Here is a 72,089-nt window from a genome sequence, read left to right as displayed (position 1 = left end):
TAATCTTTTATCATTTAGTTAAAATGGAAGTGTCAGCAAACCTATATGAGCAGATATTCATATGGTGCATGATGATTCATTTAGCTGCAAATGTAAACCAAATTGTTTGCATATAATAGCAATGTCAATGATGTATAAAAGAGTAGTTTACCAGTTTAGGACCCTCGTCATAATCATAGGACAGTGCTGCAGCTGCCAATGCATCCATGCTATTATGAACTGGAAGATTCCCCTAACAAGATCATCAGCAGGAAATCAATATCCCAGAGCAAACTCCAACTCAGTGAATTTCTAGAAATGTGAAAAAGACATTCAGACCTTAACCGGCAATTTCGGAGGTTTATTCAGAACAATAATTGCGAAGTCCTGAATAGGCAACAAATACAAGATATTTAAATGCAATTGAACGACAAGAGAAGTAACAAAATCTTATAAAAAAAATGCCAACAGAAAACTGTCAAATGGAAATAAATGCGGTGTAAGATGACAGACATACCTTGTACATCACAAGCCTTTGTAGATACTTGATTTCATCAGCATTTGGATATAGGGTTCCACTTGGTATAGCATCGTATCTTCTGGAAATCCTAGTTTCAGCAATTGATACTGGGACATGAACTCTGGACCCGGGTTTCATCACGTCATTGGGTTTAATCTGTAGTTACGCTGCATAGTTATAGTATTATTAAACCTAAAACAAATCATAAGCAATTGACATATATTTATTGTTAAACACGTACACATACAAAGACAGATTACAAAGCAAAGTTTGTCACATGAAATGGCAAGCTATAAGGATAGATGTAAACATGAAATACCTTTCGCATAGGTTTCAGCAGCTCTTTATTCTGAATGAAAGAGTCACCAGCAATCAGGTCTTCCATTTGCACCTATAATAGGATATCATCAACAAAGTATTTAAGTATATTTTCAGCTACTTACTGTATCTATAGGGAATCAGATCCTCTCCATTTCCATTTCCACTAGAAATGGAGATCTCAATTTCTTTCTATTTTCATTAGACACGTGGCGTTAAAATATTTGAAGGGTCGAGATTCAATTATTATTTTATTTTTATTATTTTTTGATGAAAAAACTGAAAACCATTCAGGTTCAGCAACAACACCGCCGTCTTCAGTACAGAACGCCGCCGTGCACTGTGCCGTGTTTTACGTTGCCGACCACACCTCGTCCTTCCGTCACAGCACCGCCAAAACATCTCAACCGTCCGTCAGAGCGCCGCCACATTGTGTCAACCGTTGCAGCAAGGAAAGAAATTGAAGAAAAATCTAATGAATTCAATGGCAACGGAGGGTGAATGGGGTAGTGACCACTAGTTTGTTCTTCCTTCCATTGTCGTTATTGAGAATTCCCGTTTCGAGATTGGCCTTTTAACAATGAACGACCATGACTAGGAAGTGGAATGAGGAGGGAACAGATAAGGAGACGGACGCTGACGACGCGGCATACCAACTCCTTCTTATGCAGAACAGATTCGCCGAAGGATGAGCAAGCTGGCAACTACACCGAAAACTGACATTGGCGAGACAGCAGGGATGAAATGTTGCAGAATTTGAACCGTTTTCAGTTTTTTTATTAAAAATTAATAGTAATTGAATCTCAACCCTTCAAACATTTTAAAGCCACGTGTCTAATGGAAATAGAAAGAAATTGAGATTTCCATTTCTAGTGGAAATGGAGAGGATCTGTTTCCTATCTATAGTTGGCCGTAATACATGATATAAAAATTAATTGACAAAGAAAATGCCAGTGTTGTCAATTGCAGATAGAGGAAGATAGCAGATTGTTATAATACTTCTACAAAATAGTGCTATAGCGCCACTATAGCCGCAATTTGACAAAATTTTGTACTAAATAGCGTACCGCCGAGCAGTAGAGGTTTTTCCAAACTCCGGAACGCTATAGCGGTATAGAGCCGCAGCAGCTGCTATTTAACAACACTGGAAAATGTAGATCCTACTATCTTATTCCAACTTGCAAAGCATGCAGAACTTTTTAAGCATTTCTCTCATAGTGAGTACTAAGGCAATCAACCACCAGATCAGAGCCACCTTACCTCTAAATTACCACTTATTATTATTTTGATATTTTAGAGATGTAAGCACCTAGGTAGGTGGTTGCAATTGAATGTAACCCCATTGGCGTTTACTAGTATGCTTACTGTGACTTTCTACATCCCTCAAGGTCATGTTGATTAACCTCTTATCAATTCTAATAGCATGTTATTTGAATAACTTGACAACTTTTGCAACACATTTTAAATGCCTAACGTGGTTCAAATATATAGTTAATTCCATTCAATAGATAGTTAATAGATATACTAGATGTCAAAACTCATTTTACCATCAACGTAACTTCATTAACCACAAATTCGGAAGTGATTAACCACAATAGTCAAGCATTCAAATCTAAATGTAATTGAACACCTGAAAATTAATTAACCACGTCCAAATTTGCAGGTAATGAACTTACACTAGTGGTTAACGAGTTTCGACTGAATGTAATTAACCTAATATTTGAATTGCATTACCCACTCCAACAGTCACCGCAAATATTGTCTAAATTTGATTGTACAAAAATCATTTATCAAAAACAGTAGATACTTACTAGACCCTCCCTGAAATGTGACTCAATGACAGAACTGGGCACGCCCTTAAAGTAATACTTAATCCAGTTGACAGCAGTAACACGATCACGCTCTCCAGGTGCACTGGTTGAGTTCTTGCCAGGCAACGGGTGAGAAGGAAAAGGCGGCAACGATAACAGTTGTCTAGGTTTGGGACCATCTTTGGGAACATCCAAGCGAGCAATGTTGTTAGAAACTCTGATTACTTTATCAACTGAAACAGGCCTCGGGGGACGAACTCTAGAGTAGTACCTTACTAAGGATGACAGCCATGAGCAGCCATTGTTATTGCTCATCCGTTTCAACATCTGTCGAATAGTTTTCGTATAAGTTATAAGTTGTTTTCATAAACTCTTCCAAATAGTCTCGTAGATAAGCTGAAGCATAAGCAATTTTCTAACAATTTCTGAAACATAAGCCATTTTCTAACGATAAGCATTTCTTCAACCCATTAACAAAGAAACATCAAAATTGGAGAAGGAAGGAGAAACGAATGGATAAACTTACCTGAAACGAGGTAAGAGAGAGAGACGACAGGTGAAGAGAAAGATACGAATGAGAGAGAACGGCGGCGACTGGAAGAGTGAAGGCAGCGATGGATGGGAAACGGCGTACAACACAACGAAGTGAATTGTTAGGTTTTACGTTCTGTTCATGCTTCAAAAGCAAAATAATTATTTGATTTTTTTTTTTTTTTTGCTTTCAGTTTTGGGTATTCAAATTTATAATTACATTTTATTTTTTTTAAATGTTAACCCGGGTATGTTAAGGGCTTTAAATGAACTTTTTTGTGTAATCAATGCATTGAAAATTGAAAATTTTAATATTTTTAAAGAATAATTTATGAGACATTTGTTAACAAGATCTTTTTTTTACAAGATAATCACATTTCTAATTTATTGACTTTTTTATTTAGAACATTTAATTTTACTTTAAATAATTAAATAGATGGACATTCGTATAATATTATTTTATCCACATCAACACTGCCACATAAGCATAAATGTGTTCAAATATAGTTAGGGGTAAAATCCTAAAACTTATAAAATAGGGGGTTAAATATCCAAATTTTAAAATAAGAAGTAAAATTCAATTTGAGTTAAAATAGGAGTGTAAAACTGCATTTAAGTCAATTAATACTCCCTCCGTCCCAAATTGTATGTCACTTTAGAAAAAATATTTGTCTCAAATTATACGTCGCTTTACAATACCAATGAAAAATTATGTTACTTTTTCTATTATATCCTTAACCATTTGTTACTCTCTTCTTTCAATTCCTTCATTTATCTTTCCCATATCATTTATTGAGGACAATTTTGTAAAACAACTCATAATATCTTTTTCCTACACAATATTAATTACATTTCTTAATATGTGTGAAATGCCCAAAACGTCGTATACAATTTGGGACGGAGGAAGTAATAAGTAAATTTAATAAATAAAGTTTGTAACATTGAAATTGATTATTTGTAAAAAAAAAAAAAAACATTGAAATTGATTATTGTAATACATACTCTGAGTATATGACGATTATAAACCTGAACAAATAATTTGATTAAAATAAAGTCTTAAATTGTGTTTTCATTAAATTTTAAGAAATGATAGACATTTGGTGACCAAAGGGTAGCTAACTTCGATAGTTATAAAAGTGTTGCTATAATTCACTTGATTGGTGTAATACTGAGAGTAAAATGATTATATATTCCATTAACAAATAACTTGATTAAAATAAACTTTTAAATCAAGTCCTAATCCAACTAAAAGAAAGATGAAACCTTTGTTGTACAAAACTATAATTAACTCGGTAAGTAAGAAAAAACTAACTATAGTTTGTTTGATTAGTGTAATAGTTAAATAAGCATGATTATATATATAATGAACATATAACTTTATTAGAATAAATTTTTAAATTGAGTTTTCATCCATTTTAAAGACAAGACCTGCAGAGAGGAGCGTCAGACCGATTTAAACCATCTCTTAGAAGATCGAGCTCTTGATCTTCATCCGGAAACCAGTGAAAAACCCTAAAGATGAAGCTTAAGTTTTAAAAAAGTTTTTCAAAAAGTTGTAGCTTTTAAAAAAGGGAAAGCAATATCTTATCTCTTTTTAATGAATCGTACTAACATCTTACGAGTATAAATAAAGAATTGTTGTTTCCCAGTTTTGTTTGCAATGTTTCTTATTCTCAAGACGACGAAACTCCTAGCGAGAGCCATATGCTCGAGTTTAGATGGAGGAGATAAAGACCCGCTCTTAAATCAGCCTCGTCCATAAACGGTTAGGATATAATGGAGCGGCCAAAGAAATCAAACCTTCTAAGTCAACCACGTTGTTAAACGGTTAGGCTAAAATGAACATTCAAAGAAATCAAACATCTTAAGTCGACAATGTTCTTAGGTAGCTAGGCTATGATGGAGTTGTCAAATAAATCAAACCTCCTAACTTGATCTCTTTCTTAAACAGGCTATAATGGAGCGGTAAAAGAAACCAAACCTCTTAAGTTGACCCCGTTCTTAAACGGATAGGCTATAATGAAGAGGGAAATGAAGACAATTGACCCCCCCACCCCACCCCATTGCGGGGGGCGGGGGGTTAACACACCCGCCCCCACCCCCGTTTCACGGTACCCAGCCCCGCCCCCAAACCCAGTGGGGATAGAAACTTTAACCCCAGACCTGCCCCCAACGGGGACGGGTTTCCCAGCCCCGCCCCCACCCCCATCCGCAAAAAGTGTAAAAAAAACAAAAACAGTAAACTTGTTTACAGAATTCAGTGGCAAACCAAACCTATTTCAGTAGATTAAAGTTACACATCACTAATGAAACTTAAATTTTCAAGAATATACATACATGACATAATAGTAAAGAAAATCAATCTATCTTACAAAACACAACTCAGCTCAATAGTTAGTGATTGTTATTCAATCAAATCACATAAATAAACTTTTTATTTCAATCTTTTTCTGATATAAATCGAAAGAATGAAAACTCAATTTAATTTCTCATAATTTTTTCACAGTACAATACTCTTTATTTCACTGTAATAGAAGCAATATTTTGGGCAAGAATTGAATAGTAAGAAAATTTGAAGATCATATGCATTTAAATGAAAATGTGATTTAAATCATATGTAGTGGAAAAGAAGGAAACAATATGACACTGTTGGAACACTAGTTGAATCTAGTGAGAAAATTGGATAAGAAAAACACAATGTAAGAAAAACATGCTATGGAGCAATCCAAGCAATTTCAAGAACTTAAAAATCAAACTGGATTTTTGAATGACTCTCTTGTCAAGCTTACATCTAAAGTGGACTCCATTGCTACTCACACTAGAATGCTAGAAACTCAAATTTCTCAAGTAGCCCAACAAGTAGCTACTTCCTCTCAAACCCCCGAAGTCTTTCCAAGTCAAACTGAAGCCAACCCCAAAGGCCTTATAAATGCTATTCAACTTAGGGACGGTAAGCAGTTAGAGGACCCCATTATGAAAACTAAGACAATTGAGGGTGAGATAGAGAGTGAAAAGCAACAAGGTGAGAAAGTCATAGGATAGAATGATAAGCCAATCGTTTCACCACCTTATAAACTCAAAATCCATGTCCCACAAAGGCTTGCTAAGCCTAACCTCATAGTGATTGAGAGTTTTTCCACCCCTTGTGTGATTGAGAGTGAAACCATTGAGAAAGCTATGTGTGATTTGGGAGAGAATCTCAGGTTGATGCCACTATCCCTTTGGGAACGATTGGGTATTGGGTAGAGAAACCTTCTAATCGTCAAGCTAATGACTCTAAAAGAGCGCTTCGTGGGAGGCAACCCACGCGTTTAATTGCTTTTATTTTGTTTGTTTTGTGTTGTTTTAATTTGTTTTGTAGGTATTTGTCCAAATATGATGCGAAAAAGTGAAGAAAAAAAAAATTGAAGTCATTGACCAGAAACCCACCAAAAAAAAAAAATCTTCCCTCTTTTTTCCAGAGAGTTGGCACGGCCGTGCCAACCCATCAGCCGAAAAAAAAATACATTTTTTTTTCTTCCCGTATTCAAATCAAATAACCTCTTTCATCCTTCTTCCATAATTCTCTCCAAACCTCACCAACATTCATCCACGCACACCTAAACCAAGCTAAGGTCAAAGGCGTCAAAAAGGAAAGGTGAGGATATTGAAGCCTCTGGAAGAGGTGCAAGCAAGAAGCAATCAACAGCCCGCAATCATGGGATCCAATTCAATGATTCCGAGCAAAGAAATAGGTATAATTCTCTAATCTCTAGTATTATCTCTCCTTGCAGGTACCCTGATGTTAATGCTTTGGATAGACTAGAAATAGATGAACATGTGATTAGGCTGTTGAATAAATTCACAATCCTATGCTTTGGTACCTTCACACGGTTATGGCTTGCACCATATGGGGTAGAAAAGAGGTAGGAATGATGAGGACTGTTGAGTTGTTTATGTTGTAGGCTATGCTTTATAACCACCATGTTAACATTTGCTATTATTTGATTTATTATCTTGTTTCAATTGCTAAAAAGAAACCAGAAATAAAGGTGATATAGTGGTAGGTGGAATCATCACTTTCATTGTTAGAAAAATTAAGGTAAATGTGAACAAAGGGATAAATATGATTGAGGGAGACTGTGCTCGCGATTTTCGAATATCAAACCATTAATTGATTTGAATCGTCAATCTTTGAACTCTCGATTTTTATTCGTGGGAAGGGAAAAAATGAATGAAAACCCTTAAGACTTTGGATTCGGGGGTTGGTTACGCGAAGGGAAGATGCTAGCACCCTAAGCGTCTATGGTATCCCATAGGAATCTCTTACCTAGATTATCTTGTGCTAAATTCATTTGATTACTTGAAAAATTATTACCTAAAAATCTAAGTGAAAGAATGGAGGGAGAAGAAGTATGTTTTTGGTTATTTTTATTTGATTTGGAAGGATAAAAATCCTATGCCTACATACCCTTAAAGAAAAGGGATCAAAACCAATGTAGTTCACCTAAAAAGTTTCTTTTTGGTGGGTTGGTTGATTTTAACAATTTAAAAAAAAAGGTTTTAAGAAGAGATTAGAGGCCTCAAGGCATGAGAGAAAAATAAGATGAGGTTGGTCAAATTTTAATTACAAGAAAATCAAGTCTAATATGAATATTAATTCAATTAAGCATTTGATTAAGAAAATAAAAGGAAAAAAACACTTGGGTTACAAACCAAGGTTTATTAAGAAAATAATTTTTTGAAGTTTTGCATATTTGATTTTTTTGGTAAAAAGATTTTTCTAAACTAGCGTAATGATGCAACATAACAAGAAATAAAAGTGGAGTGTCGGTGCATGTGTTATTACATAAATTCCTAGATACATTCTATGGTCTCAAGAGAAATATAATAGCAAGAAATAAAAATACGCAAAAATAAATTACATCCATTTCCTAATTATACACACTAAATCAATGATGGCAAGAATTAAATATGCATGCAACAGTTATAAGTAAGCATAAAATAAATTGAGTATGAAATAAATCGCAATTAATAATAAACAAGCAAATATCAAGAGAAAAATAACGAAAATAAGCAATTAAAAACAATTTTTAAGGCTAGAAAGTTTAAAAGGAGGAAAATAAATTTTTAACATAAAAATAGACATTAAAATAACAAAAACGATATAAAGCATATGAAAAAAATAGTGGAGAAACAAAATGGCTCAGTTAGGATGAATCTGGACCACTTGATGAATCAGGAGGTCCAGATTCAATCACTGTATCAACTCATCACAGCCGCAGGATCTAAGATCTAACGGTTTAAAAAAAACAGCACAAAAGCAGAGAAATAACACAGGAAACACAGTGACCGTCAGATCAACGATCTGACGGTTCAAACAGAAAATAAACCATATTTCACACAGGAGAACACACACATGATTCCAGATCAAAACACGGAGTAGCCATCAGATCCTAGAACAATCCAGATCTGATGGCATAAAAACAACGGAGAATGGTGAACATTACGGTGGCGCGCGCATGGCATCAGGGGGATATATATATATATATATATATATATATATATATATATATATAGCAATTTCACACACAAAACACACATAACTTAATTTACTTCTCTCTCTAAAAAAACTTATAACACAAAAATGCTATCCCCTCTCTCTATAAAAGTTTCCGTCGGAGAAGAAGGAGGAAGGTGGTCCGACGCGGCGGCCGGCCGGTTTCCGGCAGCGGAGCCACCGCGTCGGAGAACTAAACTTTATTTTTTTTTATTTTTTTTTTGACAATCCTCTTCTCTTTCTCCTTCTAAACACGATTTTGAAGTTATTTTTTAAAAAGGGTAGAGAGATTTAGGCTAGATCTAAGATTGAAGATTCGAATTATTTTTGAAACAACAAACAAAAACAAAGATAAAAAAACAAACGTGAAAGAAGCTTCTATTACCTTATCTCTTAGTCGGATTCAAGCTTAGATACCTCAAACTTGTTGTTCCAGTTCCGTTTGCTCCGATTCACGCACTGTTTCTTTCTTCTCCGTGGATTCGAGCTTGTTTTTACTTGCTCGGTTTCCGCGCCGGTTCGGTTTGTTGGTGATAGTATTGAAATTGTTTCATGGATTTGGTTTTGTGATTCTGGAAATTTGTTTATGAGTTGTTGGTGATGAACTTCACGTGTTCATCTTTTAATTTTTTTTTATCTTTTGGTGTTGATTGTATACGTTGGAAAGAGAAATGGAAATTAGGGTTTGCAAGGGTGATTGAGCGGCTGCCAATGATTGATTTCTCTGTGAAAGTTTGTGCGGCCTCCTCTTTTCTGTTTTGCAGGTTTGATTTTATAGCATTAGGGTTGAAGAGAAAAAGGAAACCAGTTGCAGAAACAGCAACCGTGTACTGGATTTGGAAACAAAAATTTGACCCTATGAATCTGGCTATTTGCCCTGAATATGAGGCGTATGAAAAAAATATTTTTTGGACCCTTGCTGGGATTTTTCGGGCTTATTGACATTATAGCACAAAAACAGAAAATAAACTATTAAATATATAGAAAGAGTAACTAATTTTAAAATCAAAACTAAAATTAAAACTAATAAAAGATGGAAATTAAATACTGAAATAAAAAGAAAATAAAGAGAAAAGAGGGTCTGACTCGGAATAAAAAATGAGGTACTTTAAAGTAACCTCTCTGCCGAAATTTCGTCTGAAACGACGAAAATTCCCGACTTTAAAAATACGAATAAAATGGGCAAGAATAGAGAAAAGTGGTCAAAATTTGGGGTATGACAGAAACTACTACCTAGACTTAGATACCCTCACTACCATGTTTTTATTAGAACCCATAGCCCTTCTCACAATTACCAATATGAGTGGAGAGTCAATAATGATAATTTCTTGATTATTCTACCTAATTCAGATATTACTAAGCTGAAGGTGGTAGAAAACTTGGTTTATGTTGGCACTAACCCACAGGTACACAATGATGGTGATGATGGTGGTGATGAAGAGGAGGTAGGTGCAAACTTGCACCATTAACAAGTAGCCGGTGGAAACTATAATGATGAACGGTGGGCATGGATGCAAACCAAAGTTCAAAGAACATGCACCGAGCAACAAAGACAAGGTGTTGAAATGATCGGGCTAAGAAACGATGTCCTAAGGGGCACTCAAATAAATGCATAAAACAATCAAATGTTCTGATACATGATGCAACACCTTCACCTCCAAGGTCTACCTTTTGGACTTCAATAAAATTGTGAGCTCTCCTCTTCCTCTACTCTTCTCTACTTCTCTTCTTTCTTCATCATCTTCTTCTTTTTCTTCTTCTTCTTCTTCTTCTTCTTCTTCTTCTTTTAAATCATTGAGGACAATGCTTCTCCTAAGTGTGGGGGGAGCCTAATAAAGTGTCTTGAGTCGTAGTGTTTCCAAACTCCCTTGAACTTTATTCTTTTGTTTTGTTTTATTGTGAAAGGCATAGTTAAGTAGCTTATTTTTATTGAAAAGTATCATGACATAAATTTTTATTGTCTCCTCTTAATTGGTTATTTCTTGTACATGAAAGTAGACTCTTGTGTTTTAAGTTTTCTTGATATACCCACATCTTGTTTTAAAGTGACTAAATTCTCCAATGAGAAAAACACAAGTTGCTTCCCTTGAGTAAGTGTATGAATAAGTATTTTAACGAAATGTGTTCTAGTTTTAGTGGTACGTTGACCTTTAAAAATTCTCAAAGTAAAAGTAGTATAAGTTAGTATAAGGGGGTTTATAAAAAGCAAAATAGCCAAATTGATTTCAAGGTTGCATTATTGAATCTAGATTGGGGAAGGGGGTAGGCCCTCCGACTTCCTACGTGAAGATGATGTTATCTTGAGAAACTTTAAAAAACATCATTGAATCTAGATTGGGGAAGGGGGTAGGTGTAACGCCCACTTTTGTTAATTGTTCATTTAATCGAGTTTAGGCGATTATATTATATTTATATAATATATGCATGATTTTGGTATGATTTGAATGATTTACGACTATATTGATGGTTTGGTTGATATTGTGATAAGTTATGAGTTTTGGAAGATTTGATAAGATTAAGGGATTTATTTTATTGTTAAATAAAATAAAGATTTGAAAATAAAATAAAATATTTAGTTGAGGGCTGTTTTGATATTTTAGATAGTTTTGGGGGAGAAAGTGAGATAAGATAAGTAAACAAGAAGAGATATAAAAGAGTTAGACTTAGTTTTAGAAAAACATTGTTACGTACGTTTTTGGAGAAAAAGGGAGAAAAAGCCAAGAGAAGAGAAACCAAGAGGGAGAGCTGCGATTTTCTGCAAATTAAGGTAAGGGTGAGACTAATAACTCTGTATTGTTAATTGAATGTAATTCTGATGATTAGTTAGTAAGAAATAGGATTGAATTGGAGAAAACGAAAACTAGGTCAAATCCCTAAAATTGATGATTAAACGGTAGGAATTGATTAAATTGGTGTAGAAAGTGTTCCTGGACCTTAGATAATGTTTAGGACAAACTTTGGAATCAATACTAGGCTTAGAACCATGTGAATCGTCGGATTTTTGTGAAAATAGGAAGCCTGGCCGTAGCGACATTCATCGCTCGCCACGGCGAGCTATGAACCTCGCCTCGCGAGTGATGATCTTCATCGATCGCCACGCGAGCCTTTCCTTTCGCCTCGCGAGTTCTTTTGGTATTGCTCGCCATAGCGAGCAACCTTACTCGCCATAGCGAGCTAAGGCAGAGAGCATGTTGGATTTTGTAATTTCGACTGTTTAGTTGGACCTTGAGTGCCTTTGAGTGCCTGAACATACCTAGTAATGAATAGGGATGAATGTAGGACAAGATTGAACCCAGAACAGCATTAGTTTGGAACTTGTCTTGTACTCGCCATGGCGGGTAAGAATTCTCGCCTCGCGAGCACTTCCAGGTTGGAGTGTCTTGAGTGTTTGTGCGATCTGTGTCGCACGTTTGGATCAAGAGTGAACCCCCTTATGGTAATTGAGACCAATGATGACGTTTAATGCAGCCTGTAAAGCTGTTTAAGATATGTTGATATTAATTGAGCATGAGTTAATGTAATAAACATTATGTAAGATATAATGAAATGTTATGATGCTATTGAATTGCAATTTATATATTGATATCTCTCTGTTGTTGTGTGTCTATATATATGATGAAATGATGACGTTTAGCTCCAAATTATTGGATGCATGTTGATATGTTGATTACGGTGATTTGTTCATAAGAGTCCATGCATTAGCATTCATTGAGCTTAGTCCTCACCACGATTTATTAGGAGCTTTGTCCTCCGCACGTTTAAAGTATATTAATACTTATGATGACGATTGGTACCACATGCATATAAGGAGTCTAAGAGCATTGTCACATTGTCATGTCTATAATGCTATGTTGTTGATGACGATTGAATATGTGAATACGTGATACTTGTTTATTGAATATGCAAAGTTGTCTATGATTGATGATGTGATTACGTGATAATTGTTTATCAAATATGCAAAGTTACTTAAGATTGATTATGATGTTAGTGTTAATTATGATTCGAATTACTTTGATTAACATTATTTTGTTATGAAATCTCACCCCTTCTGCTTGAAAATGTTGCCCTTCGTATGGGTAACTTGCAGGTGATCGTGCTTAGTGTGCAGTTTCCGTCGTGAGTGGCCTTGCCTTCACTGTGTCGTCTAGGTCGCTCTGATACGTAACGGGATGGGGCTATATGTTATGCATGCTTCGTTCTATTACGTGAATAATATGCTATTGTGATATTGAACTAACTCTTTTGAGATTATTTTGATGGGGCCTGCGTGCCAAAACGTTTTATGACTATGATATAAATTCCGCTGCAGTGATTAAGATATTTGGTTAAATTATTATTTTACTGTTTTGGATTATGTTATATGTGATATCCCGTTGTTTATGATGTTTACTCTGATAAATGATTTAAGAAATTTGTATATTGGGAAAACGGGGTGTTACAGTAGGCCCTCCGACTTCCTACGTGAAGATGATGTTTTAAGGGGCACCATTGAATCTAGATTGGGGAAGAGGGTAGGCCCTCCGACTTCCTACGTGAAGGTGTTGTTTCCTTAAATAAAGTATGTTAAAATGTGCAAATGGCAAAGATCAAAAAAATCGCAAACACTCCCAACTCTCTTATACGAAATGAAGAAAGAGTTTTTCTTGGTTGATTTAGTACTATGATTTGAACATGTTTCCTCATAATATATATCTTATACAGGAGCAAGAAAATAGTTGGACTACACACACACACACATTCACTTGAAACTTGATTGTTGGGTGGAATAAAGATTACAAGAAATGCTTGAGTTTGTGATTAGTGTACGCTTGAAATTAAAGCCCTTGAGGAGACATGTGTTTTAATTAAATTGTCATATGATAATATTGTTTATGCTACCATGTTTATGCCTTTTGCTTGAGGACAAGCAAAGATTCAAGTATGGGGGAGTTTGATGAGTCATTTATTATCTATTTTAATATATTATTTAGTTTCGTTTTAATTAGATTTAAGTTTATTTTATATTAATATTATTTCCTTTTTGAACTATTTTACTATAATTGCATATTGTTATATTTCAGGAACGAATATTTGATGGATTGAGTCTTGGAGCAAAATAAAGGGGTTTTGGAGCTGATTTGGTACGAAAATACGAAGATTCGGAGACAAAAATATATCTCCCTCAAGTCATAAACTTGGCACGGCCCGTGCTAGGCTTAGCACGGCCATGCCACACTCTAGAACTACTTTTGCTGCTTTTGCTTAGATTTTAAGCTACTCTGTTTTAGTTTACTTGTGGAACATTCTAGTGATTGCTTAGATTTTAAGTCGAATGTAAACTATAAATAGAGTAGCTAGCCATCACAAATATTCATCTTTTGTTCTCGGAAATAATAAGTGACAATTGTTTCTTTGAATAAAAGTTCACCTTTACTTTCATGTTATTTACTTCCTTAAATGCTCAACACGTTCTTCTTTGGACTTAGAGTACACCAAAATATCATCTATAAAGACAACCACAAATTTATCTAGGTAGGGATGGAAAATTCTATTCATGTGCTCCATGAACACTCCTGGTGCATTAGTCACCCCAAAAGGCATAACCAAATATTCGTAGTGACCATATCGGGTCCTAAAAGCAGTCTTTGGAACGTCTTCAGACTTCACTCGAATTTGATGGTAACCTGATCTCAAATCTATCTTGCTAAACACACAGGCTCCTACCAATTGGTCCATAAGGTCATCAATCCCAGGAAGAGGGTATTTATTCTTAATAGTAACCTTGTTTAACTGGCGGTAATCTACACACAATCTCATAGTCTCATCTTTCTTTTTGACCAACAACACAGGTGCACCCCAAGGTGACACACTAGGCCTCACAAATTGTTTTTCTAACAATTCCTCTAGTTGTTTCTTAAGCTCAGCTAGTTCTAAAGGGGACATTCTATATGGAGCTATGGATATAGGTCCAGTACCAGGTACCAAGTCAATGGAAAACTCTACCTCACGCTCAGGTGGCAAACTATGGATATCTTCAGGAAATACTTCACGAAAATCACACACCACAGGCACGTCCTCAATCATAACTTTGCTCTCTAATTTCAAGGAAGCCATCATTATGTATAATTTGGCATCCTCCGTCAAGGACGTATTTACTTGGTTGGCGGTAATAAATCTCGAATCCCTACTCTCTATAGACTCACCGAACCTGACAGATTTATTAAAACAGTTCAAGTGAACATGGTTGGAAGATAACCAGTCCATACCAAGAATGACATCTAGTTGGCTAAGAGGTAGACAAATTAAGTCAACAACAAAAGTTCTATCATAGATCAACAAAGGACAATTAAAACAAGCAACTGAAGTTTCTACGGAACCACTTGCTGGTGTGTGAACTATCAAATCAAACTTCATAAGAGAGATAGACAACTCTAATTGTTTAACACATGCATGCGATACAAAGGAGTGAGTTGAGCCAGTATCAATTAACGCAATTAAAGGAGTTCCTTTTATGAAGCATGTACCTTTGATCAATTTTTCAGACTCTAAGGCATCAACACCATCAAGGGCAAAGACTCTTCCGTTGGCTTTAGGTCAATTGGCTTGTGAACTTTGACCGTTGTTCGGATATTTCTTTGGATTTGGAAAATTCCTTCCAATATGTCCTTTATCCCCCACAACTGAAACAAGTTGGATCTTTGTCTTTGCATTCATAAGCTAAATGTCTGAGCTTCTCAGATCTCAGGCACCTTAGATGGTTCGAAGGACCTCCAGCTCTATTTCCATACCCCTGATTGTTACCATTACCATTTCCCTTGCCATTACTAGCCGATGACCCTGAATTGTTGTTGCGTGATATATTTTTTTAGCAAGTGCACTAAATACTATCGAAGTAGTAAAAATATCGTTCCCACGAGAACTGTGTTAATCTCAATTTAGAAATAAAGTAAATATTTAAGATGTAAAAAATATTTTGATGCCCGAGGCAGTTGATTTGATTTGCATAAAATTAAATAAACAGAATATAAAGATAGTTTTGGAAAAGAATAAGAGAGACGAGATCAGATCTTTCGAATCATCTATGTTCCCCTAATTGGTATACTGCACCTATTCTTATGAATGATTTTCTAGTTTTACGATAGTTAACAAAATAGTCTTAATCAATCCCTTGAGTTAAGACTCTCTTCTCAAACTACAGCCCCTAATTCCTTAGGTGGTCTAATAATCTTTGAAGGTTTTAAGAACGTTAACCTAATATCACTAATAAAGGATTATTCATTCCTAGACTAACCATGATTAGTAGAAAGCTATGGTCAGTAGTCATTCATTCTCACTAAATCATGTTTATATTTGATCAGAATATAAAAAGCATTAAGAACAATTGAATTGAATAAAAACTAGATTGTCATTCACAATAAATAGAGTTTCGCAGCAACATGTTTCAATTAGGGAATAAATAGAGTTTCGCAGCAACATGTTTCAATTAGGGTTACACAGAGTCATCTCGGACCTAATCCAAGGAAATTAGCTAGACATGAATAAAGAAATAAACAACCTAGTAAAGAAAATAAACCATTAGAGTTCCGTCGTTGCCGATGTTGCTCTTCAATCTATCGGTACTGTTGCTCTCTATTTCCATGTGCTTCTCCCTTCTCTCGTGATGCGTGCGGCCCTTTTCTTTCTTTTCCAAATTGTGATTTCTGTATCCGAGAATGTGTATCCTTTTTTATGTGCCTTGCTTCCTTTTATATAGGTTTGTAACCTAGTTTCTTTCTTTCTCCCCAAGCATGTTACGTTTTTCTTTCTTTTCTTTGATTAAACATAAGCCCATTTAAATCCATTGCTTCTTGACACCTTCTATTTTGCTCTTTTTAACCATATTTTCTCTTGCGTTTATTTCTTTCCTTGTGCCACATGTCCCTAAAATCGTGTCACGAAATAGCCATCGTGACACGTTTTAGCCAATGTCGAGTGAACCTCATCCTGTGCTCTAAATCGTGACACGTTTTCAACAATCGTGACACAATTTTGCTTTCTTCAAAATCTTATATTTTTCTTGTTTTCTTTGCTGTTTAAACTTGCTTGTGAACTCAAAATATCATGAAAATGACACTAAAAATAGTGAATGACTGACTGTCATCATTGCGGTTTCCGGAATTTCCCGATGGAGTAGAGTATGGCTTCCCACGATTCTGATCGTTGAACTTCTTATCTTTCTGAGAACCCACGTTCTTATAGTATGTAGCTCTTGCTTTGCTGTCTTCATCATAGATTCTACACTTATTCAGCAAGGTAGGAAAATGACGGATCTGTTGATAACCAATGAATTGCTTGATTTCAGGGCGTAAGCCATTCTCAAATTTCACACACTTAGAGCGCTCGACATCTGGACCATTATAGTGAGGGCAAAAGCAAGACAATTCTTCAAATTTAGTTGCATAATCAACCACAGATGAATTCCCTTGCTTAAGTTCCAGAAATTCCACTTCTTTGCGATTGAGGACATCCTCTGGAAAGTACTTATCCAGAAATTCTGTTTTGAAGATCTCCCAAGTGATTGCAGCAGCTCCTGCTTCCAAGTATTGACGAGTATTATCCCACCAATGTTCAACTTCCTCTGATAACATGTGGGTGCCAAAGGATACTTTCTGCTCATCAATGCATGCCATCACTCTGAAAAATTTCTCGATCTCCTGAATCCATTTTTGTGCACCATCAGGGTCATACCTGCACGGCCTCAGGAACCCTCTCATTCCGGTGTGATACGGTTCCTCTAGAAGCTGTCAGGAGCCGCTCATTGTCGTGCCTTGTGCACCGGCGACCACTCCCCGCCCTCATCAGCCTTGGGTGTTACACAAAACACGCACACTCTTTTAGAAAATTTTGACTTTGTCCTCAAATTAATCTATGATGATTTTGGTATCTGTTAACATTAGCAACACAAAAAATAAACTAAGCTACTTCATTTTGTGTAATTGCTATTGCATATAGAGCTGTCAAAAACAGGTTGGGCTTACGGGTCGGCCCATTGGGCCAATTTTTTGGGCGAGCCGGGCCTCAAAAAAGTAAGCCCAAAAGCACCACGGGCCTTTTTGGCCCAGTCCAATGTTAAAATTGGGCCGGGCTAGCCCACCAGGCTTCGGGCCGGCCAATTTGAAATAAATAAAAATCAAATTGTAATTTTTTTCTTGGGCTGAGTTATTTCTTTTTCTTTCTTTTTTTTATAAAGCCTATTTCTTACTTGTCGGCCCACACACGCAACACATACACAACCCAAGGTAACAACACAAGGTTATATGACAGTCACTGCCCATTTCTTTTTCTTTCTTTTTAATAATAATTCTTTCACTTTTATTTGCAATTTGCATTTACATTTTAGTCATTGATTTCTCACTTTTCTTGTATTATGACTCACAGATGTGGTAGAAGTAGAAGAGATACACTTGGATGAAGAACCAAGTGCTCAAGGGACTTAGAGCAAGAGATACACTTTTTAGTTATTTTGAAGTGCTCAAAGTCAAAGGGACTCCTAACATTTTGAATTGTCTGATTCATTTTGAATTGTCTTTTTGAACCAAGTTCTCACTTCTATGTATTATAATTTCTTTTGTTAATCTATTTTGAATTGTGAGACTAGTAATATTTTATTATTTAAGATTTCAATTTGTAAGGTTGGGTGAATGTTAAATTGACCTAGCTATAGTGTGGATAATATATGATAATGTGGTAGTTATTTTGTGAGCTGTTTGTTTGTGTTATTGTCTTATTCATCCTTTTGGTGTGTATGTGAAGAAAGAGTAGTTTTTTGTTGTACATTTCATCACTTAAAAAATAAAAATAAAAAAATTAGAATGCGGGCCGGGCTGGCCCATCGGGCCGTTGGCTCATATACGAGACGGGACGGGCTCAAAATTTACAGCCCATACATCAACCGGGCCGGGCTGACCCAGCCCAGTTATATGCATTGGCCCATCGGGCCTGGGCCTGGCCGAGCCGAGCCGGTCCATTTGACACCTCTAATTGCATAAGTTAATCTTTACCAGATAAATAATAACATATTCTGATACCAGTGACAACCTAGTACATAGCATTAAATTTGCAACTACCTTTAAATAATCATGTGTATTTTTTAAATTTTTGGATGAGTTTTGCCATAAATATTTAGAATATTGTAAGAATCTCTTAAAAAAATTTCTTAGAATACTAAAAACATTTTTGTAAAAACTCATTCAAAATGATACACATGAGTTGACAGAAAATCAAACACCGATATGATAATGAAAAAATTTTAGAGGACTAAAAGTCGAAGCAATATTTTGGAGAAACTAAAACTAAAATTAAAATATTTGACAAAAATATATTTAAACTATATTTTTCTCTAACGGATACATTTCCCCATTCTTAAAGTTACTTATGTTAATGTCAAACAAAAAGGAAAAATGCAGGAAAATGTATGTGTTATGAGTATTAACAAAACATGTACGTCCTATGATTTTGTTGTTGTTAAACCCAATGTACTTCTTATGGTTATCAATAACAAGTGTGATTTTATCTCTTATCATACATTTTTTATCTTTTATCTCTTATCATACATTTTTTTATCTTTTATCTCTTATCATACATAAATTGTGACTTTTGTTGTTAAACATTTGGCATGCTATAAATGCTAAAACAGTCTTACTCATCAAACTAGACCTTATCCCTTATAAAAAATATTCTTTAGGATTCTATATTCTTAATTATTTTCCATTAGTGGTTCCTCTTGGTGGATGTTGGTATGAACCCACGTCCTTAAACCAACATTGAGGAAAGATTATAATTATTTTCCATCAGTGTCAAAACAACTTTATTATTTTCTTAACCCATTTGAGTTAGTCTACGATTCGATTTTTTCAATGTTAATTTTAGCGGATTAATTTAAATTTAAATTTTGAAAAACCAACAATTTTTTCCTAAAAAAAAAAAAAAAAAACTAGATTCTTAAAATTGAGTTAATACCTTAATGCCTCGAATAGCCACCGTAAAACAAAAAATAATAAAAATATATATTATACCTTGTAATTTTGGATTTTACATATTTTAACATCCACACTGTTAATAAAATATTTGAAAGTCTTCAAAAAAATAAAATTGAAAGTCTAAAATTGGTCTCTACAAATGGTTAAAATATGAAGAATCTAAAATAAAATCGATGAATTATGTATATTTTTACATGGCTATTTTCAGATCTCAACCAAATCACGAGGGGCTATTTGATGTATCAATCTTTAAAATTGTAATCTAAAGTAGTTGAGTTAAAAAAAGAAAAAAAAAATTGGGTGTTTTTATTTATGTGATATTCATATGATTCTTAACTAAATTAATCATGATTTTTATTATAAAAAACATTGAGAAAATCATTGATTTGCTAAAATCATAGTTAATTTAGTTATAACCTTACAACATAGTTAATGATCCATTCTTATATAGTTAAAACATGTTTGGCGATGTTCCGCTACTAGTTATCTACTATAGTTATAAGCAATTCACTATCAGTATCAGCTATAAACTTATCCGCTAATTTTTACCAAATAATACCTAAAACTTAAGGTAACAAAACAAATCTAAAATTTACAACATTTTTTTTTTGAAGAAATCAAAATGAAATTAAATCACCAAAAGTGATTCATCTCGCACAAGGTGTGCAAAAGAGAATCACCCAATCAAATTACAAAGTTAATATTTGGTAGCAAAAGCAAACAAAAAACTCCATACACAAAAAAAGAAGAACTTAATTGAGATTTGTTAAGAACATTGTCTTCGTGCACATAGCCCTCATTGTTGATTGATTGCTTGAACTAAGGAAAAAAAAATTGACTGAGAGGAATGTAGCTTAGGTTTTGGAGCTAGGTTGTGATTTCAAGAAGTTTGATTGTGTGATTTTAATTTTAGGAAGATATACACACATGGGTTTGAGGTGTGTTAGTTGATAATGTTCGAGGGAAATTTCAAACGAATAAGGAATTAACTTTAAAATAAGCGCTTTTTCGTGTGAAGAGAAAACATTGTCTTTATGTGTTTTAGGTTAATTTTAAATTTATGTATTGTTTGTGATTCAATTTTGTGTTTAGAGGGGACATTGAAGTATTTTATATTGAATTCTACCATTGGATAAAAAAAAAAAAGTTTGAAAACTTAATTTGAGAATCTTATTTGCAAAACACACACACTCTTTTAGAAAATTTTGATTTTGTTTCTCAAATAGTAATTGAAGATAATTCTATTTGTTAAAATTCATAATAAATAGTCAGCTTCTTGATGCATATCCATTAACATTAACAACACGAAATAAATAAACTAAGCTACTTCATTTTGTGTAATGCTAATGCATAAGTTAATCTGCACTACATAAATAATACTAACATATATTGATACCAGTGGCAACCTAGTACATAGCATTAAATTTGTTTCATAGAACTTGATTGAAAAATGAAAGAACAGAATTATACACTATGTCCTTTGCATTGAACCCCATAATGTAATCAGCATGAGCATAGTCTTTGACAAATTGAATACTTCTCTTATCAACATCATGGAACTTGAGCCTATCAAGTAAATTCTCAACATCACGAACATCAGAAAGTGCATCTTGTCCTCCATAGCTAATGAAGAGAGGTAGATCATGTGGAATGTTGGATAGGTTATATATTGGTGGGAATATTTCTCCATAGTGCATAATGTTATAATCTGGTCTTACATAATTGAATTTTGCTAAAACCCCATGTCTAACAACTGCATAGTTATAAAAAAAAAATATCATAATGTTAGTACCATCTATACCTTCTTCGATGTTTTTCCTTTCAATCGGTTGAAATTTGAGGAGGGAGTTATCAGGGCACATATGTCGGTTTCAACCGATTGAAAGAAAAAACATCAATTTATAGAAACCCAATTGTGATTGGAATATTTTAAGGGAAACTCTTACTTTGGGCCAAGTGCACCATGTTCTTTGTTGATGTTGATTGAGGTTCATTCATCAAGAATCGTTCAACAGTTGAAGAATTAAGGCAACAATTTTTACCTGAATTGGTGGCATTTACGTATAAAGTCAGAAAATTAATATAGTATATAAATGTTTTATATTGGTCAAAGTAAAATATTTGGGCAAAGAGTTAGACCAGTTAATGCAGTCATCAAGTCGTAGCAGTCAATTCTAGGGTCAGCACATAGAGACTTGAGAAAGGCATCAACAGGTAAACTATTCAAGCAAAAAATAAAAACATTTAATAACATATAAAATATTATTAATTGGGGAATTTTAAATTTAAGAGACAATTTTTTATGTTACATTGGAACTTCTATGTTCTTACCCTTTAGGATTAAATTCTGCTAGTCCAAATAGTGTAGTGATCTGTTTGGCAAAGGAAAAAAGTTACATAAATCAGCAAAGTCTATGTATCAAGGTGTGTTTGAGTGTCTGACACATATTAGTGTCCGAGTGAAACAATGTCGGTGTTTCACTTGGTGTACTATAGATGAATAAATTAAATTAAATTAAAGAGTAATAAAGTAGTATTTTTATGTACCTCACCAATAAAGGATTTGGCTGCAATAACACCAAGTGCAGTGTTCATGTGGCTCAAATAAGCAATAGGGCTCAATAAAGCTGCTGATTTCAGCTGGTTAATCAATTTTCCTTCAGAGAAGGAAGCTAAAGCTATCAAAGTACCCTGCCAAACACAGCCTTCCAGTATTAGACAAATAGAATAGTGAAAAAAGGGTTCATTTATATATTGAAGAAATAACTAAAGTTCAAATTGACAACTTTTATGTAAAAAAGTAAGTAATGCAGTACCAGAGAATGGCCAACGTAATTAATCTTCTGCCCTGTTTGGCTGAACACATAATCAAAAACAGCAGGTAGATCATAGATAACAAGTTCATCCCATGACCAATTCCAAAAGGCCTGTCATATTTATAACACAGAAAGTGTCAATTAATAAATGGTTTTCTTTTTCTTTTTTGACAAAGAAAAATTTATGTATTAGAGAAGGTACACTCTCATGCAAAGCTAGAAGATACACTAATTTCATTAAGGGTTATTACATTAAAGGGTTTTTTTCAAATAAATTTAGTAATTTGAAAAAAACATTTTCCACTCTACTTTATTTCTAACAGTTTTAATTTGTAACAACCACATAATAAATGCTAACAATAAAATTGGTCTTCCTTAAAAAACAATAAAATTGGTCTCAAATACCTTTTTTTTTTTGACAAAAAATTGGTCTCAAATACTTAAACTGGTCTCTCAACAATAAAAAATATCATTTGGATCATCAATAATTACAAGTATTGACAAACTTTGTCATTTCTATTAGAAGCAACTTTAAATAAGTAGTTGGATTTCTTCACAAAAAAAAAAAAAAGTAGTTGGATTAAAATAAATAATAAATTTCAATTAAATTTCAAAATTTGTATTACCAACTAAAGATATTAAAAAAAGGAAAATGGTAACCGATGTTACAAGAAAACTGGTTAAGTAAGTAAATATAGTAGTATTACATTAAAAATTGTATCATCAATTCTTCAAGTTTAAAAAGTGTTATTTTCAACTTAAACTTTCTTGTTTTGACTTCTTTAACGAGTGTTCCTAAGACACTGATTAACATGACTAAAAAACTAATTTAACTTGAATTTTTATAGGTCAAATTAACAGTTTCATTTTTCAATAACCTCTTTGATTTTTGTTGGAGACCATTTCAATATTTAGCTATATTTTCCTTAAAAATAAGCATAAACAAACAAAAAATAAAATATCCTCTAAAAAACATAAAATATGCTATTGTAATAAAAAAAAAAACCACAAAATATACCGGGTTAGAGGGGTCCAATGAGACATGTCGGCGACTATGTCTAGTTCCTCTTGTGTTAGCAATCCAAACATCAAAACCATGATCTGCTAGAATTAAAGGCAAGTCTTGTTCTGGAGGGTTCATAAGCCATGTCATACCATCCTGCACCCACGTTGTATTATGTTCAGTTCAGATAATACTATTACATTAATTAGAGGACTCCTTTGTTTTTGGAAGAAACAACAAAACTTGCCTACTCTTGTGGCAGGGCTGCATAATCTAGGTCTGTATATTTGGGACACTATGACTACTCCATGCTTGACCACGTAATAATGAAGACCATAATCGGTGATTTCATGTACAAGTTGGGTTTGAATTGATTTTTTAGCAAACAATATAAATAATAAAATATCGAAGAGCGGTTAGAGGAGTTGACACGAATCTTTTATAACTTAATTAATGTTTTGGATTCGAATTCAGCGTCCAGTATCGTTAAAATTTTTAGGAAAAATTTTCCGTCTATTTAAGTTCCATAAGATTCGAGTGATTAGTCTTTGCAATTCCACATGCGCATAGGATAATAATAAAATGGTTTGTGGTTTGATTTTAATTGTTAATTAGAAGAAATGAATATGATTCGCGTCGTTTACATTTTTTTTTTGTTGGTGGCCGGGGTTCGAACCTCAGACCTTATATATATTATGCGTTGTCCTTATGAACTGAGCTAAGTTTACGAGGACCACGATTTACTTTATTGATTTGCTGGTTTTAAGTGTTAGTGGCCAGATTCGTATATAAACGAGTAAAATGTTGAATACATAAAAATGATGACTCATAAAGCTAATGTCGCTATAAGGTAACTTATACTATGTATGAAGCATTGATACGTTGTTACTCCCGGCGTTCCTCAGAATTTCACAGCATTTTATTTGAATTTAAAAAGAGTTTTTAAATAGTTTTACTTTTTGGCTCTTCAAATCAATTGTAAGAAGAATTTATTCATTAATTTTTTATGGAGATATACATAAATTGTTGAATACAAGTGTTTGATTAAAGTTATATGAAGAACAAGCATTTTATCGTTAAATAAGTTATCTTCAAAACATTAAAGTACACCCAACTACCAGCACATTTAACTACGGGCAAATGAATGAACCGCCCGGAGCTCGTATGAGAGTTGGTTTAACTGCCCTAACTATGGCAGAATATTTCCGAGATGTCAATGAACAGGACGTCCTTCTATTTATCGACAATATCTTCCGTATGTTGCTGCTTTATATTGGTCGAAATTCTCCATGTCATATACCACATTGTATGTTGAATTGTGCAGATATTAATAAGATAAAAGGACTGATTTCACCTCTAAAAAATTAAGGGTTATCACTAAACAAATAAGATTCCCATATATTGGAAAAAACTTTAGTAGATTAAAAATTCTGATAGGAGAAACAGAATCATGAATTTGACACCATGATTAATGTTTGTCGAAAAGTAACACAAAAATATGAAAGTTGCTTTAAAAGTCATAATTAATGAAGCGTGATAGTACTGTTTTTTTTGGTGAAAAAAGTGTTAGGTACTAGTAATATTTACTTGACTATTTGTTGGACAAAATAAAGTCAATTAAAAGCTATTGTAGGATATATGAGCCCGGTCAAATAATATATAGGGTTATGTGGGTTGTGAAAGAACCAACAAAATATTTTAAATTTAAATTCAATTAAAAGCTTTAATCTACATATACACCCTCCGGTCACTAATATAAGCAAAAATTTAATTTTTAGATTCATTCATTAAATGACGTATGTAAACTTTATTATAGACTACATACGTCATTTAACGAATGAATCTAAAAATTAAATTTTTGCTTATATTAGTGACCGGAGGATGTAAGTGTTTTTTACTCAACATGATGTATAAAGATAAGATTTAGATATATTCTTAAGATTTAATAGGAAAAATATGCATTGACATAGAAAAAAATTGAATCGACCAAATGATTAGACTCAAGTTGTTATTAAACTCACAATCATCGATAAATGTAGGATGAGTTCTATTATTTTGAATAGAATAATTATTTTGAGTAGAATAATTAGACGAAATAGCAAAGCAATTATAAACTCACACACACAAGTGGAGGTACCGGGATTCGAACCCCGATCATGGCATCCGACCTAACAATTTCGATATTTTGCCAGTTGAGCTAAGACTTCTGGATTCTCTTAGATATTATAGGTGAAAAAGAAAATAATAGCTAAGTATTTTGGTTACATTTTTTTTTATTTTGTATCTTTTTTCTATAATTTAATATTTCTTTTACACCAATTTTTAGAGAAAGGGGACAATCTTTCTTTCTTTCTTTCTTGACTAAAAAACAAAGCTTTTTGTGGCACAATGCAACAGACGCGGAATTCCGCACTTTTTGTCACCATGTTCAATTATGGAGTTTGGTTAGTGGTTCACACACACTTAATCATCACAAGTAATGATTCATTCATACTTGAAGTTGAAGTTTATACTTTTTATTTATTTCTCTAAAGTGAAATAGATATAATTCCAATATGTAATTTTTTGTACCAATTATAGCTTTTCTTAAAGAGTATGTAGGGTAATTAAAATTGCGTAAAGAAGTCATTGGAAGTTTAGTTTAGTTGGTTTAAAAAATGCATAATATATGTAAGATCTGGGGTTCAAACTCCGGCCACTATCAAAAAAAAAATTTTGTAAAGAAATAATCTCATCCACAAAAAAATTTGGAAATATTTTTCATCTTCTAATGCTAAAAGCCACCACATGAAAAAATAAAAGTAACAGAAACAGGAATGTGTGCATTGCATGCATTTTAATTACCAACTTACCACCAATACTCCATGTTGTAATATCACCGGTTGTTTCCTACTCACATCGTTTCTACCTTCAAGTCTACCTTCTGGGATCCTTTGCAGACTCAAAATGTACCCATCTTTAGTTGTAACCTTCAAAAAGTTAAGATTGTAACACAAATCATTCACATGTATAACCTCTGCGGTTGTCCGGCATATTCAGCTAAATCTTAGTCGTTGAATAGAGAGAAAACTATATTCAATAAGTAGAATTTAGCTGAATAAATTAGACGACCGCAGTGGTTGTCCCACTTATTGATTAAGATTTGGCTGAATGAATTGGACGCGCAGAAGTTGTCCAACCTGTTCAGCCAAACCACATTCATTAGATTGAGGTTGAAACTTTATTCGATCACTAAGATAAAATGACCACAAATTTTGAGAAATGAAAATAGAAAATATTTTCACGGAGTCTAAGATTTGACGCGACAAATGAGACGGATGCGTAGGATTCAAGTTCATGTTATTACCTGAAGTTCTTGGCATTTGTATCCATGAACAATGACAGCAGAAGCACATATGCCATCATCCAAATGAGGGTTAACACCATTTTGATTTCTTCCAAAGGAGACACGGCTTGAAGCTTGATAAGGAAAAGTTGTTAAAACTATGAAACAGAGTGACAAAACAGAGAACTGCATGAAGCCTAGAAAAACCATGTTGGTCTCTCTATGAGCTAGATAATTTTGAATAGTATGAGATGGAAGAGATTTCAAGAGAATGATTCTCCTTTTATAGGTGTGTTGCTTACAATTGGGAAAGAAAACTGAAAGAAAGTGAAACGAAAAAGGGTAAAAAAGAGGGACACTTAGAATGGGAAAAGGAGTTGGAATTTGGTTTTTATTCAAACGGTCTCGTATCAGATAAAATATGACATGAACATGTGTTTATAAGTGGGGCAATCTTCGCTTTACAAGTCGGTTTTGTGGGGTTATATAAGACCTCACCACGATTTCTAACAATTAACTTAGAAATCTTCACTTCACAAACCGGTTTTGTGGGATTATGCAAGACTCCACCATGATTTCTAAGAATTTCTTTCTTATTTAAAGAGTCTTACATCGAAAAAAATATGACATGAACATGTGTTTATAAGTGGGGCAATCTTCACTTCACAAGTCAGTTTTGTGGAGTTATCTAAGACCCTACCACGATTTCTAAGAATTAACTCATTAACTAATGATTTTTTTTTTTTTTTTTATGTAAATGAAGTGGCAAATACTATTTGAAACTGAAGTGGAAAACACTACTTAAAACTTGAGCATACAACTGAGAACTTTCGATAAACATGTTCAGACTAACGTTATCGATATTGTCAGTTGAGTTAGACGATATTATGGACAACTGGCTAACAATTTATTTCTTGGTGTGAAAGCATGATGGTCTTTTTCAGTTGTGGTCCACTACTAATGTAATTGGATCTTTTAAATTATGGGCAAGCAAAGTGGGAATGGAAATGAGGTTTTCAAGTTTCAATCAATTAAACACAAAGTGACACTTTGAAGTATGATACATCACTGTGTACTTGTGTTGTGGTGACAGCAGCTAAAGATAAGTTGTTGTCGTATTGTTTATGCAGTGTGGAATTCAGAGGACTGTTTTCACCAGATTTGTATTGAAATACAAATACATCTGTCCCATATTCAACGTCATTTTAGATTATTGCACACAAATAAAGAAAAAGTTGTAAAACATAGTGCTGCTGTGTAGTGATTTTTTGAGATATATCCTATCGGTTAGTTGAATACATGGAGAATGGAGAATGCAAGATTCAAACTCGTATTCTACGTATATAATATAAGAGAAATGTTAATGAGTGTCCTGAACATTCTTTAAGAATCTTAAATGATATCTTTTTATAAAAACATGTGTATTCAATGTATTGAAATTATTTGACTTCTTAAAAAATATTTTTCTAGTAGTAATTTTGGTACACATTTCATAACGAAGTAATAGACTATATATCATATTTAAATAACAAAATTACTCTTACCCATACAAAACAATTACATATGTTTTTCTCTCTAAATTATCACATAATATTTTCAAATTTCATAAATTGACAAATAGATGCTAAGAAAGTAAACGAGTAATAAAATAATTGTACTTGAAGAGAGTAACTAAGTACGGATTAAAAAAAATCATTGAAATTACCAAATAAACAATTTCAACAAAAAAATTTATTAAAAAAAGAAAGATAAAAGTAACTAATTAGTGGGTAACACTTGGGTAACATAGAGTTTGGTGACATTGGCTGATCACAATGTCACAAAACTTGTGAAAGAGAGAGAAACACAAGTATTGTAACATTATGATTGACCAATGTCACTCAAAGACTATCCGTAATTAGTGTAGTTGCTAAGACTACTACAATAACAAATACCCCCGACAGCGTTGATGCTAAGCAGATTCCATAGTTTCTAGTAATTCATGAGCAAAGAAGGTGAGACAACTAGATATGTCAAAAGAAAGTTCAGGGAAATGATAGCCTCAATCAAGTTACAGAACTTATCACAATATCAAACCAAGACTAAAACCTAAAAATAAAGCAATCACAAAAACTTAACTATTTGAAATATGATGAATCAATTAAAGAAAGTTATCAATAATGACACATGATTAAATAATTGAATTGAATTTCTAAAGTTTTTCTCAATGACCTAACAATTATCGATTCATCTAATCAGTCAACATATATCAATTTATATTGCAAAAAGAGAAGAGGGGAGAAGAGAACACCATATTTATAGAGGTTCTCTCAACCGTTCTCGCTATAGGGTACGTCCTCTCTTCGTAGAGAAAAACGTCTGTTTGACAGGGTTCCATTAAAATGTTGAAAAATGTTTACAAGAGTCGATAACAAAGGTTCCTTGAATTTACGAATCAACCTGGTCCTATATTTTCTATGCTAAGTAATCATTCCAAATCCTCCAATCTTCAAGCCTACTTGAAATAGGATAATCTTAAGGACTTCGAATCTCAAACTTGCATGCAATCCTTTGATCTTCTTACCCAAGAAATATTCTTTGCTATTGCCTCGCTTCTATCCCCTTGAACCTTGAATGTTTGAGAAATTACCTCCACAATTACCTTTGGAGATGAAAAATGCCTCATTTTCCTTTAGATCCTTGATGCTCCACCAAGATCCTTGAAAGAAACTAATGACAGTTCATCTTCCGTTACTCTTAACATGTTTTTTAGTCATTTTCAGTAGGTTTTACTAGCAAAACAGAGGAGTATTAGAGCAATTGCCTATGATTTCGGAACATTTGTAATGTTTTCTATATTTGAGTCTATAATTATGTTCTTCCCGAAACATAGAAATTTTAGGATGTTTTTTATGTAATTCACGAAGAAATCATGCAAATCGGCAAAGCAAGACATCCGAAGATTTATGTGGTCCTTTGGAAAGATGAAGATTCAAGATTCAAGAGACCTCAGAAGACTTTACAAAAGGAGAAATTATGTTCCCAAGTTCCAAGACATCTTACACTGAAGCAAACACTTAAAAAGACGAAGAAAATAGACATTTCAGCACAGAACGCAGTCACAAGCGACTAGGCTACAGAACGGGGCGTCCAAAGGCGCCCAAGCGCATGAAAGGAGGCACCAGGCGCCTAACATACCAGGCACATGCGCCTGGCGAATGGGTATAGGCGCTTAGCGCCTGTGACTTGTAGGTCAAGTCACCGTTTTGTGACTTTTTTGTGAAGATCTGAACCCAACCAACCATCTTCCTCGGTCCAATTGGATCAATTATATTATATGGTTTGTTCCTATAATATGCAATGTCTTGGATATATTAAATTTTACTTGAATTTTTTTTTTGGAGGGATTAAATTTTACTTGATGTGATCTAATGGATTCACAAAAACAAAGGGTGGATTCAAAATAATCTTTGGCGTTAAATGGATGGATTGAATTCAGGTATTTTAGATTTTTCTTGTTTGATGGATGAATTTTATATAGATTTTGCTTAAGATGGGTTAGATGGGATATGTACAGATGGATCCATTTTGTCACCTTAAAATTAGATTTTTGTCTCTCAACTAACCAGACTCCATAAACACATCGCATTTCTTATCCTACTTATTTTGTTTTCCAATTAATGCTATTAACTTATGAGTGACAAAGCACCACAAAAAGCAAAAAAGTTCAACTGATGAATTAATGAATTTGTGATAAGAAAAAGGATTTTGTACAAAAATTAAAAAAGATAAAGAAAAGGGTAAGTGGTCAGTGGGTGGAGAGGACATAATTGCTTCCTTCACTCTTAAAAAAACTTTTGCTTTTGAGTCTGAACAGAAGAAAATTCATGAACAAAAGGTTACATCAGAATTACTTACAAAAAGATATTGGTCATCAGAGATAAAAGGTTCCAATCGGTATGAAAGCATTCATCAATCATGAAGGTGGAAGTACGAATTCATTTACTTAAAGCAATCAATTGATAAAAGTGTTTTTGTTAAACAATCAATCAGTGCATGAGTTATTATAATATCACAATATTGAGTTGAATTTGCTTTAAATAAATTACTACTTTGGTACGTGATAAAAGTAAAAGAAAAGGGACAATGCAGATTTGTTATAGCAATTTCTTTTTTGACAAATTAAAGAAATTATTGCTAAAAAAAAAAATCATAGAAATTATATTTAGGGGTGTACATATTTATAGTTTTTATTTTGTTTTGAAGGATATTTCTCATTATTTAAATTTAAGGCTTAATACATCACTTGGTCCCTTAACTTAATTTTTTATTTGAAAATGGTCCTATAAAATTAAATCGGTAACTTAAAATTGATTCTCAAGTTGAAACTTGGAATGGTTAAGTTAAAAGCAAACTTCAGAACGTTCTGATGTCTGAGTGCAAAAACAGTTTAATAAAGTAAATGTGTTTGTGTGTTGTGTATGCAGTAAGTAAAGAATGTAGGGAAGAGAGACTCAACACACGGAGAATTTATAGTGGTTCCCCCAATGTGGGTTAGTCCACTCCTCACAATCTTGTGAGAGTTTCCACTATGATGCTTGAGATAACCTCTCAAATCATGCACCTTACAATATGTGTTCACCTGAACACTTACAACTCTATATTCTCTAAGCCTCAGCAGTCTTGCACCTTGTTGCTAAGTTAACCACTTAGACTTTTACAAACTCAGCTCAAACTAACACTTTAGTACCCCTAAAGCTAGATGATATTTATTTTTCTTCTTGCTAAGTTACCCACTTAGACTTTTACTCCTTCTGCTCAAACTAACACTTTAGTACCCCTAAAGCTAGATGAGACTTTCTTTTCTTCTTGCTAAGTTACCCACTTAGACTTTTGCACCTTTAGCTCAAACTAACACTTTAATACCTCTAAAGTTAGATGAGACTTTACAAGATGTTTGAAGCTTGAATGATGAGATCAGACAAGAGAAGAAAGGAAGGAAGAGTTATCTTTAAAGAGATAACAGAAAGAGTTGATTTACACTACAAGAATATATAAATAATCTTCAGTGATAATCAATTCAGAGGAGGGGGAAGAAGAAGTTATCTTTAAGAAAAATAACAGAGAGTATTGATGTGCACTTATGGGAAGTTAACAAAAAGCCTTCAGTGATTGATCAATTTCAATTGCAAGAGTTGAAAACATTCTCAAGTTGTTTATTTGTATGCTTTGCAATGGTGCAAGTTTTGGTAAGGCCTTGATCTCTATTTATGGAGTCTTTGGGCTCATATAGCCGTTGTAAGGTGCCCAATGGTGTTATGCCACATGTCCTGGGCCCCACAAGCTTTTACTTGAAAATCTGGGTGAACATTCTGAACATCAGAATGTTGTTGTGTTCCCAGGATGAACATCAGAATGTTGCTATGTTCTTCATCAGAATGTTTGGTATTCATGATGTTCTTCATCTAGGTTCATCAATGATGAATGTCTGATGAGTTTCTGGGTTTATCCAATACGTGACATGAGATTTGTTGGGCTTTATCCACCAAAAAGTAACTTCTCCATATGCATCAAAAGTTGATGGATAAAGTAGGATAAAGTTACCAAATCAGTCTTGGACTTAGTGCAGGAGAGAGATAATGGATCTGCAATCTTCGGGCCCATGCTTCTAGGAGATTTGCTTGATTTTATTCAGAGTACATGTTATCTCTGATGCAAGATCTCCTTTTGCTACCTTTTTCTTCTTTCTACCTACTACACTGTTCATAGCTGGAAGCATGTGCAGAAGTGAACATTCTGACCATCAGAATGTTTCATTTGCTCTTCCTTTAGGATGATTTGTAAGACTAATTTTGATGTAATCAATCCTAATAGTAGAGACATAACTGAAGTGTAGTAAAGTAACCTCTAGGATAATATCCTCTATGGAATATTCCTAGAACTTCAAGTGTTCATAGTCTTGAATGAACCTTGAAGACCTTTAGAACGTTCTGACCTTCTGAAGAGCAGCTTCTGAAGTGAAGCTTTTGAAGAGAAGCTTATGAAGTGGAGCTTCTGATGAGCAGCTTCTGAAGTGGATCTTCTGATAAGCAACTTCTGAGGTGGAGCTTATGATGTCCTCAGAATCCCAGTTTTTTATGTCACGTGTACTTTTCATGTTCTTTGATGATTCTGGGTTTACTTATGAACAACCTTCTGAATTATCATCAGAACGTTCTGATCGACTTTACTGATCAACTTTCTGAACTAACTTTCTGAACTTCAGAATTAGTTCATGGATTCAATGTCCTTTGATTTCATGTACACCCTCCGATCACTAATATAAGCAAAAAACTATATTTTATGTTCATTCATTTAATGATGTATGTGGTCTATAATAAAGACCATGTGCATCATTAAATCAATGAACCTAAAATGTAGTTTTTTGCTTATATTAGTGACCGGAGGGTGTATCTTGGTATTATTCAAACCTTGTTTCGATCTTAGTAAAACACTCAAGAGCACAAGTTAAATACCAAAAAAATAATCAAAGTCCATTTAATCCTTAATCATTAAAGTTTATTATCTTTAAAATTAATTAGGGATTTTGCCTCAACAACTCATGGTAACTAAAGACAAATTACAAAAGAAATAAAACACACCCAAAAGACATAGAGTGAGGAGAGAGACTCCTTCCTCAAAGCTCCTAGTACTTGTCTTCCTCTTGAACCGTTTCGTTATGAATGAAAAATTATGAATGAGAGGAGTGGTATTTATAGGGAGAGTTTCCACCTAAAGTTGGGCTTAAAAATCGAGCTTTTTCCACGTAAAACTCAAAAACTTTCCTTGTAATGTCTTATGAGGCCTCTTGAATCTTCATTAACTGTCTTCCCGAAGTCTTCAAATGTTTTGTTTTGTCGATTTGCATGATTTCTTCTTGAATTATATCAAAACACTCTAGAATTGCTATTTTTTTAGGAAAACTATAATTACACGACTCAACATAGAAACATTACAAATGTCCCGAAAACTATAGGAATTTCTTCTAATACTCCTTTATTCTTGATGAAAACTAACTGAAAATAACCGAAAAACATGCTAAGAATAATGTAAGATGACCTGTCATCAATAGCGGAAGCGACAAGCCGTTCAAAACGGATCAAACCATGCTCTTGATACCATGTTAACAAAATAGAATTTAAGAGAGAATAAAGAATAAGACAAACGGCTAGAGTTTCACTAAAATATTACAATCTCCCTACATAACATAGATTACAAACGAATATATAATAAAATTTAATGAATTGTTAACTTAATGATATAAAAATCTAATAGTTTAAACTCAATACTTTATTATCTAACACTTTTCTTATCTATCTTCTTCTTATTACTTGAACATTTTATACTTGTTGGGGACCTTTAGGTGATGTGATGAAGAAAACTCTATAGGATGGTTTTCTCATTTTCTCTGTTAATCCATTATGATTAAAATAAGAGTCTTCTAGTATCTTCATAAAACTTGCGAACTGTGATACTATTTTTGTAATTTTTTAATGCTACTTTGATTATTTCATTTCTTACTAGATACAATGAATTTTGTTGATGTGAATGACTTTTAGCTTCAATGAATTTTGATTTTTTTCAACAAAAACTCAATTGAAAAAATTAGTAGATTGCCATCCAGAAAATTTAACATTTGTTTGTTGTCACTAAAATAATAAAATATATATCAAACAGGATTTGACCTCAACATCTAAAACATAACAACAATTTATAGTTAAATGTGTTTGATTTGAAGTATTTCTGAGTTGAGTGGCCTCTAAAGAAATTTCTTAAAAAACATGTGAGTGAGAATAAAACACACTACAAGGATTTGTATGGATTTTTTGGGACAACTGCTAATCTTAAAGTCCCCGCATAGTTTGCAAGGAGGAGTTTCGTTAATCGTGAAGGAGGAGAAATATAAACTATGAGCTCTAATGTAGATGAACATCAAGATTAGTTAGGAAGTCAACACGACTATTTCCTTCATGGAGGGTGTGAACAATTGAAGCAAGTCAGTCAAAATTGAGAAGATCATTGATATCTGGAATCAAAGTAACATACTTATGTAATCTAGGAGTTTGCTTGAGGATATATGAACACAATGAAGGGATTATGATTACCAAATAACATCATAGGACCCTTGGTGAATGACATGAAATTCAGCAAGGAGGATGTTAATTGTGTTCGTCCTTGGAAACAAATTATAGCAATACATTATTTATTATGTTTCATATATTTTTGTCGGATATTCATGTTTTTTTATTGTTTATCATAATTAATAAACTTGATATGCAAATGATTATTATTAGGATCCTCTCATATGATAAAAAAAATATGAGTTTTTTTTTTTTTAAAGAAAAATATGAGAGTTATACTGACATCATTTCAGTGTAATCTCTCAATTAGAATGTAGTAAACTCTACTTAGGTCCGTCTGGATTATGCTTATTTTGAACTTATGTAAAACAATTTATGCAAATAAATAAGTTTTTATATCTTTTTCAAAAAAAAAAAGTATTATGTTAATTTATAAGTTTGCACTAATGAACACCGTATATTTATAAACTTTTTTTTTTTTAATAAACTACATTTATAAACCTATGAATATAATAACATAAACGTTTATTGAGTAAATTACACTCTCTTCCCCTGAAAGAAGTTTGAATTACAATTCTCTCCCCTCTTATGTTAAAATATACATTCCTCTCCCTTAAAAAGTAAAATTTAGAGTAAATTACACTCCCCTTCCCTTAAATATGCTTGAATTACACTCTCCTCCCCTCTTATGTTAAAATATACACTTCCCTCCCCAATCTTTTTTTTTCTTCCAATTATCATACCCCTTTCTTATCCCAAGTTCAATCTTACTAAGATTAATGAACATTTATCTCTTTCGATCCAAGAATAAATTGTTATTCTTAACAAGTAGTTTTCTTGGTTGGTTAATTGGTCATACCTTTTTGATGAAATGTATTGGATTGATATTATTAGTTTGGTCAAAGCAAACAAATTTGACCAAATCTAAGTTAACTATGCGATTTGATAAGTACACTATATTACAATTGCGAAATTATATGGGTAAAATATTTGTTGTTTTTTCATTTTGTTATTGTTGCCCACTATTTTGGCAGAACACCGGTTCCATATTTTTATACTTATGAAATCTTAGAATACGAAGAGAAGGAAAAGGCTGAAATCAATGTTGAAAGAGAAATCGATGTTGAAATAGATTCGGAAACGGAAGAAACTAAACAAGAACTAAACGGCTCCATCGAAGACGAAAAATATCTTATTTCTTATCTTTTTCCAAAAAAGATAAGACTTTGGACAACATTGAGCAAGATAATAATCTCTCCGCATTGAAAAAACCTCTTGTAACTACTCTTTTCGATTATCGAAAATGGAATAGCCATTGCGATATATAAAAAACGATCACTATATCTACAAAATTCTTTAATTCCAGTTAGTAAGATAAGAATTCAACTAAGAAATGGATTTTAGAAGCTAAAAAAGGGTATACTGAGCAATTTCAATAATGGGGTTCATTGATATTCCTGGTATATTAGATGCTATCACACATATAATTGTATACTCAATTCGATGGAATTGTTTGATCTTACAGAAGACCTTCTATAATTTCGCACGTGAGGAGTTATTTCTTGGTTTTGTCCAGTAATTAATAACTTAATTTTTTTTAGATAATAGTAGATAGAAACAACACTCGTAATAAGTCCTATTGAAACCAATAAATATAGGTCTGCTTGCCATCCACACCAGAATAAATGAAGTTTTCAGAAAAAACCTGATAGTGGAGGAAGACATCCTAACGATAATAAACATAGGGCTAAAGAGAGAGCGCTTAATAGTAGGAATGAAGCAAAGAAAAGTATGCCATACATGTCAAAGGGTGGAAGTTCAAAGCATCGAAGATGAGTACATGGAAGCACCAATGAAGAAAGTCCATAGTGCAGATATAACCTTATCGACATAAGACATCTTGCTGGACTGGAAGAAGCATACATAAGCGGCCCCTTTATCTCATTGGTGACATCGGCGAAAGAAAAAAAAGGCTACCGCGGGACCCTAGCGCCTCCATCAACGTGATGCCACTGCAAACCCTAGCCGATCTAGGAATTCCTTCCTACGAGCCGGCTAAGTCAAACCAAGGTGACTTTTTCGGGGTACAGTGCCGACTCGCAAAGAGCCACCAACAAGATTCGTCTCTTGTGTGTGCGGATCTGAAGATTGAGGCCACTTCTTACGTGATTGACGATGACACCTCCTAAACTTCTAGCTTGGATCCACAACGTGGTACCTTCCACCTTTCATCAATGCTTCAAATACGTTGATGAGAAAAGATGTTGATAAATGCAATTCCCATTTCACCCCACCTCATACGACTAGTTGGGGTTCGCCTTCTTAATCAAACAAAGTCAATATAAGTAGTAGGGGCATCATAGCAACTTTCATTCTAAAGGAAACCGAAGAACCAACCTTTAGTCAATAGGAGCCCTTATTCAAAACATATTAGAAACCATTTCACTCTCCTACCCTAAGAGAAGTTTGAATTACATTCCACTCATCTCTTATTTTAAAATATACACTTTATTACCTAAATATATATTTTTATTTCTAATAATCTAGAAAAAAAATAACCTTACTTCACCGACTTTAGTATTTTTTCATATATTTTAATTTTATTTTGCGTTGTTTCATATTTTATAATAGGGTTGAAAACATTATGCTAATGAAATTGTGGATAAAAAATAGCAAAAATATGTCTTCAAATATTGATTATATTAAAATGGACTCACAATAATTTTTTTTTTCAAAGTGTGCTAGATTATTAGAAATATGAGAAATAAAGTATGGTCATTTAAAAGTGAATTTTATACTCCAAATTATAAAATTAATAACAAAATATTTAAATTTAATTATCATTGATATATAAATAAGAAAGACATGAATTTATTTTTCTTAAATGATAGTTCAAAATCAGTATATATCATAAAAAAATATTTATGTTAAACTAGATTAATGTGTAGTACATATTATTAAGGAAATGATTGTAACATCTCATAGAGAAGGAGAGTATAAATTTTACTTTTCAAGAAATGAGAGTGTATATTTTAACATAAGATGGAAGGACGGACGATGTAATTCAAATTTCTCTTAGAAAGGAGAATCTAATTTACTCTAAGATTTATAAGTAAATGTTTCTATCAACTGAGTTAAGCTCACGAGAATATTTAGATAAACTGTTTTTTTTTTTTGTTATGGTCGAGATTTGAACCCAGACCTTGTATATATTATGCATTATCCCATCAATTGAGCTAAACTCACGATGACCGGATAAACTGTTTGACATACTCTCTCCAATCCTTTATTGAAGAAAAGAAACAAAAAATCATCAAAACCAAAACAATCATTAGTTGTTGCAATTTTTTTTGAATGTTTTTATAAATATACCCTCTTAAAAATTTGTGAAGTATTAAATATACTTTAAAAGTTGTGACTTTTTTTTATAAATAGAAAAAAGGGTAAATACCTCTTTTCATCCATGTAATATTAGCGAATTCCGATTTTAGTCCCTGTAAAAAAAAGATTTAGATTTTGTCTCTGTAATTTTAGATTCTTCCACTTTTGATCCCTCATTCCACCACGTTAGCAGAATCTGCATACATGGCATGTAAAATGAGGGATCAAAAGTGGAGGAATCTGAAATTACAAGGACCAAAAGTAGGAGGAATCTGAAATTACAAGGACGTAATTGATGCAGATTTTGCTGAAGTGATGAAAGAAGGGACTAAAAGTAGAAGAATCTGAAATTACAAGGACAAAATCTAAATCTTTTTATTTACAACACTAAACCCAAAATTCGCTAATATTACATGGACGAAAAAATATATATATTTACCCTAGAAAAAAAAAAAATTCACCGGAAAATGACACATATATATATTCTCTTTGATAAGGAAAGAAGATATTTTCGAACTTTACTTGAGTGTTTGTTATCCATTCCCGCCTCCAAACTCTTTCACCGGAAAATGACTCTCCGACTCATCTCACCGCCGCCATCCTTCCACCGGTTCACCTGTCATGCCACCACCCATCCTCCTCCTCCTCCTCCTCAAATCTCCACTGCAACCCCCATTTCTTCAACTCCACACCCCCCTCCACTAACATGCGCACTTCATTGCTCTCATTTCCAATCGTACGCTTCTTCACCCGAATTCTTTTCACTTGTGATTTTATCTTACTTTTTTATTTAATTTTGTTTTTTCGGTAATTGATTTTAGGTGTTCGGGGTGTACACATGAGCTTAACCTCCATCGTCCGGTAATAGTGGAAGATGCTGCTAATTTCTTTCGGAATTACGGTGTTACAGACTTCACATTTGATACTTGCAAATTGGTATCTTACTTCAATCCTTGTTAATTTTAACTAATTCTGTTTGATTTGCCTTTTTGACACTGACGCATGATATGACATGTAGACACCTTTAAAGCATAGACACTTCTGGGATTAGGTGTATTCCTGTGTTTGACACGTGTCCAACAAACATCCCTAAAACACTCATACGACATGTGTCAAACAAGTGTCTCAATTACTCCCTCCGTCCATAGTAAGAAAACGTGGTAGTGTAGATAATGTGTCTAGTTTGTGTGTGAATTTTACTAATTTGTCCTTTGTTTGTATGTGTATTAAATTTGATTTTTCATATTTCAATGCAAGTTAGTAGTATTAATTAGGGGTATGTTTATGAAAAATATAATAAATGCACCTACTAATTTGTATAGGGGCTTATATTTAGGGAGTAGACTTTTTGCAAAGGGGGTTTATATTTAGGGACAGAAGGGAGTATTATTTGTTTCTTGTTTCAAAATACCTTAGACACTCATTGGACACTTCTAAGACACATTGAAGATACATCTACGAGGGTTAAAGATGTGTCAAAACATTCAGTAAAAGATTAAAGACATTAAATTTGATTACATCAGTTTTAGCTTTTTAGTAGTAGATGGATCGATGAAGGTGAACGGCTATCATATATTATTTTAGATTTTTTGTTTTGTTTTGTTTTTGTGATGAAACCGTTTGTTCAATTTAGATGCACGCCTCCTCACACACACATATGTATATGTGTGTGTGTCGATGTCTGTGTCCTATACTTTTTACGATAGTGGTGTCGACATGTTTGTGTCGGAGTTTGTCTTTCATAGCTGGACACTAGTAATCATTTGAGAAAATAGTAAGGGATTGTATGTAATCACAACACCTTCAATGTGACGTGTTGTACTACTTCAGGTTTTTTTGAAGAGAATTGTTATTTTGACACAGTTTTGAGAACTAAATTCAACAACAATTTGGTTAATTAACTTATTTCAAGTATGTGGTTAATTAATATGACATTGGGTTGCAACTCATTAACCATTTATTGAATGTAATCAAGCGCAATTATAAACGTTATTAATCATAATGTTTAGGCGTTCAAATATACATGATATTTATTAACCATCCAAATTGTGTTTGAATATACATGATTTTCATTTGTTCACATATATATGATATCCACCGGCCATGATATGCGTTCAAATGTGCACCTGACAAATTGTGGTTAATTGCTTTTAAAATTGTGATTAATTACGTTCAGCGAATGATTAATGAGTTGCAACACCTTGTTATATTCAGTAACTCTCCACTAAATGTAATGAAACACACATTTAAACTGTGTTATCCATCTAAATCGCTGTCAAATTTGTGTATCAAAATATCACTTTTGAAACGTAAGAAGCTTACTTGGCTTTGGTTATTTGGGCTTCTTTTTGCAGTGGGGTTGGAGGTGTCGTGCGAAATTGGCCGTGCGTGGTTCTTCAACCAACCCTCTTATTGGGCTTTATGAGGAGGGTACTCATAACGTAATTGACATTCCAGAGTGCAAAGGTTTGAATTTCATTATATATGTTTTTAGTCCCTTTGGTAGATATGTTAGATTAGAACACTACTTATGTTAGTGTTTAATCACTGTGGTGATATACTATACCTTAAGTCTGCATTTTACTATTCTATGTTCTGCATTTTCTTACTTACTTTCATTTTAAATGTTCCCATACTAGGACAGTTCTTAGGCCAAAAAATGGTGAATTTCGGAACGCCCTTAAAGTAAGTTAAGAGCACAACTATGATTTAGAGTGAAAATATGTGAGTTCACTTGAATCACATGTGGTAACTTGGGGCATCAAACATTGATCTTAATCTCTTTGCATTGGAGATGCTCTTATAAACCATGTGACTAATGGAATTATGATCATCACTATTCGAAGAAATTATTCTCAGTCTTCTTACCAACTCTCTGCTTGTCCCTTCTTCTCTGCACCAAGTTACATCCCCTGTTGTTGTTCTTGATTAGAGTTCAGGATTTTACCGATTTAACTCCCTAAAATGCAATCTATCACAACATAACATGATATTAAATTTAATGAACTTTTCAACAAGTATTTGTGGGATGTCGCTGTTGGAAATTCCGCATTCATTAGGGTCTTCCCCTAGTGGCCTTCATTGCAGCCTCCAACACTTTCACTGTGTTGGCTTTGAGGCGGTGGGTTTAGTCTCACATCTCTTAGAGATATGGCCTGTGTAGTGTTTATAAAGCATGGGCAGCCCTCACCGTACAAGCTGGTTTTGTAAGGATGAGTTAGGCCCAATATAAAATCTAAGAGTCACAATGTAAAATGATCTTACAATAATTACGAATTTTTTAATTAACATGATCTTGCAATAATTATGAGTTTCTTAATTAACATCTTGTGGCATCTCAACTTATTGAGAAGGTATCTCACTAATTTCCTCATTAGGACTTGTTTATATACAACAAAATGAAGAATGAATAGAAGGACAAAGAGATCTGAAACTGCTAATACAGCAGAATTGTAACTGCTTTGTATCTCATCTAATAGCCCACTTGCCTGTTTCTTTTTGTTTTTCTAATTAAGTTAGAACTTAATACTTATGTTAGTTGAGAAATTTCTTAAGCTGGAAGTAATTCAACTTGGAACTATATATTTGTTCCATAATAACACAGTTAAAACACGGCGTTAACAAAATAGTACATATTTTTCATTAATATGGATGGAATTCTGTTGCATTTTACTTTTGTTTAATTTGTTTCAAACACTATGGATTTTTCTATCATTGTGTTGTGTGTGTTTTTCATCGACGTTCTCCTTGGTTGACATGAAACTAAATTAATATCTGCAGCTCATCATCCTAATATTAATGCTGCTGTGGAGCTGCTTAGGCGAGGTATTATCTTTTTTGTTATTGCCTGTATTTTTATTATATTTTTATTTATCATCAACTTCTTTTGTTTTTATTTATTTAGCTTTCCTCAACATTATCCAGGTATTACTGAATTAGATATTGAACCATATCTTGAAGATGAAGGCACTGGCAATTTGCGATATGTTCAGGTGAACTGTTCCTAAGAAATAAAATGCCTAGATGATGCATGCAGTTAATGATTGAGTTTTGAATTCGGGAAGTTACCTGACGGTGGGTGGGTGTTTACAGATGGCTGTGACAACACACAACACGTCTCTTCCCGCTGGGCAAAGATATATGAGTGGTTAGTTCTTGGCTCTGACTCATGAATTATGTGGAAAAATGTATTGGATATTTTCATTTAGTTAATGGAATTAAATTAACCATTATTTGATATAAAATTATATGTTTCAGGTAAGGTTCAGGTTACATTGGTTTGGAATTCAAGAAATGAAAAATCCCATGGTTCAGACAAACTGAATGCACTGGCAAATGTAAGCTTGCTGCTTTCTTTCTACCATATTTGTTCTACTGTAGCAGATTCTCTTGCTTCTTCCCTTTTCATCCTAAAAAGTGATGGTTCATTTGATTGATTGCAGTTTCTATGGAAAAATGGTGGGCCACAGAGCAGGCTTCATTTAATTCATTCAGTGTGGGCCAACTTTCAGACTACTGATAAAAATGTGAGCTTAAACTGTTCTAATGAAACAAATTAATGGCTGGTATTTAATGAAAATGGAAAGCGATATGCTGTATTTCATACAGGAATGGTTGATGTTGTCGTTACAGTTAGAAGAGAGGGCTCTTGGCTCACGTACTGGTTTTGAATACAAATCATATTGATGCTTTAAGTTTAAGTCATGAATAGTGGATACTGTTGCGTTTTAGTGATCATTGCCAATGATATCTTATGAAATGGGGGCTGACAGGAATGATGTTGATAATACATGTTTGAAGAGAAATTTCTGAATGCTGAGACCCTGAAACATGATATATGCATTTTAATAGTTATTGAAAATAAGCTACGTTTATCTAAACTTTCTTGTATGCGGATCTTCCAAACTTTTTCAGACAATCTATGGTTACTTCAACATGCTTGTGTAATTGTTTCTACCAAAAAAGGTCCATGCCTTTGAAAAATGCTTATTTGTTGTCTCAGATAATTTTTGGGAATAGATGGAGGCATCTTCTTGGAGAAAGAGATTTTTGGGAACATGTTGGTGGAATTGATGTCTCATTGGCCCCTTCTAGTTTTGGACAGGCAAACACACGGGTAAAAGTTCTAATTCAGCGGATCTCTTGATTTTACATGGAAATTTGCATATGCATTTAGTAAATCTTCCAAATTAGTACCTATCAAAGCATGGACACAAGGCCTCAAACACACACACTCATGTCATGTAAATAAATAAATTTTGATTTGTATGCACATACAGACATGCACATATATTGTTTAGCTACATGAAGAGGTATATGAAAATATGTCCAAAATGTTCTTAGTATGTATTGGACACATATTTCTAAGATGTCTTACCAGTTAATTTATATAACTTAAATACTTCTTAGAAATATGTTATTATTAATCACTAGAAAAGAAAAGGAAATATGTTATTATTAATGACTAGAAAAGAAAAGGACTGCACTGGATGGAACCCTCCAGTTAGCCAGAGTCTATGACTTCAAAGAGAAAAAGTCTCTGCACAGGCTTACAGCCGAAAGAAACCAACCACAGTAATAATAAAAATGATCTCTCTCTCCAGCCTAAAAACCATCGCTTCTCTTATACAGTATTCATTCCAGCAAAACTAACTTACTAAATCAACAAGTTATTTCTAGCCTTCACCATTGGGCTTCCTGCTATTTCTTCTGGTATAAACATTCCCTGGCCTAGGCCTTTGGTTTGGGTTATTGATAAATTGGCCTCCATATTGGGCCTGACAGTCTGGCATGCATGGGACGCAATAGGTTCTGTTTTTACCTTTTAGCTGCTTGAGTTTTAAAATTATTGAACCAAAAGGGTAGTCACATGAATGAGATGGATGTATGAGATTCGTGAAAACATTTGTTGATATGCATGCATGTGTGTATCCAGTGATGAGTGTATTCATATCAGTCGCTATGCCATTAGCATGAAAGGACTAATACATCTTTCTTGCTTTCTTTTATCAGGCTTTTGACTCCTTGCTACAGAAGTTACAGAAATATGTTCCATATGAATCATCTGTTGCTGATTTGTATGCTGGAGCTGGGGTCATTGGGTTATCATTAGCCGCGACAAGAAAGTGCAGGCAAGACCTGGTGGTTCTAAACCTCTAAAATTTATATTTTATATTTCTGCTACATAGTTGATTTGGAAGATTTATTTTTCTAGTTGCTTTACAGATCCATTAAATGCATTGAGATTAACAAAGAGTCGAAGGTATCTTTCGAGAAGACTATTCAACGTTTGCCTGCCACCGTTGACAGCAGCATCACTTGGCATCATGCAGATGCTTCAAAAGTTAGTACTGAATATTTGAAGCCTCGTCATATATTCTATGCTTTAATTTAATATGAAAATATTTTTTCTGATTCATAACTATCATTAGTACAACTTAAATTTTTGTATACGAAATGGAAGGGATAAATTATTTAAGTCCAAGATAGAAAGCATAGTGTTTCTTAGCTTTATTTTTTTTTCTTATCATGTCTTATTTGAAACTCATTGTATGGATCATTTGCAAGTAACAGGATCCTTTTTCGTGGCTTGTGGGCTCAGACGTTGTAGTCATCGATCCTCCTAGAAAAGGACTAGATTCATCTCTTATTGATGCATTGAAGAATATATCATTAGTGGCGCGTAAAGCTTTGTCATCATCAGAACGGTTGTTTATTTTGTGAATTTATCAAGTTTGATCAATTTGAAAATATTTCCCTCGGTCAGTGTCTGATTTAGTGCATGTTTACTGTAGCTCAAACTCAGTCCAAGAAGAGAAAAGACCATGGGTTTTACGTGCTAATGAAACTTCAGTGGCGCGTAAAGCTTTGTCATCACCCGAGGCAAACATTACTCCACTAGTGCCACAAACCCTTATTTATATAAGTTGTGGATGGGAAAGTTTTAAAGAGGTATGTTTGCACTCATGTTTATTTGAATGTACTTTGACTTATATCAAACTTGAATTCTCTATGCTAACTCTAAATGTTGCTGTCTGGCAGGACTGCAAGTCATTGTTGTCAAGTAAGGCATGGTATTTGGAAAAAGCTCATGGTTTTAATTTTTTTCCTGGTACTCAAAGGTAATTTCCTTGAAGTTCTCATCAATTTTATCTTTACCTAAAATATTTGTTACTTCTTACAATCTTCATTCTTGGAAAAAAAATCACTCTGAGTTACAAATCTTCCTTTTTACATTATTCTCTGAATTTCAATCTATTTGCATTTCAGCTTCATAAACCTAAACCTTTATATAGTTTTTAGGGTGAAGTACAATTTTGACCCCTTATCTTATTTTCTAGATTCAGTTTGGTCTCTTAACTATTAGAAGTTTCATTTGGGCCCCTTATCTTATTTTTTAGTTTCAGTTTGGTCCCTTTAATTTTATAAATTTCGATTGAGTCTTTGATCTTTTATTTTGTTCTGAAATGTTCTCTTATTATGGGAAGTTATGTGGTCCATTTATAATACAATTTAAATGGAAAGGACCGCATTGAAACCAAAAATGAAGATAAGATACCCAATTAAAACTTTTAAAAGTTAAAGCATCAAATTGAAACTAAAATTTAAGATGAAAAACTAAAAATATATTTTAGCCTAGTTTTTATGGCTCTTATATTTTTCTTTTATACTCATTGGTTACTCTGAAGATCATGTAGTAGACTGTACTGTGTCATCTTGCTCATAGCTATTCCTTTATTTTTTGGTGCACAATCACAGGTGTAGTTGTGTTTTGGTGTGTGTGGGAAAGAATAGGGCAAAGCTTTTAACCTAGTGTAGAGTCTGTGGAGGGGGAGACCTGTGAAACAATATTACTATTGAGATCCTGTTATTCCACCCGCATTAGTTCACACTTAAAATGTCCAATTTTGTGTGTGAGGGGATGTGTTGGGAGTCCCACGGTACCTAGAAATATGACCTAAAGTGTGCTTTAAAGGTTTGGACTGCCCCCACCTTACAAGCCGGTGTTGTGAGGTTGATTTAGACTCAAGTTATATTTTAACGTGATATCAGAATTTATCATAGGTTTATTATTGGGCCAAAATCTATATTACTCCACCCGGATGCTCCACATGTCTAGTCCTGGATGTGATGGTGTGCTGAGATCCCTGTTATCCTACCTTAGCAGTGTTTATAATGCTCGAGCAGCAGTGACCTCACAAGCCGATTTTGGGGAGTTGAGTAAGACAACCTAGATTCTAAGAATCACTAAATTAATATTGCGATTTAATGATATTTTTTCTGTTAAAAAAACGAAATCAATATTGTAAATAATGCGGACACCTGGGTAACTTAAAACTGCGTTTAGAGGGTATATTTGAACTCATTGTTTGTAACCATATTGATGGGTGATCCCCTACCACCCTTTACAGTCTCCTCCTTTCTCAAGACAACACTACTATATACTAATATTATTCCTGGGAAGTGTTTTCCCCGTCCCCATAAAATGTATTCTATACATATATACATATACTCCATGCAACGCCTATGCGGAGTGTTTTCCCTCAAATTACTATTTTATAATATTCAACTTTTTTATCTTTAGAAGTAAATTTGGGCGCATTTTGTGGTTGATTGAGCATAACTATTATAGGTTCCCCTCCTCCCCAAGCAAGTAAATAAAACAATATTAATTTGTCACTTGCCAATTGTTTGCAGCATTGAAGTTCTAGCGGTGTTCAAGAGGGGCCCTCAGAAAAAGAAACCAGGAAAGAAAAAGAAAAAACACTCGCAAGGAGCTGCTAGACATTAATGACCACATGATTCAGTACTGCCCAATTTTGCGCAGAAGAAAGAAACTGATAAATTTAGTCGCAGTCTAGTTTTGTACTGATCGAAAAAGGAATTTTGTTTCATTATTTGATAAACTCTACAGAAATAATTTAATGGATATAGTTTTTCATCTCATTTGTATCATATCCATCTCCATGCTTTTGATTCAAGAATACAAAACTTTGGAATAACTTTAATTGTCCCAAGAAAGTGGTTGGCCATTCCATGACTAGGAAATCTTCAATTTCTCTTCTGTCTGTTCTTAGATTTTGCCAGGTGAGGAAAGACCGTCAGAATGTTGTAGGCCAGTAGATCCTGTCTGGTCAATATCCCGATTACAGGGCATACCTGTGAGATCACATGATTTGGTTAGTCACGTATGATCATTTTGAATAATTAAATATTAGCCATGAGTTTTATGTTGCACCTGATATGCTACTAGAAAAAATATAAAAATATCTAATTCATGTTTGAATAGTAATGATATTTACTAGTATGTTAAAAATACTTACCCCTGATGCCTGATATTTCGGAACTACAAGCAGATGACGAAGTCCAACTTGCCTGAAGAGGATCATTGCCTTTGCAACTGATATGCTCTCTAGCACAGTAAATGGAGTTGTATTGGTGAGAGGATGTAGATCAACAAACATCTCCATTTCTTCCCTTGTTATAGCCACCTCTTCAATTTTCCCTTCTCTCTCGGCCAGCTCTACCCAGGTAAATTTCTCTCTCACTTCCCATTCCTCTGTTCTTCTTCTCTCTTTCAAGAAGAACCTCTTCTTTAATGCTTGGATAAGGTGAGCTCTTAAAATTAGTCCATGCAGTTCCGTTGCCCCATTGACCTGTCCTACTGGTGGCACTACCCCATCATCCATCACCGGGAAACCATTATGTGTAGTATTTTTCAATACATCTACTATCTTGGATACCTTTTCTACTCCTTGGAGGGAAATCACTGCTGGCTTTACATCTACAAGCTCGCCGACAGTGAGGTTTCTCATCCATGACTCAGGATTTGCATCCATGAAAGGAAGACCTTTTAAATGCAGTATAATCTCATAGATGCTTGGGTTGAAGCAATCTCCAACAGTTTTGGCTATTAGGAGAACAATCATTGTTATTGGCAGTAGAAGCAGATTGCTGGTAAGTTCAAGGAAAATCACACAAAGGGATACAGTCATCCTCATGGAACCAGCCATGAGGGAGGCTGCACCAAGTACAGCAAACAGTCCTTGGTCAATTTTTGTATGAGGTCCCATTAACATACCAACAAGGCGGCCGTAAGCCGAGCCCATAAGGATGATTGGGAGGAAGAGTCCAGTCGGCACAGCAATTCCGAAAGTAATCAGTCCTAATATGCAATACAGTGCAAAGAAAATTAAGAGGGAGGAGGTTTGATATTCATGAGGTGTGTTACTTGAGAATATGTTTCGAACAGCATCGTCATTAGTCGTAAGCAGTAGAGTAGCAAGATCGTTGTAGTGGCCAGGTGGGCAATTGAATTGTTTGAAATTTCCAGACCTTCCATTCGTGGGGCAGAGTTCTGACTCTGGAAGTGATGGATTACAAGGGGTGCATTTTGCTAGGAACGGGAGACCATATTGACATGCTGACGTGAATAGTACTACCGCAAGACTGAGAAGGAGTTTATGCATTTTTCCTTTCCTGCAATAATCAAAGGTTAGATACTTCCTCAGCAATCATATAATTCATAATTACCAAATTTTGTTGTATTGCAATTCTACATGTTTACTTATTTAGATGCCATAATTGTTTTCCTTTGCTGTTTTCTTTCTTTTTTTCATGTGAGCAATACAGCACTTACATGTTTATAATAACGTTTACTGTAACTGACACTATAATAGATTGACTTAAAAGCGGTTTTTGTTACTTTATTTTGCTTCGTTAACGATTTTGGTCCCCTTATTTCTAAATTCAAGATTTTAGTACCCTAGTTTTCAAAATGATTGACTTTTTCCCCACATATACATTTTCAAACAAAATTTTGATGAAGTGGCAAGTGAGATGCTTATGTGGCAACTCCATTGATTACAAGACACTGTCTAGGTGGATTATTACTTAACTGATTTCTTTTTCATCAAATTATATTGTTATGTATATCTCAAACAACCAAATTTGATTTGAAACACTGACTAGGTAATTTCTCACCGACATGGTGAATTCTTCTCACCTAATAGCTCATTTACATGTCATATACTCAGTTTTACAGAAGCATCTCACTTGACATATCATCAAAATTCAACCTCAACTCAAATGCATTTAGGTGAGAAGAATCTCACATATCCAGAAGAATCTCATTTATATGTCATATACTCAGTTTTACTGTGGGAAAAACGTCAAATATTTTGAAAACTGGGGGACCAAATTCTTGGATTTAGAAATGGGGGGACCAAAATTGTAAATGAAACAAAATGGATATCAAAACTTCATTTAAGGTTAATAAGTTCTTCTCTGGTAATGCATATGTGATTTAAAATTTTCTTTTTTGGCAAAACTTAGGTGCATTTCCTTATATGCTTTTTGTATGGTTCTTAACTAAATTATCCATGATTTCCTCAAATACATAATCTTCTCAAAGTTTGTTATAACAAAAAAAAAGTGTATTTTGTCAAGAACCATATGGAAAGCACCTAAGTTTTGTCCTTTTTCCCCCCCAATAATCATGTGACCTTAAAAGTTCATGATATGCAATATGTTGAGACTAAGGTTGTATATAGTTGCTTACTGATTGATTAGATTGTAGAGTCTGAGGACCTTGTGTAGAAGATGATTATAAAGGCTTCCCAATAATCCACCTATGATTCCAATGACTGCAACAGGGAGGATATCCATCACATGGTACCTAACAGTAACATTGCTAACATCAAACATGATCAGCCCGCCTGCACCGAAAAGGCCACATTTCCCGGAGTTGCAGATTTCAATGAAGGCCCTAAGAATTACCACCACCACAGCTGTGCAAAAAAAGGTTCTCCATAGAAGAGCACTTCTCCACCAGGTTGCTACCTCTTCAAGGGCAAAAAGAACTCCACCAACAGGGGACCTGAACGCTGCACAAACTCCTGAAGATGCACCACAGGTAATAAGATCCCGACGGTCACGATCATTGTTGAAATATCGCAGCCAGCGCCATTTGACTTTGTAATTGTCAGGGCCTCCTTGGCCTAGTAAGGAAGCTATGCAACTTCCTATATGTACCAAGGGTCCTTCTTTTCCAAGATCTAGGCCTGCAGAGACAGCTCCAATGCTTCCAATTATCTACAAGAACAAATGTATGAGATATGACTTTAGGAATTGATCATTTGCTGATAAAAACAATAATTAGGATATACTAATGTGATGTGAAGAAAAGGAATTTGTGCAATGCCACTAATTTGAACCCCATTTGAAACAAACTGAAGATTATTTAGTATTAGTGATGATTTAATAGAGGTGTAATATTAGCCGACTGATCTCGTATTGATGATTGAGATCAATTAATACGTGCAATTGTGGTTTTTTTTTTTTCGTTCACTGCAGTGGATCCAGATAATGCTATTGACCCTCATGGTTTTGTCACTCGTTAGACAAATTGCAAGCATTAAATGATTGAATCCAACAATGGTTGTATCACGATCCATCCATGTGCAAACTTTCCTTTTTTTTGCATATTATAAATCTTTGCTGGTCACTAGGTTGCTTTATTATATGCATCATTGCAAAAATTATGCTGCAATCAACAAAACAGTATGCAACTCTTTTATAGATAGATAAACTAAATCTCTTTTATAGATAGATAAACTAAATAAAGTTGAACATAAACTTGTATGGAAGAAAACATTCATTAGTAAATAAATTTTGGAAGCATTATTATCCTGCTAGATAATTGGAAGCATTATTATCCTGCTAGATAATTGGAAGCTTTGAGTGTGTCTCTGTCTGCTTAGATTTTATAAAAACAATCCCAAGAAACTATTTACCCACATTCCAAAACTCCTATTTTAACGGAATTGGAATGTGTGTAGATAAAAATCCGTGCAATCACGCATTGATGACTATTGGACAAGATCGGATAGTGCAAGATTTGAATTTTAATCTAAAATACGTAGCTTGATATCTTGACCATCCGATCTTCATCTGACGGCCATCAATGTGTCAAATTTGTGACTGCACGAGATTTTGATTGCATTACAAATAAACTCTTCTGAATTAACCAGAAGTAAAAGAATTAAAGCAATGTAAGAAACAAGTGAACCAAGCATTTCTACCTTAACAATCATTGTTGTAGCACCAAACATGTTAGGTGTATCAACACCATTAAGATAAGCTTTGATTTCAGGTATTCCAGGACCAGCTGCTGTGGGTGCAAAACACACACACAGAATAGCAGCAACAAATGTTAAAACGAAATTAATTCCCATGAAATATAGGAAACCTTCCAAGTACCTGTACCATGCATATCAATGCAAATCATACACTAACTTCAAATTATCACATTTTTGAAGTAAATTTTCTTAAGAAGAGCCAAATCACACACTAACCTTTCTCTATTGATGAATTTAAGAACAGCCAAAAACTTGTATCCAGCAATGTTCTCAACAGCAAGATTTATAAGAGTAGCTATAATACCAGTGAGAAGTCCAACAAGAAATGCAAGCACCCATTTCATGAATATGTATTGTAATACTTCAATTCTTGATCTACTTCTCCAACCATCTTTGAATAGATCATTCTCATTAGTCCTGCACATAAAAAAAAGTCAAAAAATGATCTTTCTAGCTATATTTATATATTAACAATAGCTACTTTATTTGAGTTCTTACTCATAATCTAAGCTTTCTATGTAGGAAACTTTTTCACCAACAAGAGCAAGTGGACTTGATGATAGTGTTCTACTCCTCTTGATCAATCTCTGGTTTAATGGATTGTTACTTTCTGGATCTATTTCTTGTTCTTCTTCTCTTTCAACTTCTTCTTCTTCTTCCATTTTGATGTTTTTTGTTGCACTTTCTAAAAGGTTCAAAGAACTCTCTCCCATTAGAAAAATAAACAAGTTGAGATAGATAGGTTATAAAGTTCTAAGGCTATGGATTTTGTGAATGCTATGTTTGTTTTGGATCAGAACAAAGTGAGACACCTCATCTATATGAAAAAAGTGGATACCATATTTGTTGCTTTCATCTTTGAAATCTATATGTTTGTATGTTTTTTGCATTTTAATTGTTTATTATTCAAATCCTGTTGAGAAAAATAATTGTTTATTGTTCAAATAAATACTTGACAACTGTTTTTGAGTATATGGTTCCATCTCTTTTTGGAAGTATTCACATGCTAAGTTGCATACATAATTTATGTTATAGTATTGCTTGAATTTTTAAGACCAGTGATTGAACTTATGTAGTTAATGAACTTCCGTTTATGATGAATTGTTCGAGAGAATTCAATTTCAAATATGATTTGAAAAAACTTTGGTCATAATGTGATTATATATCAGCCGAACCACAGATTACTAAGACTTTTTCATCGGCCGGTCGAGGGGTTAGACAAATAAAATAGTTTGAACTTTGTAGATGAAATTTTATTCACAAAAGACACTTGTCTTCCCAGGGTGGTTAATTTGGAAGAGTAATTCCTAAGTCCTAGCATAGTACTTCTGATTAAAATAAGGTACAAAGAAACAAAAGATTATTCTTAGAATAATCAAGGATTAATGACTTTGGGACTCGAGATAGTGAAATTCGATTATTCTTTGAGATGAGTGGATAGGAGGTGGTATTTCTTTGTTCATATCTTCTTAATGATTACTTTTATGCATATTTAATCAAAAGTAAAAGATGGTGCGTAAATAAATTTGATTATAACTTTAATGATTGATAGTACTAGCATATAGTATATTATTAAGTATTGCATCAACTATTGGTTGATTATGTCCTAAACACTGTCGTCATACAAAATTGCTAGTTAATGTGTAAATAACATATTGCATGTGAACCAATGGGGTTTAGTTTATTGAAAAAGGTTAGTTTTTCACAATGTTTTAGTTAATTGTGTTAGTAACATATAATTTGCATATGTAGAACACTCTTAAAACGAATATATATTAAGTATATCTTTTTCTTTTTCTTTTGTAAGGTAAGAAATATGTTTTAGTGCATTTATCTTTAACTTAAAAATTGAGTATCGCAGTCCTCTAACTCGGTGTAGGATCATAATAACAACAAAAAGAAATTTCATGAGAATTTTAACGCTATTGCATTCTTAAACTAATTTAGCTAGTATAATCTCGAGTCATGTTAGTTTTCATCTTTATCTTAACCTAGTATCATGTATCTCTACTATTAATTATTATAAAAGGTGTGAACCAAAATTAGCGGTTTTTAGTTTACAAAGTACAAAATCAATGATATGATAAGGTGTGAATCAAAATTCTCTCAAATTATAAAGGGTGGAAGTGCCTTAAATTTTATAATTTGATGCTATGAAGATACAAAACCAAAGAATCTTCAAATTACAAAGTTGAAATCTAATTCTTTTTACAACGGGTAAACGAGAAACCGCTAATATTACAGGAAATAAACATATATTAACCTGTATATCTATTTTGAGTGACACTTTATGTTGATCAAATCTCTATCAGTAAAATACAAAGTGACTTTTTTATATGGCTTATACAAATTTATTAAAGTTAATTTTTATTGTATAACTATGCTTAATTTGGTCTCCCCTTAATGCACAGTGACAATAGGATACAATACAATCATACATGAATATGAAATCTCTGATCTCATTCATTCTCATTTCTCATCTGCATGTTAGGTGTGTTAATGTCAGACAAGGAACCATATAGAGCCAGTTGTTACATGCCACGTTCCTTTCCTCAATTGTCCATTATTTATCATCTACTTCTAGTGCCTCTTCACAATCTCCAAAGGGCAATCCTTTATTGACGTGATTTTTTTTGGGTAATATTAATATTGTTCACGTGGTTCTTTTGTTGTTGATTAAATCTCAAGATTTCAGCCTATGAAGACTCAAATTATCAAACATATGATCCATTTAATTGATCTCATTTGATATACCTATATATATGTTGGAATTTCTATTTTCTAAAATATGTTTACTTAAACTAAAATAATATTTTGATTATGATATATTTAAGTTTTAACTAACTAAATAACAATATATTATATTTTCCTTATATAAGTACAAATAATAATAATATATCAATCCCTCTTTAATTTATTTAGGAAAAAATATCTTAAAATAAAACATAATCGTGCTTAGGTGGTCTCTGTTGTGAACATCTGAACTTTTTTTTTTTTGACAGGTACATATGAACTTTGAATCTTCATCAACTTATACAAGGTGGACAGGTGTTATAATATTGAAAAAGTTTAATCATTCAAATAATAATCATCCCAATAGATATGGATATACTAATAACTTTGTTTTTTATTTTCTTTATTTTTTTCGAGTGGTCAACAAATACTCAAATAAACGCGCACATATAGGGAGGGAAAAATATGATGATTCAAGTTAGTATTTGATAGCAAAATAGTATTAAAAAGGAGGGTATTGCAAGCATAGCAAGCACCTTAGTTAGAGTCCAACTTTTTCAAACATTAGACAAGATTTGAGATTCCTTTACTAGAAGACTCTCCATCAAATCGAACTTTCCTAGGAGTCTTACCTCATAACTGGATCTTCTCTACAAAGGGCGTAGCCACCAACTATGACCCTCTATGACACCCTCTACCCTAAAAGTGTTTCAAAGCGTAAAAAATTACGAGTTTTTTTTTTTGTTTGTTTCATTTTTAAAAACTCACAAAGATAAAAAAAAAATCATATAATAAACTTGTGGAATTACATAAATAAACTTGCGAATACATTGTACAAAGTTTACTCTACACATAAACACAAATGTCAACCACATAAACAATATCTAACTTATTAATAATGTAAAATAAATCTAAACTATTGTGATAGTTGCATGTTGAGCACTCATTATTTTCAGTTTCAATACTTCTTCAAGGGATATAATCGAATGATTGAGCAAGTAGCCACATGAAAACATACGAAGTAAGTCATTATTTTCAAGAATATAATCGAATGAAGTAAAACATATATTAAATACACGAAGCTGTGATAAACAATAAGAAATTGTAAGTGCATAGATTGTCACATAGCTTAGGCTTTATTTTTTATTTTTTTATTTTTTTTATTAGATATTAAAACTAGATTTAGATTTAGAATATGTGTACCTAAGTACATTATCGACGAGACTATGTTTTCAAGACATTTTTTAATTTCGAAGGGACATATACCGAATAGGGATTAAGGTCTTAAGAACATTTTTATTTTCGAAGGGACAAAAAAAAAAGAGATGAGGAGAAGAATAGCTCGTCAACACAAGCTGGAGGGAGAAGAGAGAAAGAGTTCTAGACAACTCAATAGAAACTCTTTGATGTGATTTTTGAACTGAGTGGAGTCCTCTATTTATATAGAGATTTTGAACTGTTTTGGCAAAAATTGCGGCAACAATTACTTTGATGGATAAGATCAAAATGAAACTTATCCATTAATCAGTTCAATAACACTTGTGGATAGAATTAAAAGAAACAAATCCACAAAAGTGGAGGAAACAAACTCATTGGATTTGAATGAAGGAAAGATAAGAAATTCAATTGAATTCTTATTCTTATCACAATCACCATAACCTAAATTTATGGGAAGTGATATTCATGAATAAAAATAATAATTACATTTTTTTTTTATTATTATCAAGTATTTAAAATTAAATACCGCAATTTAAACACTGATAACATGTGTGTTCTATTTTATGTGGGGCCCTCACACTCTATTTTTTTTCAATTCACACAACACTAGATCAAAGTATAATTACTTGGTGTTTAATCTTTCGATTTTCCTCCCAACTTCACACCAATGTTCCAACAATCCCTCACTTTAATTTAAAAAATGGTTTCAATAATAACGTCAAAACGTTTATATAAGATTGCTAATAAACAAAGGTGTCGCCTAAAACTTGAACCTTTGCATAGCAGATAATATTCTGATTTAACAAGAGTTGCTTACATCATTGAACTCTATCTCAGACATAGAACACAAAATATTCCTAAGGTGTATTCTAAAAGCCCGTGCGTTTATAGACTTGCACCTCTATCCAAGTTTTAACGAACGCTCTAGGTATTTTTGCCCCAAATCCCATAGGAACCAGCCTCAGTTCCACATTGGTATAGGTGAGTCTATCAAGAGTACTCCTGTAGCTATGTACTCCACTCAACATAGAGTATATATCTCATTAAAAGTTTCTATTATCTCATCCTTCTGTCACTGTAGGAATCATGCTTTCTTACTTTTATCATAGTATGTTCTATCAATTGTGACTTGTTATTACCCATTGAACCAATTTTTTGGGATCTCCAGTCACGTAGGTCGGGTTACCATCACTCGTGATCTTTAGGCATCAGTCTCATCCTATTGGATGTGTTTAGAACTTTCTTAGTTATTCCTTTCGTCAAAGGATCAATTAGTTCTTCATCAGTACATACATGATCTTCTTTAACTGTTCCTTTTGAGAGTAGCTAGCTCTCTAATCTTTTATGTGTTCGTGCCGTAATTATCGTCGCTTTCCATTGTAGTAACGATTCTCAATTTTTGTAATAGCTGCAGTAGTATCACAATGAATCAACACTTCTGGCAACAGTGTCACCGACTAAGGGTTCTCAACCAACAAGCATCTTATCAAATTGCTTCTTAACTAGTTTTCTCATCCTAGATACATTTCATAGTGGACTGAGTCAATATCATTTGTTTCAACAAACAACTCCTCCAGCGATGCTCAATGTGTAGCCATTGGTCGCTTACTACTCATACGAATGATGTTCTATTTTTATATCTTGCATCATTTAAGTACAATAAGTTACTCCTCATAATGTAATCATAGAGTCATAGTGTTCTTAAGGTACCTCATGATTCTTTCAATGTCATGGCAATGCTTCTCATACGTCTAGTAGTAAACTTGCACAAGAGTTTCACGACATCGGTAACGTCGGGTCTAATACATTTAGTGGTATACATGCGGACTGCCAATGATGCTCGCATATTCTGTTTGTCCAACTCCATCTCAAGTGTTCTTACACTTGCATCATAATATATGCTTGCAAGTTTCCAGTCAAATAATTACATTTCCTTAAGTTCTTCTCAACTTTGTGAGATTCATAAAAAAAGTTCTCTTTTCTGATCTAGTAATCTTGAAACCAAGAATTACTTCAACTTTGTCTACGTCTTTCTTATCAATGTTGTTGATAAACAATGATTTCACATAATTTTCAGTATGAATATTTGAACCAAATGTAAGCAAGTCGTCTACATATAGTCATATGATCGTGCAAATGTTATTTTCATATTGTAGTAAATACATTTGTCACTTTCATTAACTTTATTATACTCATTCGATAGCATTAGAATGCCAATTTTTTTATGTCATTCCTCATGAGTTTATTTTAGACCATACAAAGAATTGTTTAACTTACAAACCTTGTTTTGTTGTCCATGAATCACAAAACTTTCAGGTTGTTTCATATAGATTTCTTCTAGTTCACCCTTTAAAAAGGAAACTTTCAAATCCATTTGGAGTACTGTCGAGATATGAACAACGGCTTAAGGGACTAGTACCCTCATGAGTATGATTCTAGTGACTGGTGACTAGGTGTCGAAGAAATCTATATTTTTTTCTTTGCCTAAAAACTTTTTCTACAAGGTAACCCTTGTATTTAGCAAAGAACCATAAGGTTTTAGTTTCTTTTTCCAAAATTCAAATAGAACCGATTGTTTGCAACCAGGATGCAAGTCAACTAAGAGTCATGTTTCGTTAGACTCTAGAGAATCCATTTTATCGTTTATTGCTTCTTTTCAAAAGTTAGCATCCAATGAAGACAAAACTTCTTGAATGTCAAATGGATCCTCTTCCAATATACAAACCATATAATTAGATTTATATTCTTTAGCAATTATAGCTTTCTTACCTCTTTGAGGTTCTATAACATCTTATACGATGTTTAGATAACTATTTCTGATTACTGGAAAGTGATTAGATATAGTGCCCCAACTAGTTCTTAATTTTTAAAAGACAATTTATTTTTCCCCCACTAATGTCGTGCTCCCACTAGCGCTCCCTCTAGTGCCCGAACTATTATTTATTTGAAAGGGTAAATATTTACATTGCAATCAACATCTTTTATGATCCCTTTAGCATTTAGGTGATAAAATCTATATGTTTCACTATTTATAGCATACCCATTGAATACACATTCATAGGCTCTACCAGTGAGTTCAACTCTCTTGGGGTCCAGAATTCAAATATAGTCCAGACAATCCCAAATTAAAAAATAAGACAAGTTGGGTTGTCTTTTCTTCAAAAATTTCTTTAATAAGAATTTTTGTTTTTAGACTTGGGTACTCTATCTCACATAAATTTCAATTTTCGTTATAGAAAATGAACATATGAATTTTATTTTTCAAAATTCACGGTCATCAATAAATATGATAAAATATTATTTTATCATTTCTAATTTATGTGCCATCAAGTTTGCACATATCATATTTTATTAAGTTTAGAGATTCAAATTCTCTAAACACTGATTTATATGAACTTTTGATTCATTTATCCTGACTGTAAAATAAAATTTTCTAATCATATAACTTTCAAATTAAATCCAAGTTACTCAAGTTTTAAATTAAACGCTTGTTCACATAATAAATTTTGATATGACAAATATTTAAATCACAAAATTTATAACTTAAAAGAAGAATTTTAATTTTGAACATACCATCAATAAAGCAGTCTTTCCCACAATAAAAATGTTGTATACAAGTCACTCAACCTGTTCTTATAAGAACAAATCCTAAAATAATTGATCACTCGAGTTCACATATGTCCAAAAAATAGTACTCTATGTGCTCGAACAGTACGTTGGTTAAGTGAAGCAAGCACAAGATCCTTTATGTGGTACACTCATGCTCAACCTTAAAAATTTAGAACCATTGCATCATTCATATTTGTCATCGTTCAAGGTCATAGTACAAAATTTTCCAATAATTGACACCTATTTTTATCCTATTCCGATCAGCAGTTTGTTATGATAAATAAAAGCCCTTTTAAATTGTCAAGAATCAAGTGGAAAATTAAGGACGATGCAACAACACTTGTCGGTTTTATTCTCTTAACAGTTAAAGTTATTTATTCACATTGCCGTTCTGATTTTTGAAAATAGATTTCAAAATTGCATATGTGAATTATAACAAAGATCACGTCATCGTTTCAGTCGAAAGATGTATGTCAATAGCCAAATTAATCCTTATTTTTTTGAGGGACAACGAACCTCAATAAGTAATTTCTTCGATAGACATAACAGTTAAAACGTCTTAAAATTGTTGTTTTTAGATTTTCAAGCTGTTGTATTTGGATTTCCAAATTCTATTTTGAAAAAGAATATCTACCGAAGTTGTTACTAGGTTGAGTCACGACCAGGTCGCTCTCTTTAAGACGTTTTGTGGCATTGCCCAAGTTGTGCATGATAGACATCAACAACGCCGCCTCCAGGATAAAACAAACTCAACTACAACTGTGCGATTAACTACTGCACTCTAAAAAATTGTTCGAGATTTACACCCTCAAATAAGGTACTAATACCACTCTTTAATACTGAAACCACTTTAATATGGTATTGTTACCACTCTATTATGGTGCTGAGACCACTCAAATTGGTGTTACCACAACTTTAACTTTAATTTCTCCAAAATATCAATATGGCACTACGATCACTCAAATATGGTGATACCACCATTTCGACTTTTTAATTTCTCCTCAATTAGAAAAATATTGAAAGAATATTTATATACCGTTAAGATCATTCTCAATTCCGATGAGACATTATTGTTCCAAAAGGGACTATATTCTTAAAAGTACTTTTTATTCTGAAGGGGCATACATTATCGACGAAACTATGTTTTTAAGACTTTTCTTAATTCCGAAGGGACATTATACCGAATAAGGACTAAGGTCTTAAAAACACTATTATTTCCGAAGGGACAAAAAAAAGATGAGGAGAAGAATAACTCGACAACACAAGCTGGAGGGAGAAGAGAGAAAGAGTTATCGACAACTCAATAGAAACTCTTTGATGTGATTTTTGAACTAAGTGGAGTCCTCTATTTATATAGAGATTTTGTAACTATTTTAGCAAAAATTGCGGCAACAGTTACTCTGATGGATAAGATCAAAAAGGAACTTATTCATTATTTAGTTCAACAACACTTGTGGATAGGATCAAAAGAAACAAATTCACAAAAGTGGAGGAAACAAACTCGTTGGATTTGAATGAAGAAAAGATAAGAAATTCAATTGAATTCTTATTCTTATCACAACAACCATAAGCTAAATTTATGGGAAGTGATATTCACGAAAAAAAAATAATAAAACTATTTTTCTTTATCATTATCAAATATTTAAAATTAAATACCACAATTTAAACACCTGCTAATATGTGTGTTCTATTTTATATGGGACTTCCAACTTTTTTTTTTCTTTCTATTCACACAACACTAGATCAAAGTATAATTACTTGGTGTTTCCAATTTTCATCCTTACGTCACACCAATTACTTCACACCAATGTTCCAAAAATTGTTAATGTGTCTAATTTTTAAAAGTGTAAAATAATTTTGCACAATCAATAAATTAGTCAACTAATCACTACTCATACATGTGATTTTAAAAATAATTTAATGATTAAAGCCGAACTTTTTTCTTGTCCAGTAAGTGTAGGTTAATTAGTTTAATTAGTAGATACCATATGCTTTATGTGCACGAACGAAGGGTTTAAACTTTGAATTTTCTATTTCTGTACACTTCAAGTGTGTGAATCTCACCACTAGATTATGTGATTAAAAAATATCAATTATTCTTAATCATGGTATAATTGATTGACATTGTAAAATTCTTTACACTAAAAGTATATATAAATCAAATCCAAATTTTCTATTTTTATTAAAAAACTAGATTTAATTCATATCAATTCGTAAAGAAATATTTTTATATGTCATTTACTGAATTTGATACAAAAGGTTTCCATTCTCTACTAATTGATTGATAATTATTAGTAAAAAAAATAAAAACGTATTCAACCTGCTTTTTCAAAATCAAATTTTGGACATAAATATATAATTTGTCTATTTCTGCTTTAATAAAATCTCATTGATTTTAGCTTTAATGTAAAAGACTATTTTTTTCTCAACACATTGAGCTCTTTTTCAAAATCAAATTATTGTTTGCAATGAGAATAATGAGACTTTTGGGATTGGGAAATGGTGTCTATGTTTTTCCTCTCACAGCTTTCTTGATCATGCTGATGTGCTTCCTTCGAAATCACAACTATGGATCAATTAAAATGGGTGAAATGAAGGTAATTTTGCTCAAGCCTATATGATTTTTGTTAATTATCTTCAATGATGAATGCATATATACATGTACCATAGTTTTTGTTTTTATCATTTTAAGATTTTAAGCATGATTTGAATACCATATGTTGATTTGAATGGAATCGGACTGAAATATTTTAATTATAAGGTTATAAATTTGAGTATTTTTAGGGATTATAAATCTGAGTTTGTGATTGAAAGATTTTTTTTTTCCCCAAGTCAGGTAGGTTTTTCAACAAAAACTAGTCATCAATTGGACTTGTAAATAGTTCGCTAATAGAGCTAATTATAACATTAACTCATCTAGTGAAATGCACGTAGCTTCAATTTATGTAAAATCCATTTTTAAAATGTTGATGTCCACGTGCAGAAAAGAGTTTAAAGTGAGTGCCACTAACACTATTCATATAGCCTTATTTAAAATTATACTCGGCCATAAAAATATACTTCACACATTACATCGTAATGAAAAAAGGTTTTGTGTTTAAATCTAATTCTTGTTTATGGAGAAAAAGATTTGATGTTTGAATACAATGACGATACTTTACTCTTTTATTTATACCGCCGAGTATAGTGCAGATGATGGTTTGTGCGTAAGATGTACAAATGTTATTAATATCAAGTATTGAGGTTGATTCCGATTGTTAAAAAAAGAAAATTAATTATATAAAAGGTTAAATATAATTTTATCTTTATAAATATATCAACTTTTTATTTTAATACCTATAAAATAATTTGGCTTAATTGCACTTTTGGACCCCTATCTTTCCAAAAGTTGCGATTATGACCCCCTAACTAATTTAAATACAAACAGCCCCCTATGTTTTGATTTTTTGGCAGTTTTGGACCCCCAGTCCATTAGTGAGGTGCCACGTGTGTTATTTAAGGGGCCACGTGGCACCTCACTAATGGACTGGGGGTCCAATACTGCCAAAGAATCAAAACATAGGGGGCTGTTTTGTATTTAAATTAGTTAGGAGGCCATAACCGCAACTTTTAGAAAGATAAGGGTCTAAAAGTGCAATTAAGCCAAATAATTTCTTTAAGATGTGGGCTAGTCAAAGAGGAATAAAAGTTATTAAAAAGTCATGCATTTTGACCAGAAAAGAGTTATTAACAAAATAATGTCTAAATACACTGGATTGCACATTAAATCAAAATCAAAGTCACATGAATTACCCTTAATCACCTTCAACAAATAACTATAATTCAAAATAAAAAAATGATGACATTCTAAAGAGAAAAAGTAAAAAGGAACAAAGTACAAATAATAATAATAATTATAATGATGATGATGATGATGATCCATCAATTTTATTTTTTTAATAATAAAGTCAAAAACACCAATAACACTCCAACGGTAATTAACTACCCCTGACTTATAACTAGAAAACCGACGGTAATAACAATAATTTTTGCTAGAGAATTTGTTGGATATATAAAATGAGTTATTTTTCTTTCGATTATATTTTCTCCACCTACAAGAATCATGTTCAAACATGTCATAAAACTAGTAAATATTGATTCCTTGCATAATAAATAAGAGTAAACATTAGTAGTAATTATTTTGATATACTCCCTAATTAACATCTTTTCTTTTCTTTTCCTATCAGTATGCTTCAGAAAAACAAGAATTGATTCAAGTGCTGAGGAGAGCAACCATGGCAGACAGAACAATTGTTCTAACCATGGTAGATGAATCACATGCAAGGCCAGGATCTTTGCTTGAAGTTTTACTACAAAGCTTCAAATCTGGTCTAGACACTCAAAGATTTTTGAATCACTTGGTTATCATAACTATGGACCCCCAAGCTTTTGAATATTGCAGATTGTTGCATCCACATTGCATCCATCCCTCGACTTTCGAACCTTATTTTTCCACCAAAAGACAATTTATCACAAGCCCAGATCACAATGTATTCAGTTGGAGAAGAAATAATGTTTTGATAGATGTCATTGAATTGGGCTACCACATAATTTTTACGGTATGGATTCTAATCGAATAAATGATCATTTTGGTCCATAAATTATTAAGGTGTTAACATTTTATAAACTACATTGACCAATGTTATACACATTCGATAATGAAATTAACTAACGAAAGACAAATTTAGATATGATTTTCTAATTTGTATACATTCAAAAAACTATTTTGACAACGCTTCAAACATTTATGGGATCAGAATGACCATTTACTCGTTGAAATTGCATGTGAATTTTACTTTGCTGCAGGATACAGATGTTCTTTGGCTTAGAAGTCCACTGGAGAAATTCGATAAATTGTATGAACTAAGTATTTCATGCAATTTCTCAAGTGCTGAAGAAAGAGCACATTCCATGCAAGAAGGAGGAATCTTCTTCATGAAAGCAAATGATGAAGCCTTGGAATTCATGAAGCATTGGAGATTGAAGAAATTTTTGTATACAAGCTCAAATGTTGAAGAATCCTTGTGTGCAACTGTTTCAAAAAATCAAGATATAGCTGAATCATATGGCTTCTTTGTTAATGAAATGGATACAAATCACTTTGGTGGATTTTGTCAGGTAAATAATCATATGTTCGAAACAGCTTATACCATCCATGCTAACTGCTGTGAAGATCTCAGAAGCAAAGTTCATGACATGAAGATTGTTCTACAAGATTGGATCCGGTTTCGAAATGGCGTGCAGAAGAACAATGCAACAGAAAAAGTGGCTTTGAGGTGGCCACAGAAGTGCATTGGATGAAGATACAGCTCTCAAGTTTTCACAGAGAATTCATATTAAGATAAACATAGCAACAAAGCAGTTAAACTTAGACCATTGGCTAAAACCATGAACAAAACTATACTTTCATTGCCTTTCTATTTACTTAATCCCCGTTTGGATTGGCTTCGTTTTGAGCTTATGAAAAATAGTTTATGCAAATAAATAAGATATTGTCCCTGCGTATATTATGTACTGCTCCTAGCAATTGAGGTAAGCTCATGGGAACTGAAGATTTTTATGTAAAGTAAAAGTTAATGACTTAATTTAATTTAGATTGATACCGTAAACAATATTTTTGTGTATATGAACAAAAAAAATGGGACTAATTACGTGTATATTAATTGAATCTAAATATTTTTTCAACATTTTTAAATTTAATTCATAAACATTTCTGCTCCTCTGGTCTCAACTATAAACACTTTTTTATTTGTTAGATTCGTTAAATCAATGATATATATGATTTATAAATGATAACTTTTTTTTGTTGACAAAATCTTATAAATAATTTATTCAATGAATTTATAAAGTGAAAAATTGCTTAAAATTGAAACCAGAGGAAATAGTTTTTATTTGGGACAAAATAAATCCTTGTATAGAATTTTGACGTTGTCGATATTTTTCTTATGTCACTTAATGAATTTGAAATAAACGGTTTCCATTTTTCCTATTTAAAATTGATACGATATGCTTTTATAGTCAATCCCTACTACTATAGACATAAATACATTTTTTTTTTGAAGGAATAGACATAAATATATAATTTGTCTTTTTCTATTTTTATAAGATTGGATTGATTCTAGCTTTAATGTAAATGACTCATTTTCTCTAACACTTTGACCTATTTTTGAATAGCACTTAAACACAAAACTTAACTTTTCAAGTGAGGCCCTAAATTATTATTATTATTTGCAATGAGAAGAATGAGACCTTTGGGATTGAGAAACTTTGTATATGTTCTTCCTCTCACAGCTTTCTTGATTGTGTTCATGTGCTTCCTTCGGTTACACTATCATGGACCAGTTAAAATGGCTCAAACGAAGGTAATTACACTCAAACTTAGATCATTTTTACGTAAAATTTGTGGGTTCATTTTTATTTGGTTTCTGTTGATTAGCATCAGTGGGAGTGCTTTGTGAATTCAAGCAAGCATATTTTTTTATCATTTGAAACTTTTAAGTATGATATGAATACCATATTTTTTTTAGATGTTGAAATACGATATATGAGACCTATTTTTAAAATGGACCGACTATCAAAATGGTGGGACGCAACATACACTCTATCTTTTTTTTTAGAGGACATGCACTCTATCTAATGAGTGTTCGAAAGAGTGTTATATTTAGTCCGAGTATTCACAACATTACTCATATTTCACACATTATGTTGTAACAAAAACCGGTTAGATGTTTAAATCTAACTCTTGTCTATAGAAAAAAAAGGTTGTGTAGGTGTTTGAATATAATAGAGATGCTTTACTTTATAAGTTATATTCCAAGTTTAGTGCAAGTAGTAGATGCCTATGGTTTATCACTTTAATTTATGAGTTATAAGTTTTGGGTACAAAGTTTGATTCCAATGATAAATTGTAACATAGAGCTTTGAAAGTATATATAAATAATGGATTTGATTTCTTTTAAGGTTATTATTTTTTCCATCGTATGACTTTCTCGCACGTCTTATTAAGATTTTAAAATCCGAAAATTTTAACGTGTTTTTGAAGGTTTTATGGGGTTTTTATGTGGTCGGATTCTAAAATCCAAACTGCATAGGACGCGTGAGAAACTTATAGATGAAAAAAGAAACATTGTTTTTTTAAGTGTATTAGCCAAAGGAGAAATGTTTTTTAGATTGTTTTTTTTAAGTTGTATTTAAAACATTATTAATACTCAAAAGACACATAATTATATAAACTTGTCATAAGGCTAGTAATCAATTTCTTGCATAATAAATAAGGTAACTATTACTAATTGTTTTTGAGATACTCCCAAGTTAACTTCTTTTCTTTTTCCTATCAGCATCCTTCAGAAAAACAAGAACTGATTCAAGTACTGAGGAAAGCAACCATGTCAGACAGAACAATTATCCTAACAATGGTAGATGAATCACATGCAAGGCCAGGATCATTGCTTGAAGTTTTACTACAAAGCTTCAAATCTGGCCAAGATACTCAAAGATTTTTGAATCACTTGGTTATCATAACTATGGACCCCCAAGCTTTTGAATATTGCAGGTTCTTGCATCCTCATTGCATCCATCCCTCAACTTTTGAACCTTATTTTTCAACCAAAAGACAATCTATCACTAGCCCAGATCACAGTGTATTCAGTTGGAGAAGAAATAATGTTTTGATTGATGTGATTGAATTGGGTTACAACATAATTTTTACGGTATGCATTCTAATAAGTTTTAATCGAGTAATTGTCGTTTTTGAAATCACAAAGGCATTCTCAAGTGTATTTTTCGTTAGTAATTTTATAAACTAAATCGACTAATTGCATACAAATTCAATAACTAAACTATCTAACGAAAGACATTTAAATAACATTTTGTATTTTTTTATACAATCGGAGACTTTTTCGAAGACTCACATTTAAGAATCAGAATGACTATTTACTTTTTGGAATCAGAAGATCATAGTTTATAAATCAATATGTGACGTTTGCTTTGCTGCAGGATACAGATGTACTTTGGCTTAGAAGTCCACTGGAGAACTTTGATCCTTCGTATGAACTAAGTATTTCATGCAATTTCTCAAGTGATGGAGAAAGAACATATTCTATGGAAGGGGGGATCTTCTTCATGAAAGCAAATGCAGCAGCCTTGGAATTCTTAAAGCACTGGAAATTGAGCATGTTTTTGTATCTAAGACCAAATGCTGAAGAATCCTTGTGCGAAACTATAACGCAAAATGTAGACATAGCTGACGCGTATGGCGTCCGTGTTCATCACATAGATAGAAATCAGTTTGGCGGATTCTGTCAGCTTAATAACGATATGTTTGAAACAGTGTATACCATCCATGCTAACTGTTGTGATGATCTCACAAGCAAAGTTCATGACATGACGATTGTTCTAGATGATTGGATCCGCTTTAGAAAACGTGTGAAAAACAACAATGCAACAGAAAAAATGACTTTGAGGTGGCCACAGAAGTGCATAGGATGAAGATATACATAGAAGAACAAACAGATCTTAAGTTTTCACAGACAATTCATGTTAAGAAAAACAGCTTGCAGATTTCTTTTTATCTGAACAAGAAGGTTTCACTTTTAGTTCAACTCAATTAAATGTAAACCATCCTTTGGTGAAAAATGCTAAGCATATGGTTTGATACTTTGTAATAGGATAGCTGGGAAAAGGAAATATTATATTTGGTATACTAAGTTTAAATATTTTTAGTTTGGAACACTATTATTTGCACTTAGATATTAGAAGTAATGAAATCTCCCACCAATCAATCTAGTCACTAGAGTTTATACTTGAGACTTTTTCAGAACAAACTGATGAGCTTACATCCAATTTTTCAGCACAGCTACAAATTACTTAAACTTAAGCCAATGGTTCAATCATGAACAAAGAAATTTGGTTCCTAATTCTTTTTGGTTCTTAATTCTTAATCCATAGCTTCAGTAATTTTTTTTTACTACATGTCTAAAACTATAGTTTCATACCATGTTCCTGCTTTTTCATGACACTTAATCCTAGCATGACAACTCGGTCTATCACTTGTATCATTTAGTCTAGTTTAAAATTCTAATCTAACGAGGTCAAGGATTTCAGTAACGACAAAGGAGAAGAAAACATTTCCGATAATTAGTATCAAATGACAGTATGATAAAAAATGCATCTTCAGCACAAAAGGTTGAAAAAGCCAAACATGAAAAAAGACCATATATATGAAAAAGTAACTGAAAAACGGTTGAGAAGTTAATCACTATAGAAATAAACATTATTTACACTTAACGGTGTCGCCTGATGGGACATACTCCCAAGTCCAAAGAAAAGAAAAAATTAAAACCAGTGTTGTGAAAAGGAGGATGACAGGGCTGGTTTTTGGACAACTGCCGTAGCCAAATTATGAAAGGATGCCGTCCATGACGACACTATAGGCCGCAATGGCATGATTATATGGCAATTTTTTGGTCTTTTGCCATATTCCGTCATCCGCCATCGATAACGTGGCTGTTGTCTTTTCAGACAACTGCAGACTGTATGAACAAGCTATCCTCTCTCATTTGGGGATCCTCTATACAACAAGAATATTTCATCATCCAACGAAGACTGATTTTTTATTATCACATAAATTAACCTTGATTCATAACTCGTACATGACAGGTAAATTCAACATAATAGGAGATTTAAATTGATGCAAGAGGGGAGGGAAAAAAAACTGCCGAAAGACTCCAGAGAATCGAGGGCAGATCAAATTTTCAATGCACAAATGAACATATTGTATTAATATAAATATCATTCTCAAATGAAATGTATGTTGAAAAATACAATAATTAAGTCTAAGGAATTGATTTCAGTTTCACGTTATAGAATCTACATGCAGACAAAGCCTCTCACAGTAAAATGTGAAGAATCATACTGAATGTGGGGAATTGTGCAGTCAAAAATTTAGTACATCCTCTTCAGGTAGATCCCAGTTATCATCATCCTCTTCCTTCTTGGGTCTTGGATCATCTTCCATGTAGTTGTTGTACGATCCTCTTGATGAGTTCCCCCCTTCTCCCATAGGGCGCCTGAAAATGATGCAAGACACACAGGTATCAAATTATCTTTGTCAAAGGAAAAGAAGGGGAGGCATGGCCATGTCATGACAACCCAACCGGAGGTTTTAAATAAAGGTCCGCGACCGCAAGCTGAGACGCCATAAAACAGTTTTCCGTGTTGCCAAAACCGCAACAAAACTGCAATTGAGGTCACATCAATGGCATTTGACCGTGATTCTCCACAATATCAAGAAGCATGATGAAACTGTTACTACAACTGCTGTTTAAACCTCTGACCCCAACCTATTATTTTACTTATATATATGCCTTTTTCTATATTTATTTGATAACCCCAACAAAATAAATTAAACAACAATATGTACTAAAAGTTAAAATGAAGAAAATGAAAAACTCTCTTCATGTAATATATTTGGTCCCCTGAAACTACCTTCATAGTAGTTCTTGGTATTTATCTAACCAGAAGAACACATTCACATAGGAATGTCTCAAAGTTTATGTTTCAACTTATGGTGGTAAAACTTTCACATAATCAATATTTCATACCATAAGAAGGTACATTTGGAAGAGGGTGTAGAGTTTATTTGGATTTATCTAAACTCCCCAGTCAAAAATCAAAACACCATAAGATTCTCCTACTTCCATCATCTTGACTTTGAACTCCAACAAACATGAGAATGATGGACCATATTACGCTAAAAACCTTTACCTAACATGAAAGTGATACAAGTAGCAGATACTTGGGTTGATTTTTGACAAGTCCATACGGAAAACACACATCAGGAGAGGTTGATTCCTTAAATGGATCTCAACTACCACAACGGATTAGTTAATGCAGTTGCGTGCTAGTGGTGGTACCTTTGCCTACCAAATGTTATTTGAATAACAGTTTAGAACACCTAAATTTGACAACTTTATAAACGGTTAACACAATTCACACTCATGGTTAGTGATGTGTTGGACTTGGTTAATAGATACATCTACAAAACCCCATTATCCACGAATTTGATTATAATTAACCACAATTCACATGTGTTCAAATCTACCTGTAGCTGGAGCACTTGAAATAGTGTATAATCACTCAAATTCATGGTATTGAAATTCAATCAAAGGTTAATGAGTTATCCAATCTAGAATCCACTCAATAAAGATTGTGAATATTCAATATTCACTATTTAATTTGTGGTGTCAATTAACCTAATACTAACCCAAGAATACTCGAATGAGATGGTAAAGAATCTCTTTCGGTTTAACCAAGGGTCTTAAGTTCAAATTTAGTTCCGAGAATGCATCAGTGTTAAATCTCTCGAGTTAGAGTTTTGTCACTCATTACAGTCATATCTGGCTTGAGGGACTATTAGTGTATGCAGTTGCAACCAGAGATACCCGGGTCACACAAAAAAAGATATTAAATGAAGCACGAACACTCTTCGAATAGACGTGTCCTGATAGAACAACGGATCCATATAATTACACTGAATTATATGATTTTCTTATATTATTAACAGTGTCGGCCTGCCAGTATCCGTGTCGTGCACAAATTATCCAAACAGGTAACAAAAACAAAAACAAAAACAAGAAAACATGAAATTCCCGTAATAACATACCTAGCAAACTTGTTCCTACGATTACGCTTAGCAGCATCACGAACTCTTCTTTTCTTCTCATCCTGTGGATTCTCAAAACGCTTTCTTCTCTTACACTCTTGAATAATACCAGCACTGAAAACCTCTCTACGAAACCTATTAAGAAACCTCTCTTCAGGCTCATCATCTTCAACAATAATTTGAACATTGTAAGGTGATGCTGAGAACACAGTGTTTGATGTTGAGAAACTTGAAGACATATCTTGTGGTGGTTCTGGTGAAGAAGATGATGAAGATGTGATTGATGATGATGATGTGATTGATGATGAAGAGGTTTCATTGCGGCTTAGAACAAGTGGTATGAACTTGTTGTTACGGTTTTGATGAGAGGGAAATGGAGAGAGAAGAGAGGGTGGTTGTTGTGGTGACTTTGTTGGTGGTGATGGGAATGAGAAGAAGTTGGAGAAGGAAGTTGAGAGAGCCATTGATGAATGATGTTGATGAAAATGATAAGATTGTGGAATTTATTTTATCATATAGACATAATAATATAAAAAATATATATATTAAATTTACTCTTTATTTTTGGGCTCTATAAATTGATGAGCTTGTGAGTTTCTATGCTTTATACACCCCCCAAACTGCCAAACCATTTTTTCAGTCTTAATTATAACTTGCAAGTCATCTTAGTTGCAAGTTTGGGTTTGCTCATTCATCTATCTTTTTATTCAACACACAATTTTTAAGATAATTTTATTATATTTGGTTTTTTTTACAAGTTTTTTGTGGGTATTTGTAAGAATTTATTTTTTATAGAATTATTTATAAAAAATCGTCACCCAATCCAAAATAAAAATCGTATGTTGTTCAATTATGTTTAGGTGATAATTTAAAAAAAATTGATCTGAATCAATCCAAATATATACGGTTTAATTTGGATATCCAAAATGCTACATGTAATTTTTTTATTTATTAATATTACATATACACAATAAAATAATAGTTTTTTTTGTGTGTTAAACCCCAGATTTTTAGAGAAAATGGTCCCTAGTACTATGCGTTCGGTTAGGAGGTAAAAATATTAGATTTGATGCAAAATATAACATTAACTAATTTTTTTATATATTATAGATTAACAATGATCTATTATATTCGAAATGTATTTTCTTACATGAATGTTGGAGATGTTTGAAGTAGTAACATTATATATTAAATTAATACAATATAAAAGATTAAAAACCAAGGAGCAATATATTAATGTAATATATAATAATAATACAATTTACTTTTGCGGTATCGTTTGATTTGGTTTGAATTTGAAAAGCGGATCCAAAATCGAATCCAATGCAAGTGATTTTTACAAAACAACATCCAAAAGCATCCAAAAATAT

General features: G+C 33.1%; 6 protein-coding genes across 10 annotated transcripts in view; 2 read left to right on the top strand and 4 right to left on the bottom strand.

Moving 5' to 3' along the window:
- The window catches only part of LOC25497848 (RNA pseudouridine synthase 3, mitochondrial), a 7,123-nt gene extending 3,810 nt beyond the window's left edge, over positions 1-3,313 (bottom strand). The window contains exons 1-6 of one of the 2 annotated variants that reach the window (XM_024771528.2): positions 3,155-3,313; positions 2,629-2,955; positions 819-890; positions 497-655; positions 319-366; positions 152-232 (exon numbers count right to left, since the gene is read on the bottom strand). In XM_024771528.2, coding sequence (XP_024627296.2) covers positions 152-232; positions 319-366; positions 497-655; positions 819-890; positions 2,629-2,955 — 687 coding nt within the window. In that variant the 5' untranslated portion in view covers positions 3,155-3,313. Of the gene's footprint in view, positions 1-151; positions 233-318; positions 367-496; positions 656-818; positions 891-2,628; positions 3,054-3,154 lie in introns of both variants that reach the window. The other variant, XM_024771527.2, reaches the window with a different exon arrangement.
- A 17,692-nt stretch (positions 3,314-21,005) lies between these two features.
- LOC25497846 (triacylglycerol lipase 2) lies at positions 21,006-27,185 on the bottom strand. Of its 3 annotated transcripts, XM_013592567.3 has the most exons (9): positions 26,861-27,184; positions 26,367-26,483; positions 23,530-23,670; positions 22,512-22,622; positions 22,243-22,386; positions 22,027-22,067; positions 21,835-21,914; positions 21,642-21,737; positions 21,011-21,448 (listed from the first exon to the last, which is right to left on the bottom strand). In XM_013592567.3, exons 1-9 carry the CDS (start codon positions 27,047-27,049, stop codon positions 21,126-21,128), a joined length of 1,242 nt encoding a protein of 413 aa, XP_013448021.1. In that variant the 5' UTR covers positions 27,050-27,184; the 3' UTR covers positions 21,011-21,125. The 3 variants fall into 3 exon arrangements, with proteins under 3 accessions (XP_039684142.1, XP_039684143.1, XP_013448021.1); XM_039828208.1 differs by lacking the exon at positions 26,367-26,483 and having other exon boundaries at positions 21,006-21,448; positions 26,861-27,185; XM_039828209.1 differs by lacking the exons at positions 26,367-26,483; positions 26,861-27,184 and adding an exon at positions 23,762-23,939 and having other exon boundaries at positions 21,006-21,448.
- Positions 27,186-38,826: 11,641 nt separating this feature from the next.
- On the top strand, positions 38,827-47,265 carry LOC25497845 (uncharacterized RNA methyltransferase pc1998). Of its 2 annotated transcripts, none has more exons than XM_039828269.1 (15): positions 38,827-39,055; positions 39,141-39,255; positions 40,674-40,785; positions 42,100-42,144; positions 42,244-42,311; positions 42,412-42,466; positions 42,577-42,656; positions 42,762-42,845; positions 43,322-43,435; positions 44,332-44,450; positions 44,545-44,662; positions 44,893-45,026; positions 45,114-45,270; positions 45,361-45,440; positions 46,078-46,758. In XM_039828269.1, the coding sequence occupies exons 1-15, from the start codon at positions 38,889-38,891 to the stop codon at positions 46,130-46,132; spliced, it is 1,503 nt and encodes a 500-aa protein (XP_039684203.1). In that variant the 5' UTR covers positions 38,827-38,888; the 3' UTR covers positions 46,133-46,758. The 2 variants fall into 2 exon arrangements, with proteins under 2 accessions (XP_039684203.1, XP_013448020.1); XM_013592566.3 differs by lacking the exon at positions 46,078-46,758 and adding an exon at positions 47,017-47,265 and having other exon boundaries at positions 38,828-39,055.
- On the bottom strand, positions 47,165-52,351 carry LOC25497844 (chloride channel protein CLC-b). The gene is made up of 6 exons (XM_013592565.3): positions 51,957-52,351; positions 51,675-51,875; positions 51,402-51,579; positions 49,880-50,412; positions 47,643-48,798; positions 47,165-47,478 (listed from the first exon to the last, which is right to left on the bottom strand). The coding sequence occupies exons 1-6, from the start codon at positions 52,169-52,171 to the stop codon at positions 47,371-47,373; spliced, it is 2,391 nt and encodes a 796-aa protein (XP_013448019.1). The 5' UTR covers positions 52,172-52,351; the 3' UTR covers positions 47,165-47,370.
- Positions 52,352-63,292: 10,941 nt separating this feature from the next.
- Positions 63,293-67,544, top strand: LOC25497843 (uncharacterized protein At1g28695). The gene is made up of 3 exons (XM_024770809.1): positions 63,293-63,418; positions 63,864-64,175; positions 67,053-67,544. The coding sequence occupies exons 1-3, from the start codon at positions 63,293-63,295 to the stop codon at positions 67,542-67,544; spliced, it is 930 nt and encodes a 309-aa protein (XP_024626577.1).
- A 1,262-nt stretch (positions 67,545-68,806) lies between these two features.
- Positions 68,807-71,234, bottom strand: LOC25497841 (30S ribosomal protein S21, chloroplastic). Its single transcript, XM_013592562.3, has 2 exons — positions 70,720-71,234; positions 68,807-69,124 (listed from the first exon to the last, which is right to left on the bottom strand). Exons 1-2 carry the CDS (start codon positions 71,181-71,183, stop codon positions 68,992-68,994), a joined length of 597 nt encoding a protein of 198 aa, XP_013448016.1. The 5' UTR covers positions 71,184-71,234; the 3' UTR covers positions 68,807-68,991.
- Positions 71,235-72,089: the final 855 nt, after the last annotated feature.

Source organism: Medicago truncatula, chromosome 7 (genome assembly GCF_003473485.1).
Source record: "Medicago truncatula cultivar Jemalong A17 chromosome 7, MtrunA17r5.0-ANR, whole genome shotgun sequence".
NCBI classification, from domain to species: domain Eukaryota; kingdom Viridiplantae; phylum Streptophyta; class Magnoliopsida; order Fabales; family Fabaceae; genus Medicago; species Medicago truncatula.
Note: the sequence above shows the minus strand (reverse complement) of the source record. Positions and strands in the feature narration are given on the sequence as shown.

Excerpts from the sequence above, each read along its gene's own strand:
- LOC25497843 (XM_024770809.1), top strand. The coding sequence starts at position 63,293 with ATGGCAGACAGAACAATTGTTCTAACCATGGTAGATGAATCACATGCA. Across the intron at positions 63,419-63,863 it reads AAAGATTTTTGAATCACTTG|GATACAGATGTTCTTTGGCT; the intron begins GTTATCATAACT and ends ACTTTGCTGCAG. Across the intron at positions 64,176-67,052 it reads ACTTTGGTGGATTTTGTCAG|GATACAGATGTACTTTGGCT; the intron begins GTAAATAATCAT and ends GCTTTGCTGCAG.
- LOC25497841 (XM_013592562.3), bottom strand. The coding sequence starts at position 71,183 with ATGGCTCTCTCAACTTCCTTCTCCAACTTCTTCTCATTCCCATCACCA. Across the intron at positions 69,125-70,719 it reads CGTAGGAACAAGTTTGCTAG|GCGCCCTATGGGAGAAGGGG; the intron begins GTATGTTATTAC and ends CATCATTTTCAG.
- LOC25497844 (XM_013592565.3), bottom strand. The coding sequence starts at position 52,171 with ATGGGAGAGAGTTCTTTGAACCTTTTAGAAAGTGCAACAAAAAACATC. Across the intron at positions 51,876-51,956 it reads ATAGAAAGCTTAGATTATGA|GACTAATGAGAATGATCTAT; the intron begins GTAAGAACTCAA and ends TTTTATGTGCAG. Across the intron at positions 47,479-47,642 it reads CGAAATATCAGGCATCAGGG|GTATGCCCTGTAATCGGGAT; the intron begins GTAAGTATTTTT and ends GTGATCTCACAG.
- LOC25497845 (XM_013592566.3), top strand. The coding sequence starts at position 38,889 with ATGACTCTCCGACTCATCTCACCGCCGCCATCCTTCCACCGGTTCACC. Across the intron at positions 44,451-44,544 it reads GCCGCGACAAGAAAGTGCAG|ATCCATTAAATGCATTGAGA; the intron begins GCAAGACCTGGT and ends GTTGCTTTACAG. Across the intron at positions 45,441-47,016 it reads TTTTTTCCTGGTACTCAAAG|CATTGAAGTTCTAGCGGTGT; the intron begins GTAATTTCCTTG and ends AATTGTTTGCAG.
- LOC25497846 (XM_013592567.3), bottom strand. The coding sequence starts at position 27,049 with ATGGTTTTTCTAGGCTTCATGCAGTTCTCTGTTTTGTCACTCTGTTTC. Across the intron at positions 22,068-22,242 it reads CCAAATCCTTTATTGGTGAG|ATCACTACACTATTTGGACT; the intron begins GTACATAAAAAT and ends TTTGCCAAACAG. Across the intron at positions 21,915-22,026 it reads GCAGAATTTAATCCTAAAGG|TTTACCTGTTGATGCCTTTC; the intron begins GTAAGAACATAG and ends TTGCTTGAATAG.